This window comes from Protopterus annectens, chromosome 10.part0, assembly GCF_019279795.1.
Source record: "Protopterus annectens isolate FY-2018-M chromosome 10.part0, PAN1.0, whole genome shotgun sequence".
Lineage (NCBI taxonomy): Eukaryota > Metazoa > Chordata > Ceratodontiformes > Protopteridae > Protopterus > Protopterus annectens.
The window spans coordinates 227,398,006-227,470,094 of record NC_056744.1 but is presented as its reverse complement, the minus strand read 5'-3'; positions in this window follow the sequence as shown (position 1 = coordinate 227,470,094).

Here is a 72,089-nt window from a genome sequence, read left to right as displayed (position 1 = left end):
TACCATCCATTCTTTTGGTTTTATGAAAATGTGTTAGGGTTTTACATGCAAGGAATACATAGTTTGCAATCCTGACACTGCCTAGGGTGACACTGCCTACTACATATGAGAAGTGGTCACTATGTGTAGATATGGCTGCACCAAGCTAGTAGGCCGAGTATGGCTGGATTTGATGGACGTTCAGGTATGGGGGCGGGTTGTGTGCTGTGGAGGGGATGATGGGTATTCAATTATGCATCCAGGTGTGTTGCATTTGGATGGGCCAGTTCCATCCAGACCATTCTGTGGGTATGTGCCGGTGACGTTTCTGTACATGTGTATCGCACATTTTAATATTCATATGTTTGAGTGATTGTGTTCTACGGTATGGCCTGTCAGGTTGTTTTGCAGATGTGTATACTTGTTCTTTGTGTTTCTTTCTGATTCACCCGCTGCTCCCTCATACACCTCCAGTTCACCTATTCTGCATCCAACACAATCTTGCCTTTGTGGACTATACCATTACCCCCCCCACACACACACACACACATTCCTGACACTCCATCCATCACTTCTTTGGTTGATGGCCCATGACACGGTCAAGGGAACATATTGCATACACTACATATGTCAGGTACTTATATGGTTGTGTGGACTACCCTGGCATGTTTCACCTTCCACATGCTGTACATCACGCACATAGGTACACACCCATACTTAACTTTCATGACATGGTTGGTACACCCAGGTAATACCCGTTCATCTGTGACACACCCTGACAAGTATGGCTTGGACCGCATATGGGCGGATTTTGGCTGACTGCTCTGACCATTGGTAGGGTGCCACCTTTTCATATGTCCAGGATGGGATATATTCCAGACACAAATCTGATTTTACAGGACAACACATACCCACGGTCAGCACTACGGATAATACTTCTCCTTTCTGCCTACATGTTAGCTTATTGTTGTGGCAGTTTATATGCTCCTTCTGTTTCGTTTTCTTGCTTATTCTATTTCTTGTCACATGTGGTATTTTACATATAGACATACCTATTGTATGTGACTATTACATGCGATGTTCATAGGTTCATAGGTTAGTACTAGGCTAACTGCCCTTGCGAGCCATTTTTAAGCCTAGCCAATCATCCCTTGTGATACTCAAACCCTGCACCTTGTGTTTGCAAGGCAAACACCTTAACCATTAGGCCACCCTCCCAACTGTGGCCCAATGATGTGGGATATAATTCTGTCATACGGTCACTAGATATTTACATTTATCATGGCTTTGGTATGGACACATCTGCCCAGCTATGTACTATCCCTCACAATGTGGGACAGCTGGTAACCCTGACCATTGGGCTGGATGTAGCTATTGGCGGCGAGCTAACATGATGCGTTTCACTTCCACTTGGTATAGCTATCTACACTGTGTTAGAATACGGGCACATGGTTTTCAATGTCATTTGTTCGAGGGATGGAGACTCGATATTCCCTACCGTGCATTTGTGTTTTTTTCTTAATTTTGTGTTTGCAAGAACTGTCTTGCATGCTTTGCATATGTTTCAGTATCCACGGACACTGACAGGTGTGATTACTATTGCAGGCAAATTGTTATATGCAAGCATTTTAGGTTGCACGTCGACAGCTGACATTTCCACGCCTCCGTGCGGCACTTCGACACGCCCTATGCACTCGCGCTCATTTCCTATGCACGTGGCGGCAGCACGCCTTCATTAATATGCATTTGGTGCTACTGCTCCATCTACATGCTGCACGGTCGGCGCAAGCCTAATGCTGGCCTTGTGCCGAGCTTCATGAATCCCAGGGGTAAATGCAAAGTGTAAGTCACATGTCTTGTACAGACCAACTAAAGGCCCTATCTCTTTACTCCATTTCCTATAATTTATTGAGAAGGGACTGGGACTTATGCCTGACCTACAATGCATTCTCTGATCCAGCCCTGATGAAAATGTTACATATTTGCAAAAAAAATAATACAAGGATAACGCATTTCATGGACCTGAACCTTATTTGTGACTCTAACAGAAACTTATTTGGAAGCATTGTCCATAGGATCACCTATGAACCAATGAACCTATGGACAATGTTTCCATGGAAGACATTGTTAACTAACTCAGGAAGAGAACCATAGCATTATATGTCACCCTGCAGGCATGACTTATTTTTCAGTTCATCATCAGCTCAGATGATTCTTGTTATTCTACCTTGCACCAAGTCACTATAGAAAAAGTCCAATCCTTCTCCAAAACTGAATTCTAAAAAATACAGAAAAACAAAATATTCCACCTTCCTTTCACATAAAGAATAGTATTCTACAGACTAACACTCATAACATCTTCAGTGTCTATATGGATAATGTGTTTACATTTCTCAACCATATCTCCACTAAAGTTAAGAAATCCGTCTATCCTGCCAAACTGATATGCAAGAGAATTTCTTCCAGAACTAAACACCATTTCTCCCATTTATTCCTACCTTATTAGACCAATATAATGCCCCATTTGGCACATTCCAAACAAATGTTATGTTAACAAACTAGAAAGGCCATAGAGATTTCTTACTTGGAAAATCAAGTGTCTTAAAACTTTCAGCTACCTTGACAAATTATGTTTACTATCCTTGGATTCTATGTCCTGTTAGCTCCTTCAAAATGACCTGTAGCTAGCCTTCTATGCCATGAGAGAACCAGTCCTGTTTAACATCCTATATTTTAATAGGACCAGTGGCTTGTCAAATATCCACACAAAGACCTTAACCTTCCCTAACAAATAAGCAAAGTTCACTGGACAGATAATTTCATAACCAAATGCATTTCCAACTATGGAAATAATTTCTTCTACTTGCCAAGCAAAGAAATATTATGGCGATCTTTGAAGTCAATTTATACAAATGGAATCTCACCCCATATATTACCTGTATAGCCCTCCTAGGTAAAAGAGACAAGCATTATTGCCACATTTTTCTTAAGGGTGCAAGGACTAAGCATCTTATAACCCATTGACTGCTTGACTAGAAACTTTCTATAATAAAGATAAATATATAGAAATAATAATATCACAACGGAAGACCAGGCAGGAAAAACACAGTCTCTGAAGCCTTCAGTTGTTGTTGTGTCTTTTATCCCAGTTAGGGGTCGCCACAGCGGAACTCCGGTCCGCTAATGTTTGGTAGTGGATTTTTATGTGCCTAGTTACCAGCCCTGATGCACAACCTTCAACGAAGGCATGCCCATTCATGCATGCCTCCACACAGAAGACGGTCTAGCTGAGAATCGAACGTGACAACGTCTTGCTGTGAGGCAACAATGCTACCGCAGCACCACTACCGCGGGTTTATTGCAGTAAACAAATGGTAAGCGCTTTCGCAATCAAGCTTCATCAGACCTGTACAAATACTGTATTTGTACAGGTCTGATGAAGCTTGATTGCGAAAGTGCTTACCATTTGTTTGCTGCAATAAATACCTGGTCTTCCATTGTGATATTATTATTTCTATATAAACTTTCTATGTTCGATGTTCATTTGTCTCTATGTACAGTGCATTTGAATCATCAACCTGATTTTTACAACTTAAGTATATAGTGAGGTTTGGTTTTAAAACAACATGTTTTTAAATACTTATGTAAAATTAGATCATAGGAAGGGTTTTTTATATTAAATATATTAAATATTTGGGTGTTATTGTAGAATTGAAGTTAATGTAATGTTTTTTTTTAATTTTTTTGGAAACTGACCTCATTTCCAGGTATTTGTGTGGTATGGCAAGTTATTTATAAGTTGTTCCTTCTTCTTGAAAGGTTATCTGATGAAGTTGATATTTTTCTGTTGAAAGCGCTAATGTACTTTGTTTTTTACTGAATTAAAATCATTTGGTTGTATTAACTGTGCCAGTTGACATTGCTTTTGTTTTTTATCAGTTTATATTGTTTTGGTTCATTTTATTTGCAGTTAGTTGGATTTGAGATGTCTATGGATGTTAATGAACCATTGCAACGTCTTTTTTCACAAGAAGATAACCAAGGATCAATTTTAAATCTCACATTTCTTATAAAGCAGTTATCACAAAGGGTCGATGGACTTGCATAGACCCTTAATGCTATGCAGGTGGTTAATGGGGTTAAGGCTGATGTTTCTTCATTCTGGAAGCAGTTAAGCAGTATTCCTTGTCAAATGCAGCAGCAAGGAATGTTGGTTTTGGATATGAAGCAAACCAATGTTAATGCTGACACTTTTTCACTCCAGATGCAGTTAAACAGTACTCTGCCTTGCCAAAGGCAGTAGCAAGGAACATTGATTTCAGATATGCAACAAACCAATGGCATTGGTATGATATGGTCAACAAAAGGTATGTCCAATCCTGTATTTAACAATATGCAACATCAGCAGGAAGGAAATATTATTCAGAGGCTAACTGACAGCCTCCATCATTAAGAGACTGGTTATTGACTGAATGTGATTTCTCTAATAGCGTAACGGCATCTAGCAGTATGGTTACAAACACGTTAAGGCATAAATTAAATGAATTCGGTAATAGACTGTTCATTATAAAAAAAAATACAATTAGAGAACACATATTTGAAGCAATGCATACAGTATAAAGTGATTCCTGAGGGTTTACGTGTCCGGCATTACCCATGGGGTTAGTGGTCAATTCCCCTTTACATATTGAATTAATTAAAATGTTTGACCAGCATGTGTTTGAGCTATTAGAACTGCTAATAAGATACAATGACAAGGACATTGAGAAACTCATGGCAGAATTAGGCTGTTAAGAGATGGACATACAAGCTGACATTGACTATGAGAGATATAAGTTCAGACTTCAGAGAATATATGTTAGTATTGAAGAGAATATGCCCGAACTTAAGCAAAACAAAGAAATTAAAAAGACAAGGAGCAATATGAAAAGGGACAGGCATATGCCAAACCACCTGTAAGTCACCAAAGGTCTGTTATTGATCAATGTCCTGTTATAATTTGAATGTTACAGCAGATCCTAATGTAGAAGGCCAACACACAGTTTATAATAATAATGAAGAGGAGTTGGATCAACGTGAATTCAATGCCATTAATGACTTGATGAATTTCCCCATTTAAGGTGTTTGGACAGAATAAGGGAAAGAAATCAAAAGAATAATGACAATAATGGGAATGCACAGGATTTTTATACATCATCGAGAAGAAGTCAGACGAGAGGGAGATACCTTGGTCGATCCAGCAGAACACAGGCCAGTTGTCGGTACAGGAGAAATTAGCTGACGTTATGACTAAGATACATGATAATCAGTTGATCATTTCTAATACTGACAATGACTATTTTTGAAAAGGACCTTCCTATTGTTGTTGTCAATCGAAGCAAAGATTTTAAAGTATATAATTTTTCGCACACACATATAGACATTGAAATGGTTAATTTGCTTAGTAAAGGACTTAATTTTGTTCAAGCAAGGGGGTCTAATATTGTCACACTAGTTATTGATCTTGTTATTTTTAAGGAAATTTAATTTTAGGTTATTATTTATTAATGTAAAGGCAGTAGGAAGTGATTTGTATATTGCCAGCACATTTAATCCACCCCTTCAACCGACTTTAATGATATATGAGAAGATATGCGAGTTGGATTTTAGGCATTTGTTAAGTGGTAAAGAATTAATTTTTAAATATAATTTAACTCAGCAAAAAGGCAACTTTTATAGGGCATAATATTAGAGTATTGAAGCTGGATAAAGGGGGTAAACTGGTTGTTGTTGTTGTCTTTTGGCTTTTACCAGTTAGGGGTCACCACAGCAGAACTCCGGTCCGCTAATGATTGGCAGTAGATTTTCACAAACACCGAGGTGTCAGATCAACATTCAACCTTCAACGAAGGCATGCCCATTTATGCATGTCTTTTGAAGACCCACCCAATGCGGGGAGGACATGCAGACTCCACACAGAAGGCACTCCCCACACTCCAGTCAAGAACTGAACGGGACAACCTCTTGCTGTGAGGCAACAATGCTACCGCTGCACCCCGGCATGCAAAAAGGGGGTGTACTGGTAATTATGGATAGTTTTTATTACAATTCTAGAATTGTACAAATCCTTGACATGGATACTTATGAGTTAGATTCTTAACCTATCTGTATTTCCTGGTATTTACTCATCATTTACTTGTGGAATTTAATAGAATGTATTTTTAACTAGTCTCTTGCTTATGTTTAGTCTATCTATTGTTGTTCCTTTCAAATGTGGAGCTTTTCTCCCTGGGTCTCTGCTGAAAAGGGATATGTATCCAGTCAGACTAACCCGGTAAACAAATGTAAAATAAATAAAAATAAATAAAATAAAAATAAGAATGACGTGAACATGGCTTACAAAAAAAGTTAGGAATATACTACAGGATATGTTTTTAGAACAAAGAATTGACATAGATTTACATAACTACTTAACTATGGCATCACCAACAATACAAATAATATTTGGATTGCCCAAGATACACAAGAATATAACTAATCCTCCCATGTGCCCAATTGTTAATGGCCACAATTCCATTATATATGGATGTGCTAAGTATGTTGATATGAAATTAAAGGGATTTGTGGCTGTTGGGAAGTAGATTTCTAAAGATTCTTGGCAATTTTTACAATTATTGAATGAAACTGAATATTCAGATGAATTTTATTTTTTAGCAGTTGATGTTAAAGATCTGTTTTCAGTTATACCGCAACAAAAAGGGATAGAGGGAATTAGTGAGTATCTATTGGCAATAGGGGTTAACCAGGGATATATCAACTTGTATGTTCGCTTATTGGAGATAGTGTTGTTTAATAATTATATATATTCTTTTACAAGCATTATTATGTTCAAAAAATAGGAGATGCAATGGGTTCACTCTGTGGTACGGTATTTGCTAACTTAGTGATGGCATGTTGGGAAAGAAGGTTTGTGATAAATGAGGTTTGCTAAACATCTTAAAGTATACACTCATTATTTGGATGATATTTTTGTTTTATGAGAAGGCTCTTTGGATATTTGTGAGCAGTTTTGCAATACTTGAATAACACCACTGAATAAGTTAAATTTACATATGAAGTTGATGGCAATGCTATTAGTTATCTAAATGTATGGTTGCAGAAAGATGTAAAGAATAGAAGATTAATCTCTAAAATACATAGAAAAGCTACCTATTCAAATTCATTCTTACATTATGAAAGTGTACATGCAGTACATCAAAAGAAAGCAGTGGTGAAAGGCCAGTTGGTTCGGGCGGCCCGAATGGTCAGTTTAGATTCGGATTTTGAAAATGAATGTGATAAACTCATTAGTATGCTTTTGAGTAGAGATGATCCAACAGGGTTGCTTACTGAATTGACTAGGGAAGTAATTTTCAAAAGAAAAAATGGGTATTTTATATCTATATTAGGTAATAATATGAAAATGGTGGCACTGCATTACAGTTAAATGGGAATCTGAATAAAGAAAATATTAAGTTTGCAACCAGTTTTGTAAGAACTTTTACTACTGATTTTGACAACATACAAACAATTTTAACTAAGAAATTTATTGAAGGAGATGGTTTCCTAAGAAATAAATTCAAAGAGCTACCAAAAATGGTGACAAGAAGAGGGGTGGATTTGAAAGCTATGTTAGAAAGTGATAAGCCTAATAATTTAAAAAAAAAGTGTTAGGGTTGAAAAAAATGAGGGATATGTCACTTTTGTAATTTAATTTCAGTAACAGAACAATTTGAGAGCAGGCAAGTTATTTATAGAATAAAAGGTACAATTAATTGTACTACAAAAAGTGTGGTATGTTTAGCAATTTGTAAACGATGTCTAGCATACTGTATTGGCAAGACAGAGAAAAGCTCAAAAGTTAGGATATATGAACTTCAGTATGCTATAAGGAAGGGTAATACTATGAATGCATTGGCCAAGCATATTTCTGATAATGAGGGTCACCACTTTCAGTATTTAGTAATTAAGCAGGTAATGCAAAATCCAAGGGGTAGTCCATGGTCCCTCCAATTAGATAAAAAAGAGTTAATGTGGCATATTATATTGAATGCTTATTCTTGGCCAGGCATTAATGAATATAGTTCAATTAATAGTGTGTTAAAGCTTAAAGCACTTGGTAGATAGTGTTTATATTGTTTGGGATGCATAAGTAAGTTATAGGCAAATTATAAAGTAGGGTGCCATAATTGATTAGTAAATGACTGTAAGGGAATTTGAACCATCGACCTGATTTTTATAACTTAAGCATATAGTGAGGTTTGGTTTTAAAACAACATTTTTAAATACTTATGTAAAATTAGAGCATTGGAAGGATGTTTTTATATTAAATATAGTAAATATTTGAGTGTTATTGTAGAATTGAAGCTAATGTAATTTTTTAATTTTTTTTGGAAACTGACATAATTTCTGGGAATCTGTGTGGTATGGCGGGTTATTTAAAAGTTGTTGCTTCTTCTTGAATGGTTATCTGATGAAGTTTGATATTTTTCAGACAAAGCGCTAATATACTCCCCTGGATTCAGCAAGCCCTGCACAGTGTGCAAGACTAGTGCAGGAGCTCCAGCAGGCAATATGTCTGCCGTGTGATCCAGGAATAAGCTGTAGGGACGTGCATGTGTGCTCCTGCACTAGTCTTGCACGGACTCAGCCCCTGTATGCAAATTACCCCATTTTCAGGGGAAATGCATGCAAATGAGGTAAATTTGTGATCCAGGAAGCTGGAAGCCAGCTGTGCAGGACTAGTGTAATCTGCAGAAATGTACTCCGCCAATAACGGAGTACATTTTTGCAAACTACAAAACGGAGCCATGACAGCTCCAAATAAAGAGTGGATATTACGTAGAAAGCATGCCAATGCCAAATATAAGGCCACTGGCATGCAAAACAGTTGCAAAAATAAAAAAATCAACTTTTATTTTTTTTTAGCCAATCTTGGCTGTTTAAGTGTAGGGCAGCGACGTGCAATCAGGATCGGGTGAAAAATAAAAAAAAATAAAATAAGCATTCTAACCAAAATCACTATTTTGCCCTTATACTCAATGGCAGGTAGAAGACAACATGACCAGTGAATAGTGATTGCTAAGGGAGGAGGCTCAGTGTGGGACATGTAACTATGCATCAGCAGACAATCCTATGCAAATGAGTGGAATGAAACTGAATCCCAGATATCCCCTGCATGCTAGTCAGCACCCAACAGTGTATAAGCAGGAATAGCTTGGTGCAAGCCTAGGAGTTAGCTGACATCATAGGAGGGTGTGTCAGGCATACTGTAAGTGGATTGGAGCCCTGTGGCTCGGGTTTGCCCTTAGCTTAGCAGAGCTAAGCAAGGGGATGTGTCTGAGGCTGCCTAACACTCTTTAAATTGCCTAAGCAGGTGTGTGCACCGCTCACTGGGTTTTAAAGGAAAAAAAAAAAGTAAACCAGGAAATAGCAGCTCTGTGCACATTTGAGCATTGTGTTTGCATGGCGCCCCCCCTGGCTTAAACAGGAAGGCAATGGGAAGGGAAAACAGCAGTAGGTAGGTAACCTTAGAGAACTAGCATAGCTGGCAGGTGAAATGTATCAGAATCAGCCAATTACACAGGCAGCAGACCAGCCCAGCCCAGAACACTACAATAAACTATGCAAACACCTATCCCTCTGTTTTTTCCCACATACTCTAAACTACCAGTGTATACAAGCGAGGAACTTTTAGCAAACAAAAACAAAATGATAGGGGCTGCAATACCTATCATACAACAACATGTGGAAGAGGCTGAGAGTGGTGAGGATGTGAATGCTGTTGACCAACCCAGAGTGAGGATACGGAAAAGAGTGTACAGACCCTGGGTAACCTACTAGGGGCTACATGAGCTGGAGATAGTGGAGCACTATAGGGTGGACAGGGACCTCCTACAGCAAATTGTTGAGCTGTGCCAGCCACGCTTCATACACGGAACTAACAGAGGGCAACCCACCCAGTGGATACCAAGGTATGTGTAGGCCTAAGAATACTAGTTATAGGTGCCTTCCAAAGGCCAACTGGGGATATCATGGGGATCTCACAGGCATCAGCATCCAGGGTACTCCACCAGTTCCTGGATGCCATGTCAGCACATGCCGGTGAGCATGTATATTTCCCCAACACCCATGAGGCGTTGGCCAGCAATATGCATCTCTTCCACCAAATAGCAGAATACCCTGAGGTAGTGGGTGCTATAGACTGCACGCACATATGCATCAAAGCACCACCTAGTGAGCAGGGTAGGGTCTACATCAACTGCAAGGGTTTCCCCTCCATCAACTGCCAGGTTGTGTGCGATGCCCAGGGCATAATAATGAATGTGTGTGCTGGCTGCCCTGGAAGCTATCACGATTCCCACATCTGGCATATGTCACAGCTGTACCAGAGATTTGCTAATGGGGACATCCCTTACGGTCACCTAGTGGAGGATGCTGGTTAAGCACTGGAGCCATGGCTGATGAAACCCATCAGAAATGCACACACACCCAAACAAGAACTCCATAATGAGGTACACGCACAGATCAGAATTATAATAGAGCATGTGTTTGGGATGCTCAAGTCACGGTTCTGGTGCATGGACACATCCAGTGGAGCCTTGCAGTACTCACCAGCTAAATGTACTCAAATTGTCATCGTATGTGCCATGCTACACAATATGATCCTGCGGAAACAGCTCCAGCAGGAACAGCACAGGGCAGGGCCACACAGCCCCCCACCATTGCCACGGCCTGCACAGGCACAAAGTGACTCAGAGGAGGAACAACCTGAGCCTGCCCCAGTAGGCAGAAGGAGGTGTGCCCAGTATGCCCTGGCCTTGGCAAAGAGGCAACGCATAGCACATAAATTGACACAGGAGGGACCCAGGGAATGACACCTCTCTCTGACTCGCACATACAGTAAAAGGGATGCCAAACATGACACTACCTGTGCCCAACCATGTGTAGGGAGTGTACTATGTGCATCCGACATAGGCAGTCCTCCAGCACCACCCTCAATACTGGCACACCCACAAGGTAAGTCACTCAACTTACCAATTGCCGAATGTAGTAGTATGTGTTGCTACCTGTATCTATGGTATGGATGTGAGCATGCAAGGGAATCAGGTGGCTGAATGTGATGCCAGCAGATAGTAGACACCTATAGTGGCAGCATAACAAATACTGGTGTCACCATAGTAGCCAGTACTACACATGGTGACAAAACCCACTGCAAGAAATGTGCTGGGCCACATGTGTGTCCATATGACACACACATGCCAGTCAGTGAGGTTTACATATGCAACAACAGTCACAGCCAGCAGGACAGGTGTAGACAAACACAAACAAAGCCTGTGCTAAGGCCTCTGAATGATGCCTATGGGTAACCTCCACACAAGGCCTACACAGACAGACTACATCAGGTCAGGCAGTGGGATGTTAGTTCTGAAGGGTAGGAAGTCAGAAACTAATATGTAGGTCAATCAAATGTAAGACCTTTAGTACACTGATATGCCACTAGTCATCAAGATAGGTTAGAAAACAGAATGAAATGGAGTACCTGACATACAAGTACAGTCATAGCAAATGTGTACAAGTGTCAGGTGTGCCACCCCCAATCCTGTGTAGCAATGTAGAAACAGAAACAGTCAGGTGCCCCCAATAATGTAGAAACAGTCAGGTGTCCCCCATATCCTATGTAGACATGTAGTAACAGTCAGGTGTGTCCCCCTCTGATCCTATGTAGAAATGTAGTAACAGTCAGGTGTGGCCCCCCCAATCCTGTGTAACAATGTAGAAACAGGTGTGCCCCCCATAACCTATGTAGACATGTAGTAACAGTCAGGTATGCCCCCCCATCCTATGTAGAAATTTAGTAACAGTCAGGTGTGCCCCCCCCCAATCCTGTGTAGCAATGTAGAAACAGTCAGATGTGGCCCCTACCCCAAATCCAATGTAGAAATGTAGAAACAGTCAGGTATGCCCCCCAATCCGATATAGAAATGTAGAAACAGTCAGGTGTGCCCCCTCCCCCAGTCCTATGTTAAATGTATTAAAAGTCTGATGTGCCCCCACAATCCGATGTAGACAAGAAAGAAACATGTATGTGTAGGTATAATACCAGTGGAGCACAGATGAACAGAGGTGGCCAAGGTAGCAGGAAAAATTGTAGGATTTGTATAATATGCAGGTATGTGTGCATTAGGTTGGTGTGTATTACATATTGTGTGAGAGTGGTCAGTATGTATGCATGTTGAGGTTTGACGTGGTGGCCATTGCCCACTACTGCCGATGGCAGGGCCAAGTGCTCACAACTGCAGTGCCAAAGACAATTCCCCCAAGTATAACACGTTAGCAGTAAGCCATTGTAAATGTATGATGGTAATATATGTCACCATCTGAAAGAGTGACATGACATGGCTGTTGAGCTAGATATACAAGCAGTACATAGGGGAAAGTACCCCAGACATACAGTATATAATGTGTAACTGTGAAATGGACACACCCTTAGAATTGTACATACAGGTAAGCATCACATTATTTGGTCCTGTCGTAGGGAATACCGATGTTGTCTGCCAGAACACTTGCAGATCACAAAGGTGATAGGACTGATGTATTGCGAAAAAGCTGATGTACCTGAATATGCCAGCATAACTGGAATGTCCCATGCATATCTGTGAGTCAGATGCAAGTAGTGTCCATAGCACACATGCACCCAGCTCACCCAAACGCCACCCACAGGTACCTCTCTGGTCGTATCCCTGCTGTTGGGAATGGGTACAATATGACCTCCACCTGTATATGGCAATAGCGAAAGAATGCAGCATGCAGTGCAGGTGTTCCATGCAGGTGTGTCCCTAGCTGTAGGTAACACCCTGCCAGCATCCACATCAGCTGATCAATGCTAATAGAAAGTATTGGCATGAACAACTAGCACACCTACCCTGTCACCTCAGGGGAATATACTGTATGGTGGTCTGGGACTGTAGGAATGACAGAATGCAATGGGCTGCCACAGTTGACACCCATCCTCACCAAATGGCCTACAGGCCTCTGCCAAAGGTCTGTGTCTCACACGTACTGCCAATGCATGTTATGTCATGGACACCCAAATAACAACATAACACACTCCACATAAGCCATATGCAAGGCCATGTGGACAAACCACAGTAACATGTCCACCATGTCCCACTGCATGAAACATGGACCAACACCAAAACACAGCTGTGATGAGGTGATAACCTTAGGGAAAGTATCAGAGAATGTATGCATAATGTTTGGAAGAGGATAGAATAATACAGGTGGGGTGGGAGTATGGGCAGCATGGAATGTGCAGGGTGCAGCACACAGCTGTGCGGACACACTATCCCTGGCTGCAAACACATAAATGGGTGGCTACAACCTTGCCCATACATCACAATAGAGGTAATGTCCTGACTTATAACCCTGCCTCTGGGTAACCTGTGTTAATCTGTACAGCTGTGAGGTATTGCCACAGCAATATAAGGCCATACTGTCATGTCAATGGATGTACAAGTATGGGATCCTCTGCCAGCACTGTACCAAGGTGCTGAACTGGATTCACAGACCCAGCAACAATTGTCTGCAGCTCCACCTCCAGAATGGTATAACTGTCCATGAATATGTAGGTGTTTGGCAAGGCTGCTGATGTCATTCACTGTGATATACCACTTTGGGAAAGGTGGAGCCCAGTAATCTCTGTGATGTGTCCTATAACTATGTAATGCTGTAGTGTGATAAAGTAGTTAGGTAGGAGTTCTAATCCCAGACATGGTAATTGTGTGTTTGTCATTGTCTGTGTAGGGAGAAATGCTTTTAGGCTAGCCACACTCACTACAATTCAAATGCCCTACTTTGGCAAGGCTGCTGGTGTCATTCACTGTGATATACACCTTTGGTAAAAGTGTAGCCCAGTAATCTCCGTGGTGCATCCTATAACTGCATAATGCTGTAGTGTGATAAACTAGTTAGATAGGAGTTCTAATCCCAGACATGGCAACTGTGTGTGTGTCTCTGTAGGGAGCAATGTTTTTTAGGCTAGTCACGCTCACTACAATTCAAATGCCCTACTTTGGCAAGGCTGCTGATGTCATTCACTGTGAAATACATATCTGGGAAAGATGTATCCAAGTAATCTCTGTGGAGCATTCTATAACTGCGTAATGCTGTAGTGTAATAAACTGGTTTGGTAGGAGTTCTAATCCCAGACATGGCAACTGTGTGTGTATGTCTGTGTAGGGAGCGATGCTTTTTAGGTTAGTCACACTCACTACAATTCAAATGCCCTAATTTGGCAAGGCTGCTGATGTCACTAACTGTGAAATATACCTTTGGGAAAGGTGTAGTCCAGTAATCAGTGTGGTGCATCATATAACTGTATACTGTGGTAGTGTGATAAATTAATTAGGTAGGAGTTTTAGTCCCAGGCATGGTAACTCTGTCTGTGTAGGCAGCAATGCTTTTTAGGCCAGTCACACACATTAAAATTCAAATGCCCCACTTTGGCAAACCTGCTGATGTCATTCACTGTCAAATACACCTTTGGGAAAGATGTAGCTCAGTAATCTCTGTGGTGCGTCCTATAACAGCGTAATGGTATAGTGTGTTATAGTTTATTGGTAGGGGTTCTAGTCCTACACATGGAAAGTGTGGATGTCTGTGTGTGTGTTTCTTTGTTTGTGTAGGGAACAATGCATTTTAGGCTAGTCACACTCACTACAGAGCAAATGCTCTACTTTGGCAAGGCTGCTGATGCCATTCACTGTGAAATACACCTTTGGGAAAGGTGTAACCCAGTAATCTCTGTGGTGTGCCCTATAACAGCGTAATGCTTTAGTGAGATATAGTACTTTGGTAGGGGTTCTAGTATCACACATGGCAAGTGTGGAAGTTTGTGTGTGTGTTTATTTGTTTGTGTAAGGAGCAATGCATTTTAGGCTAGTCACACTCACTACAATTCAAATGCCCTACTTTGGCAAGGCTCCTGATGTCATTCACTGTGAAATACACCTTTGGGGAAGGAGTACTCCAGTAATCTCTACAGCATGTTCTATAACTGCGTAATGCTGTAGTGTAATAAACTAGTGGGCTAGAAATGCTAATCCCAGACATGGCAGGTGTGTGTCTCTGTGTCATTTGCATCCTGTATGGAGGTGGCTGTGAGTGTGTAACAACTAGACTCATTGTGGAGCGGGTTTTGCAAATTTCTTATATGGTGGCCCTATTATATTTTACAATGTCTACCTTACAAGGATAACAGGTGTGAAGTAGCCGAGAGGCTGTGGTGGCTATCCAAACCCCTACATTTGACATCAAGGCCTGGTGAACAAAGTTAGCAACCCATGTACTACACAGAGAACACTCTCAACCCACGTCTCATACACAGACACACTTGCCTAGGCAACAACTGCTATGTTGGTAGTACCCTGCATGTTGCCCACAGATAGTAACCATGGTGTGATTGCAATGGATGGCAGAGGGCATGGCACGCTGTCCATCAGTAAAATACGCACGTACATGCAGACAGTGTGCCATCACTATGCTCCCCACTGGATGCCTGCAACACCTGTGATGCCATCAAATGTGACCCACAAAGGACATACCATGCCTTATACACATGCCACTGACACCAGGGGAATACCTGTACCATGCTATCAATGTAGGTGCAGGGTCAACTTGCTGTCCATTACGTGTTCCCAGCATGTGAGGCCAGGACAGGCACATCTGATTATATCAATCTGTGTACACAACATGGGCCAGATACCCCAAGTACAGTTCCATATGTCTCTGTACATGCATGTGAGATGTGTCCACATCCCAGACAGTGTTCATGTCATGGACTAAAGAATACATATGTGGCAAGCATTGAACAGCAATGGCCACACACAATAGCTACCCAGGTGACTGGATGGTGAATACAGTATCCACCTGTGTGGGCCAATCCAGAAACTACACCCCTGAGCCACACTGTAGACTATTGTCATGTGGCCTGATGCCAATGTATACCCTTCACCTAGTCTTGTATAGCCATCTGGCAAAGTCAACCACTATGCACCTGTGAAGCAATGCACACATGCATGTCAGTACTGGCACCCTGTGTCTGTGTGTGTGGTGTATGATGCTTTTGACCACATTCACACTCACTACGACCCCCATTGGCATACTGAAGCATGCTGTCTGATATCAGATGCCTCCACATACCCTTTGCCCATATAACCTCTGGTTAACCCATGTGGTGCATGTGCTACCTGCACAGTACTGTATTCTGGCAAACTAACAAGTAAGGAAGTGTATTCCAGATCCTGCCAAGTGTGTCAATGTGTGTGAGTCCCTGAGAGAGTGTGGCTGTGTTGACGTTGACACCTGTTCATGCAGACAGGCACGTCTACTACACCTACAATTTCACTACCATATCACTGTTGCAGATGTTACTCACTATCACATATAAGTTTGGAGAGTACCTCAACAACTAAGCTATCTGGCGCATTCAATAACTGCATAGACATGTGATAGCAATACATAGTCAGTCAGGGGTTTGATACCCTGTACTGGTAGGTGTGTGACACAAACATGCTTAGGTGTTACTCTCCCATGACCTCCCTGACTTATCTCTCCCTCTCTTTCCCTCTCTGGTGGATATGGAGAACTACACCTGCTTTGCTTAGGCAGTAGCATGTGTTTTGTAAGTGATGCTCATGATCAGCTGATGGCCTCTGCACGAATTGCAGCCCTCCTCTAGCTGATTGCATGTGGAACAGCTGTGGTAACATTCCCATAGCCAATTGCATGGAGACACACTCCAGTATCTAGGAACATCATGTTGGTGTTGGGCCTTTTCATTCACTGTGAGCAGGACCTAGATCTGGTGTTTGGCAAACAGCATCACAGATGGATTGGGGATTTACCTCTAACAACATACACTGTGGAAACAGGCCAACACACAGGAGGGAGATGTGCCTGACATGACTACAGAATGTAAGTATTGCCATTCTGCATTTGGAATAATGTTGGTTTAACAGGGTGTGTGTGGATATGGCTGGTCTACATGTTTTAATACATGTCATGACAGTGCTATGTTTCTGAGGAAACCCCCATCTGTAGGGTCATCTGCAGACTGGGCAGTGTGTGATGCCTTTTCTTTCTTGTGTTACACAAAGAACACCTATCTGTGAACTGCAGAAGCATAGTGTAAGGATTGCAGTCAGTACATGGTGACAGCCATGAGAGTTACTGACTTCATATCCCACATAGGACATATGTCACAACAAAACCTGTTACAAGAGTAAATGTATGAAGTTATCACAGCAACATGTCAATATTGGCCCTGTGTTTCTGCCTCCAGCCACAACTCTGTCAACCTTTGTACATATGTCATGCAGTAAGAGGTGTATATGTTCTGTACACCATAATTTATTGACATCATATCTAATAACAAGCCAGTGAGATAGACTGCTACATATGTTATGTATAGTAGGGGTTATATTTGAGGATATAACCTGGGAATTCTGTGGTTGTGTGAGAAGTACTGAGGTCTGTGTACGTATGGTGATTGTCGACAGTGTGTGTATTGTAAATATGTACCTTGACCTGTGTATAGACTGTGATAGATGTCATTGTTCTTGGTCCTGCTCTATCTAATGTTACATGCTTCTCCAATGTATGTTACCCTATCTGCTTACATGTTTGTAGGGCCAAACACACACATGTCCCATACCACAGACTGGCATTGGACCACTCTGTGTAGTTGCCCAGTATATGTAGGGTTAGTGTGTGAGTGGCACACATGAGGATGGTGTTGATCAGATAGTCCATATATGGTAATATCATGCTAGCTTACCATATGTGGCTGTGGCTGTGTTCACATTGGTTGTGGTTATGCATTTTCACACAGGTTTCTGTTACTCTGTGCTGTGACATGCCAGTAGAGCCTGCTATATATGCAGGTACATGTGTATTCCCCCATAAGAAATGTAGGACAGTGTTGCAGCAGTCTGCCTATAGCCTATACAGTGCTTTGTTACATGCCTAACAGCTTAGTGTACTTACGCAGTGTGATGTTATGTCCAGATACTTGCCAGATGTACTGCTGTCAGGCCACCATAGCAATCATGTATCTCAGACAAAGCAGTGGGATGCTCTACAGATGTATGCCACTAACTATTGGGCAGTATGTTGCCATGGCACCTCTGTACTAGCAGTTATCATGTGTCAGGACAGACAGGGGTATGTGAATGCGTAACCTATGGAGGTAAATGTATACCAGTATTTATGTGATATACTCATCTACATGGCTGTTAACATCCACATTGTCAAGCTTGGTCCACATGTCTTGCACTAAGGGGTTCTGTGTATACCTCTGGACTGACCAGAGTGTGTCAGACTGTCCACATTTATTGGCCATATCTCTGCTGTAGTCTACAGGATCATTACTGTGCTAGTAGTGGTACTGTACTATGATGTCCTTAGGATGTCTGTCAGTAGCCAGTGGTGCACATGTTAAAAGCAGATGTGACCTCCCACACACAACATGTCTGTGAAGACAACCCCCATAACAGTAGCAGTAGTCTACATATATACCTGCAATACATACCAGACATCCCCTTGCACTAACAGGTTGGGACTACTGGGGCTCAGGTAGGGCTCCACTCCATGTTCAGGACATATGGTGAACATATATGTATATAAAATTATCCATATATCTATATAGCTATATACTCATATACATATCGACATACATAGATGGATATGTATATGTACACATATATATATATATATACATATATATATATATATATATATATATATATATATATATATATATATATACATACATACATATAAACACTCAGATATATACATATACACAGCAATATATGTCTTCACGTATACAGATAGTGATACATATGCACATATACTTATGGATATCTACATATATATTGACAGTACTAGGTGTATCGGAAAATAGATATGTATGCATATACGGTTATAGATATCTACATATATATCTACATAAATAGGCATATCTGTACACAGGATGTGCATACATATATAGCGATAAAATCAGCGTATCCTATAATTAAAAAGATCATCTCTACTTGACTCCAAGTAGACTATTCTCTATCTGTTAAACGTAGCACTTGCTCCTACAGTACTTATTACCTTGATACGGCACTCTTGTCATAGATAGTACCCCAAAAGGCAACCCCCATTTCTCGGTCACCCGTCCCCCGAATCTTTTTAAAGTTTTTGTCTATTCCTTCTAGCATGTCGAGGGATCAGTTGCTAGTGTCCTCTCCTGCTCAGCTGGTGAACCTGGGAATATTGAGGCAATGTTACAATTGCCTCATGTACACAACAACCCTCTCCTCCTCCCACAAAACACAAATACATGAGATGCAACACTGGAGGCTGAGCTCTCTCAACATAGGACTGGCAAGACCAGTCAGGAGGAGAAGGTTACCACACACACTATAGACCCAGTCTCACATAGTACCATTACAACCTCAAATCATACACATAAACACACAAAGACATACTCGGAGGCTCTGATCAAAAATCTACCAAAACAGCAGAGGCCACCAAAGCAGACACCCAAACAACCACCACCTCAGAACACCACACCTGCAACACATAGACCTCACAGTCAGAGTGTCAAACAGTCACAGCCCTTACAAACACAATGCCAGACACACTAGTCATTGGTGACTCCATAGTCAGACACACCACCAGACTGAGTAAGGAGAAGGTCACAGTAAGCTGCCTGTCGGGCGCTAGAACCGCCACATATAAAGCACTCAGGTCTCTCAACAGCAGGTACAAATATGACTCAGTCATTGTCCATGCTGGTGTAAACGACCTGAGGGGTGCCTCTCCTTGGACTACATGAAAAGAGACATTGAGGAGCTCTCTGATTATGTAGCCCAGGCAGGTATGACCCTGACCTTGAGCAGTATCCTACCTTCACCAAGAATGATGCCACAATACAGAGATAAGATGATCAGCTTTAACAATTGGCTTAAACACTGGTGTCATTCAAAGGGGATCCAGTGTCTGTCTGCCTGGGATGACATGCTGGACAAGCCACGCTCTTAGGGGGGGGGCTTGCACCTGTCACGGATATTGGCAAAGGCTCTTGCCACCCCATAGTGCCTTTTAGGCAAGGCTCAAATTCTAAACCTACCACCCTAGAACACAAAAGAAAAAACTAAGGGTAATGCTGCTCAATGCCAGAAGTCTAAATCTCAAAATGCACGACGGAGGCCCTTCTCAGTATGGAGAACATCGATGTCTGTGCTGTGACAGAAACCTGGTTCAAGACTCCTGAGAGCACCCAGCTATCAGGTTTTACCTCATATCATTCGTTCCGGCCCCAAAATCCGGACAATACCAAGAAAGGAGAGGTATCCATATTCATCAAGGACACCCACACCTCAAGACTGGTGGCAACGCACGATGCATGGAGACCATTCAGGTGCAATTAACCATAGGCAAGACTGCTCTGCAAATTGTAGCATGTTACAGGCCACCCTCCCAAACTCAGGAACCTCACATGGCCTTCCTGAAACCACTAGAGGGATAAATGTATCACCAAACACCATCATACTAGGTGACTCAATTACCCTAATATAGACTGGGAACACTACTCAAGCCCAAACACCCTAGCCCAAAGTTCCTGGAATTCATAAACTCAAATGCCATGGAACAACTAGTCACCATCCCACAAGAGGAGATAACATACTTGATCTCATCATCACGAACATGGGAGCACAATGTTCAACACGGTGTACCCTCACTGGTGAGATCAGACCACAAACTAATCTCGCTGGAGGTCCTCATCCCACCCCACCTGAAATAAAAAGACCACAGTAAAGAACTTCTCAAAGCCGACTTCACACTTCTAAAGACTAGTGTGGTCTCCTTTAAGGGCTGAACCACTTACAAATGCCTTCTACCAGCACCTGCAGGACTGCATGGATAAGGCAATCCCAAGCAAAACAAAGACTCTTTGTACCAAAGGGTACCAAAGGCAAGCGCCAGTCTGGTGGACCCCAGCCATAAACAAACTCTACAACAAAAGGAGGAAGCTACTACAAGATAGAGCAAAATCCTTAAAAGGTAAGACACCCTTGCTCACTATAAGTACAAAACTAAGAGCTCTCATAAAATCATCCAAAGAAAAATAGCTAAAGACTCAAAAGACAATCATAAGGCCTTCTTTAGCTATGTTAGAAACCTGGGAGGAAACTCCCAGATATGAAATGATGTGAAGATTACTGATCCTACAGACATTGCCAACATACTGCCTGACACGTTCAGTGCAAACTTCTCCCCCGTTCCCAGCCAGAACGGGAGATATCTATACCAAATGATGGCAGCCCGCCAAACATCTCCAGCCCAAGTGAGAACTGCTCTCCAAAGCAAAAACACAGCATCCATGGGACGTGATGGTGTCCCCGGCTGTGTGCTCCATGAACTCAATGAGGAATTAAACCCACAGCTAGGACAGCTGTTTAATCAAAGTCTTACCTCTGGATACGTACCCCGGGCGTGGGGCACTGCAACTGTGGTACCACTTCACAAAAGGTGCCTCCTCCGACCCTGGAAAAAGTACCGCCCCATTAGCAAGAAGCCTTATCTGCAAAGCCATGGAGAGGATCATAATGGACCTCATAAATAAAGACATAGGGAATTTGCAGACTTTGGATCCAACCCAGTTTGGCTTTGTCAAAGGCAGATCATGCCTTTTAAACTTGGTTGACTTTTTGAAACAGTCACCAAAGCCATTGATGAGGGAAAGGCAGTCCATACAGCCTACCTCGATCTGGCTAAGGCCTTGTATCATTGAAAAACTCATCAGCTTATGTGTCAACCCATACATCACAAGATGGGTGCAAACTGGCTGAGTGACAGAACCCACAGGGTCAGAGTTGCTGGCGCCATGTCAGACTCGAAGCCTGTCACAAGTGGTGTCCCACAGTCAGTCCTGGGCCCACTCTTGTTTGGCATCTACTTTTCCAAAGTACAAGCAAACACAGGAGGGTTAGACAAAGTTTGCAGATGACTGCAAACTGGGCGCATAGTAGAAACACATCTGACACAGATATCCTTCAGAAGGGTCTCACAGAAACGGATAACTGGTGCCAGAGCCACGGCCTAAAGTTAAATGCCAAAAATGCATAGTCATACCCTTGGGACCCCTTCGAAAACAAGGTTACCCCTAGCTACCAAATAGGTGGCAATCCACTGAGCACAGAAGAAGTTATCAGGACCTGGGGACCCAGGTTGATAGTAGTCTGTCATTACACCCATGTAGCTAAAGTAGTTAGGAAGATCTTCTACATTGCCCACCTTATCATGAAGGGATTCTCATCTAGATCAAGGAGGTCATAGTCTCCCTTTACTCATCACTCATCAGACCAATGATTGAGTACAATGCCCCATTCGAATGTATCTGACCCGACACTTGCAGCAGCTGGAGAGGCCACAAAGTTCCTCACCAAAAGGATAAAGGGTCTCAAAATCTGTCCTATGCTGCCCGACTGAAAGAACTCCAGCTCTATTCAGTATCAGAGGTGACCTTTGCCTAACATACAAGGCCATGTCAAACCCAGATTTGATGAATATGCTTCACCTCAAAAATCTAGATCCATCAGAGCCACAAGGGCGGAGAGACTTAAACCTTGACGGCTATTAATAGGGGTGCTGGAGAGGGATAGATTCATCACCCAAAGACTCCTATGCTGTGGAACAAAATCATGTGAGGCAGAGCAGGCCTTGTTCAAGAGAAATCTTGACCAATGGATGGGAGATCGCAGATATACCCTGGGTTACCTCAGTGTCACTGCTCGACAGAGGCACAGCAAAATAATGGGTATAGTTCCCCATACTAAAGGGGTGGCATAAGCCACAAAAATGGGCTAGGCTTGTAAAATGCCCCTCGGCAGATAGCCTAGTATGAACCTATGAACCTATGAACCTATATATATATATATATATATATATATATATATATATATATATATATATATACATGTACATATATATAGACATATCTATATATATATATATATATATATATATATATATATATATATGTACATACAAAGAGATGTAGACATGGCCATATATATGTTGCACTATACAGATGTGTATACAGACATATGTATGAATATACATGGGTATGTACATGTAGACATATATCAACCTATTATATGTATATATCCATATTCCTGTCATGTATAAACCTCACAGTTGTGTATTCCCTCCCAGATGTATCTGACTGTATGTATCTGTGATGTATACACTATGGTAAAACAACATATGTGATGCAACAGTCATATTAATAACAAGTATCACACAATTGTGGAACTAAAGGTAATTGTTCAATACTAATCAATAGCTGTATTGACATATATTGGAAAAACAACAGCTGTCTTCACAGTGGTCATGGCATAGTAAAGTGTTGTGATTATAGTGTATAGGGTCCAGGGTTCAAGATTTGCAAGGGCTGTTCATTTTGTTGCTGGGCAGAAGAAGGGCTGTCAGATACAGAGTGGTTAAGGCAGTTTTGAGTAGCTTTAGGTGGGTTTGAGCGGGTTTGCACAAAGTTAAGCAGTAAATGTATGGGCACTTACATAGTGTAGGCTTCGCTTACCAGTGCGCAAATCAGCTTAGCTGTTATATTGCAGAAATGTTGATACCTGCTAAGCATGGCTTAGCCCTGGTAACAGTTCACACCACCCAGTCTGATAACATAGCAGGGTAATGACATCTGTAATAAGTGTATGTAATGCCATGTACAATACATGCGCCTATGTGCTGTCATTACAGTAGTAAGAGGTATGAGTGTCAATTTTGAGACACAGACATATATGAGGCCTGTATAGCACTGTTATCCATGTGAATGTGTTACATACAGGGGTAGTAGCCCAGGGTATATGCTGTCACACTGGCATGTAGTGTATCATGGCAGCACTACTGTTGACAGTGCTTACCCAGGCAAGAGTAGAGTGCTAAATGTAGTACTGATAACAGGCACACCTGCGGCATAGCTGGACTCTCAGACCTCCCTGTTGTATCACCTGGTGTGTGAGCTGTGTCACAGTATATAACCCCTATTGGGTAATGATCCAACATGCGGAATGCAACTGTAGACTACCGTCTGTACAGCACATGTTAGTGGGGACTTTTGACATGTACTCATGGCATACATATTGTTGTCAAACATCCATCTGTCAACACATTCATCCTACTGCATAGCTACATGCCAAGCCGGTCACTGTCAGTCTCTGTACAGATGTGCAGATGGCAGGTATCCAGCTGAGATATGTACAGGCAACCTAAGCTTGATTGACACTGACATGTCTGCCCAGCTGTGTAAGAATTGGCACATATAGGAGATAACACCCTGTATGTACCACATGCCATGGGTACCTACACTACACTACCACAGTCAACAGAACATGCTTGAGTACAGGTCTGCATCACAGACAATAACCATATGTTGTAATGCATGTTGCAAATATGTGAACTTGATCACCTCAATGACCATGCACCTGGACGACTGGCTGATGCATGTCACTCTCAACCTGAGGGTCACCACAGTAGTGTCTGTCGATAGATTGCCTGCTGCCACATGGCAGGTTGCAGGATACCACTGTATACACAACCCTTACACAACCCATCTCTCTTTGGACAATAGCTAGGTACACAGCTATGACCACCTGCAGCGATGCACCCCAGTACTGACACATGTGTGCGTGTGCATGTCTGAGTATAGCAGTGTCTGTGTGTTAGCACACCTGTACTTGGGAATTCCATGAGGGTCATCACAACCACCACAACACCCATTGCCATAGTCAGTTGTGGCAGCTGCTGTATGGGACATTACATGTACCCTGTTAAGCTCCTCTCCATACAGGCTACACAAGCCTTGCAGTACCAGCTTAACAGTGTTGTACAAATGGGCTGATAGGCGTGGGATACCCATTGTGTTCTGGCAAGTGTGTGTATGCGTGCATGTCCGTATATCTGTAGGGTACAGCATTCTGAGGCCATATACTCCTATTACAATACCCATTGCCACACAGTAGTACATATAGTGTTGTTGCTGCCCATAGGTGAGGCATGACAATGCAACACCCTACTATGAGTGTGGCATGTGCATTAGATGCATATCCCTGTAGTACACTGTTGAGATATACAATGGGTTGTATTGCAGTTGTGCCCAATGTCTGATGGTAGGTATGTCAGAGTGTCATCATGGGTTTCAATGAGTACAATATCCACTGGGGGATGTGGGTGCTGTGTACACTGTCATTACACCAAAGTACACCCAGTATAAGTCCCACGTACCACATTATGGTTACCACTGTCACCATAAACTATACAGGTAACTGATACCACAATCCAGGCCAGTTATGCATGTGCTGTGTGCAGCCTACCTGTAACACATTGGACACATGGTCAAGTTAGATAGCAGCAATAGGCCCAGGTCTCTCAGACATGTGTCTGCCTGTTATGTGTCTGTTAATGTGTATATGAAGGTATGTCACACTATGTATCATCCATATACACCCATTACATCCCCCATTAGCATACTGTACATGTCTGGGGATGTTCTGCATGTGACATGTAACCTTGAACACACCTCACCCTAAATGTTGTGTGGTGTCTGCAATGAAAGACACACACTTCGGTATCACTACATACCTAGGTAGGGGTCTAGTCCCAGTGTTGCCAAGTATGAGTGTGCATGTATATGGATGGGTCTACATCAGGTTGCAGATTATACACGTTCCAGCGGGTCACATGTCCATGTGGCACAGGCAATAACTGTTATACAAACCTGTGACATGTGTTCAACTGTACCCCAGATATGTCACAGCCATGGTGTCACCACAGTGCCATACCCCATTGTGGAATATGACTGCAGACCATACTCATGCTGACAAATGTACACCTACAACACAAATGGATAACATTATAGAGACCACAATCAACCAGTGGTACTAACAGCTATAAAACATCATTGCTGGATGGCTACACTACCTGACATATATGCATTACACTTTACTCCTTACAACATGTTACACTGCAGTACTGTGGTTCACTGTAGTACAGTCCGTGTGTGCATCAGAACCATATTAGCCTGTCCCTGCATCGATGGTATGAATGACAGGGATGTGGCACAGGTATCATCATATGCACAGGGTGTGTTGTTGGTTTGACAGAGGCCGAGGGTGGGCCATACATTTGACACCATGTGTGTGGGTGAGAGGTGTAATGTGGTGAACTGGCCATGGTGATGTGGTGTGTGCAGGTATGGGTTTGCCCTAGGTGTGTTTTTACAGTGTGTGTGTATGCATGCAAACAGTTCTGCCATGTCTCTGCCCTACACAGGTGTTTATGGACAGCTGCAGACCATACATGGCAGGGTGTGCAGTTCACTGCCTCCGGCCATGGACATGTGGACTGTGCCTGCCAGGGGTTCCATGGGCACATCCAGGTACAGGCCTTGATGTGCTACTCTCACCTGATGATGATAAATGTCTCCTGGAACCAGGTCCCTCCTGGGACTGGCTAAGACCACGTGGTCGTGGCCTGCTGTGGTGTAGTGTTGATAGTGCCACTCTGCAGTGCCAGGGCTGTTACTGCCACTATGGGAGCCCCTAGGTGTCCTAGCACATCCACATTGACTGCCAGCTGTTGGTGTTGATGGCCTACATCCACGCGGTTGTCTCCACACTCCCACCACACGTTCGAGCACGGACAGACCATGGTCGATGAGGGCCATCATCTCATAACACCGTCTATCCATGAACTTAACTAACGCACAGATGGCACCATCCAGCTCACTGGAGTTGTCATTTGCAGATGTAAGAGCAGCCCTCTGCAGCCTCAGGCCCTGTCTGGTGTAATGTTCCATACATGCCTGCACCGCCAGGACAGCCTGAAACATGCTCCTGCTGGTACCAGCTGTGTCGCGTCTGCCAGGGGCATGATGACCAGCGACCCTACCACGAGCACCCTGGGACATCTGCCTATATGATGCCCTGCCAGACATCTGGCTATGCCTGCTGCGAACAGACACAGTAGGCATGGTTACCACATTTTCCTGTGCACTGTGACCAAACACCAGCTGCCCTCCTCTATGGCCACTGTTGATGGGGTATGTATAGGCACTGAAACTGTGTGTGGGGTTGGGGTGGCTAAAAGGGGGATGTCAAATGATGGTGCTGTTTCATCCCCTGACAACCCCACCTGTGCCTCAATAGTACTATCATCATCTTCAGTGTCTGTATGGACACCAACATCAGATTGCATGCATGAGGGACCCTGACCCACCTCGCCACATCTGTGGGAAAACAATAGGTGCACTTTAAGACTTGTACAGCATTGCAAACAGTGCACACACTCATATACATGTGCACACACACACACACACACACACACACACACACACTCACACATACACACACACGCACATACCTACCTGTCTGTGACTTTACAGACAGTCCCACATATATTTCCATGCGTTCCACATCCTGCATCACACTTGGTAAAATACACTCATTGATACCACTCATTAACATATCAGTCCTTTAAATGCCTAGACAAGTGATCACAACACAAGACCTGTTACTACATTACCTGCCTGACCTGTGTGTAGTGGTTTTAGATGGCCTCACTGCTGTCATTCAGTGTTCATCCTGTGTATGTCCGGACATCATGAGCATGGTGCCTATATGTGTGAGCTACTATGTTCACTCCATAATACCATGCACTGTAGTGTCATGTGTATGTATTGATCAGTACATGCCAGATATGCTGTTCAATCAGCCTATCATGTGACAACTGTAATATATAGATAAACTCCCTGGTGTTGACTAGTATTTCCCCAATGCATTTGTAGTGCTGCATACATGGGTTGTCGGTCACCTCTCTTCTGAATGCGATATTAAGGGTATACCTGATGTCTATCTTCCCTCTCAATGCCTGTTCCATGCTACAGACCTTATTATACTATCAGCTGTCCTGTTATTACATACTTGACAAGTATTCCTGGTGTTTAATATGACAGTCCTTGTCCATGTGCTGCACAATCCCAAAGGGAGGTACTGCTATATGAACAACCCCACAATCACACATGTTCACACATGGCCACCCACACAAACACACACATGTATCCTACATGCATCAGCCTCCCTCCACTTCACCAGAGTGACCCTACAAACAAACTAACTACCCACCAGGACACACACACACACACACACACACACACACACACACACATACAGGTGAGGTTGCAGAATAATAGTACACACAGTCCTTCTATTACCCATCTGTCAACATGCATAACATATGGTACAAAACAGAATGCAGTGCAGCTATAGTCAATCCATGCTAGCAACAGTATACATGTGTGTGATGCATGTGCTGAGTCACTAGGTGATGCCCCTTCCCCTAGATTCCACTGCACCCATGTACACACCATTGCTGTGCACCTGTTCCGCACCCTGCCATGTACTGTGCACCACCCCATTGCTGAATGTGTAGTACTGTGTCAGTTATGTCAGCTTTAATGCTCACAGCCCCTGTGTTTTTCAGCAACACATACCTAGGATGATATGTGGGCAGATGTCATTTGTGAATGCCTGATGTCTGATTTATAGCTCACAACATCAGTGGATCATGTATGACCAATCCAATACTATTACACTGACAACCATCAGAGCATACCATGGCTATGGGGGGTGTACACACTTATTAACATAAAGCAACCTTCCTTGATCTGCCATGGGACCACATCACAGCATATCTTAACAGTACATGAGCCTGATATGTGACATCTGTCCTGTACTTTCACATGTAATGTCTACAGAATGTGTTAGGTGTGCGGATGCTGACCGTGATGCATACACTTCATGTGGGCATATGTGTGCACACCCTTATCATGATGGTTTGTTGCACCTATTGTTATGTGCACTACAGCAGTCACTGCTCCTAGCAGGGGTATACTAGCATGGGTCATCTGTATTTGCCAGTGTATGCTCAGTCTGCCCTATACATGTCCCCCAAATCTGCATGATTGCAAGGTCTACTCATGTGCACATCCCTTGGTGTTCACACACTACCATCACAATTGCTGTGGGGGTATGGGTTACATCTGCCACAGTTCCTGAACCTGACTATGTGCAGATACAGCCATTCTTAGCATCCTTAGGATCCCTGCTGCAGTGCACTGGTGTGTCATGCTGACACCCCCCAACCTTCAGCCTTTTTGCAGATGCTTGACAAGTAAGGTCTGCAGATGTGTCACTTTGCAGTGCCCCATACATGAACACCACATGTTACAGCCTAGTCCCAGCTGATAATGTGGACAACAGTAATACCTTATTGCCATAGTGTAATTCTGCAACAGTTGACATTGTCCTCCAGGTATATACACTGGTGTTGCACTGTATATGGGTGTTGTTCCAAACATGTCCATACTGTAGGCCATGTCTCCCACCATTATGTTACTCCCTGTGGACACATTCCACAATGACAGGATGTTAGTTATCTTGCAGGTGTCTGACATACCCTTCTAATACCCCATCATGGTCACCACTGTGATGACGTGCATTTAACAGCAACAATACATGCACATGTACAGCATGCATTCTGGGTAGGTGTGTTAGATGTGTGCATAGACTATACCATAGCCATTACATGTCCGGTGTATTGGCAAGCATCTACATAAACCATACTCACCAGTTACAGGCTGCTGCCTTGGTGGTATACCAGAGGGACCTACATAAGAGGGTGAGAGATGCAAAGTCAGTGGCCACACCCATGGCATTACTACAGGGTGGGTGCAGCATTACAATACATCAAAAGTACATGTCCACAGTACTTCCATGTATGCACATCTGTCTATCACTACTGTGCAGCAACAAACTATATCTATGACATGTCAGATATGCATGATCTACCTATACAGATGTTGATGTATATGCAACGGTGGTCTGCTGATGTGTCCTGTGGCCTTACCTGCATGCTCCTCGGCCAGTGTGTGGGTAGCACCCACCTCCACATAGGTGTCCAGTGATTGGTGGCTATGTGGACAGGCAGGTGCCACGAGGCTGGCTAGGAGCTCCTCCACACATGTCGGGAGGGATAGATGGCATGCCCACCCCCCATGGCGAGGTGATCCCCTTGGACTACAGCAGCATGCCAATGGGCATTGCAAAGCAGGTCAGAACAATGATGCCAGACCTGGACATAACTGTGGTTGTGCAACCCGACATCATTGACCCTGTGGACTAGGTTGTTCCACAGGGTGGTCTACTCCTACTGATCATGGCCGGTCCGGCCAAACAAGACAGGGTAGTGCTGTATGAGGTGGTTCACCACAATGTTGTTGTCAGCTGCTGAGTATGCCAGACACCTTCCATAGAACATCCTGCCTGAAAGACATAAAGATGGAACGAGATGTGAGCAAGTCATGCAGCAAGGTTACCACAGTTCTTAATACACATCACTGTCACCCCCCCACCATATCAGTGACAACAAACTGTACACACATAACTCAATAGGTATGACTACAGCATTCCTGCCAGTGGGGCAGATATTGTATTGTACCACACTTTGTGCAATGTATTTGTAGCCATGTTCCCTGTGTGGACACTATCACTGTTGGACTATTCACCTGCATGCCATTGTCAGGGCCACTATGGTTCCATATACGCCTGTGGTATGCTTGCTATGTGGTTGCTGCACATCTGACATTCTGTGTTATTGAGGTTATCTATGTATGCTGTTGGGCATGTTCCTGGCTTGTGTAGACTATTACTACCGACATATATTCTATAACAGTGACACAAAAGCATGTATATGTACTATTAGCCAGCAGAACCACCTCTCCAAACTCATCACTTACCAGGCCACATCACATGTGTGACCCACCCTGGGGCCTCTTCATCTACTGGTCCAGCAATATCTTCAGGTGGAACCAACTCAGGGGATGGTGCCCCCCCGGGGGCACACACAGACATGATCTTGTCCCCTGAGGTCAGGTCCAGGGTCTGTTCCATAACAGGCTCCACAGACACATGTGGGATGTGCTACATCACCTAGAGGCACACAGTACATATTCACAGGGCCCACATGCTCCTCCTGCCCAGCCTACAGGCCAGGCATCTTCAGGACATGGACTGCTGTTGTGAGTAGCAGTGGGTGGGAGGCTTGTTCCCATTGTGTCCATATTGAGGCCCATGGGGTGTCCACATCACAGACCACACACACACCATCCAGGATGTTTACCCACCACATGTGTCACATACCACCCCTGCAGGCTGTCCTCTATATCTACCAACCCTGACCACCTCCACAACTATACCTGCCATACTTCCCCATATTCCCATTCCATACTTCACAGACAAGGGCAATGCGGTCCCAACAAGGGTGGTAAAATAGATGACATGTATTTACATACACATATGTTTGAGTGTGTGTTTGTATATATGTAGACATGTGCATATAGGTATGCATCTATATATGTGTAGCTATATATGATGTTGTATATATGTGTTTATATATATATGTCTACACATGGGTATCTGTATATTTGTGGACATACATGTACACACACACACATCTATATATATATATATATATATATATATATATATATATATATATATATATATATATATATATATACTATATTGCAACCGTGAAAGTCCTAAACAGTGAATACGGAATCGACACATAGTACCTGAACTGTGAATACACCGAACACCCTAAACCGCAAAATTCTAAATCTCAAACCGTCATAGTTGTCCACCCCCACCGCGTGCTACATACTACCCACCGAAACAAAATAAATAAACCACATACATACACTAACCAAAACCCTACTTCTAACCCTACATTAAACCTTACATACATTACTGTCTATGCACTTACCTTAACCCACACCTTAACCCTAAGGTCCATAACTATCACAAACTTACCTTACGGAGCTATACCCAAACAAAATAAATACCCCACACACATACACTTAACAAAACCCTACTTCTAACCCTACACTAAACCTTACATACATTACTATCTATGCACTTACCTTAACCCTCACCCTAGCCCTAAGGTCCGTAACTATCGCACACTATTACTATTTATACACTTACCTTAACCCGCACCCTAACCCTAAGGTCCATAACTATTGCACACTTACCTTACGGAGCTATACCACAGAAGGGCCAACCATAGCGATTGGACATTTCGGATTTCGTGCTTCAGTACAATCGGTGCTTTCGCGTTTTGATGTATACGTGTCGACGTTGCCATATTCGGGTAAGTGGACCTTCGCGATTTTTATAGGGAACTATATATATATATATATATATATATATATTTATATATATATATATATATATATATATATATATTTATATAATATTAAATATATATATATCTAGATATATATATATATATATATATATATATTTAAACATATGCATACTGATATATGGGGTACATTCAGACATCAGGTCCACAATCTCACAACACCTTCCTGCACAGCTGCACTATTCCGCCTTGCTACAACATAGACAGGTGCCACATATGGACACAGTCTGACATTGGGGGGGTATTTGTAGGGCCAGATTGCAGGTATCTTATTACACACCTATGCTTTCCTGCATGCTACAATACAGGTTAACCTGTGTATCCTGCAAGAGTTGGGCTGTGGAACCCACGTGTCCATCATTATGGCATTACTTCCACCACCAGCTATTGGCCACAGTAATATACATGCTTCCCATTGCACAACACACACTATGATGGCTTACATCTTATCAGTCAGTACTGCTCAGCACAGTTGATGGGTATGGCCCACTACCCACAGGGACAGACTCTATTGTCCTTAGCAGCTGCTCAGCTGAACATCATTACAACAACAACACCTGATGGCACATATAAATCACTCCATATCATCTATCCCATTATTATGGACCAAGTACTACAGTCATTTACATGCATATATACTTCACATACCTGTTGTGGCAATGATGTCTCTTCTGGATATTTTTCTGGATGTTTTTTTTTTTTAGGTTTTGCCTTTCAGTCACACTATCTCTCTCTCTCTCTCTCTCTCTCTCTCTCTCTCTCTCTCTGTGTCTCCCTCCAGTAAAAGGATTGAGCTGCTTTGAATAGATTGCAGCATGGATTTTGTAGGTGATGCACATGATCAGGTGATGTCCTCTGCACCAGTCAGTGTCCTCCACTTGCTACCTGCATAGAGCATGCTGTGTAGTACTTCCAATTACCACTGTCATGGCAACCAACTACTATAAATCCCTACATCATGTGGGCATAGTCCCTTTACCTTTACTGTATGGTGGACATCCTTCCTGTGTGTGGGCAGCAGTGTTACAGACAGCAGGTAGCACTATCTCTTACAAGATAACCTACACACTCAGGCCAGCTACATATTTGTAGGGGGTTCCAGAACTACAGACAGAGTGTGAGTAGTGTTGTTGTATGCTTTGTATAGCAGCAGTGTTATAAGGTTTGTGTGCACATGCTAGTTTAACTTGGAATGCAGTCTGTCTGCATAACTCTCAACTGTGGGTCTATCCACTTGATGGCCAGAGGTGTGCCTATTATGTTTTGTCTGTCCACCACACAGGTCTTTTGTCAGATTTATCAATGGCAGTGTGTGTGTTGAGTGCTATCAGTACATGGCTACATCCATGTCTGTTTCTAACGTCATATTCCTGACTAAGGGTATGTTGCAGACTATCCTGTAACCCAAGCGACTTGCTTAGTGTATGCCAACAGTGTTTCACATATGGGCCTGTGTTCCAGCCTCCACCTACATACCAGGCTTTGTACATATGACATGCTGTCAGGGGTTGTTATGTTGTGGGCTGTGAGTATGTCATGCTGCCATTCCTGCCATCATTCCACTGCTGTTGTGGCCCCCACACATATTGTGGGGTTAGATCCATATATGTATGGGCTTCATCTACACAATACATGTGTGCCCTTATGCACTCCAGAGGCCAGTGTATGTAACAGTGGTATATAGCCCTGTATTATTCAGTCTATGGGGGGGTGCACCATAACTGACCTAGGCTGTTACAATGTGTAGGGGTATCAGGGGTAAGCTGCCTTAAGGTATCTGGATGTACATTACCATACAATTCACCTTGGGTAAATGCAGGCCTACTGCTTCCTGCCATACAGATTGTTTTTGTGATGGTGTCAGTTATGCCTTGTTATGTAACAGATACATCCCATTGTGTCAACTGAGGTTACTGTTGATTGAGTGTTATCCTGTAGCCCAGTCTGTCTTTACTATTGTACTACTTGAAGGCCTCAGCCTGGACAGCAACATATGTCAACCTTTCCAGACTACTGTATTAATATAACTGTTTCACAGTTGCATTACTCTGTTTATATGTATGTCAGAATCTAAACACCTATATGACATGGCATATACAACTGTAATAGTAAACAAATAAAGCTTTCCCATGTATGCATACCTGTGCGTGGTGTTGTATCCTTTGACCTCTCTGTGGGTATATGTTGCAGGCAACAATTTTCATTTGTATGGGTGGCTCATACAGTGTCCAGTTGGTCAGGTGGCAACTGTAGGCATAGTGGCTGTTCCATATTGTGTGCACCTTCTACATATGTATCATCCTATACATATCTCTGTGTGTGTATGTGTAGTTACATATATAGCTATATATATGCATATATACATATATATGTATCAGCATATATGTGTCTGTGTATATGTATCTTAGGAGTGTTGCTTGCTTCCACATTGTAAATTCCCTATGGTATGCAGACTGTACAGCATGATATGTTACTGATACCAGCCTGAGGTCATACAGGTCGGATGGCGTACTGTTAACATCTTGTGCCCATGTTGTGTCAGGTCCTGGTTATGGGATTTGCAGCAGTTGGTATTGTATTGCAGGGCAGACAGTCTGTGGAGGGAATTTCTATATGTACAAGATGTATTTTGTTTGAGCTCCCTCAACCCCATTAATGGTGCATGTGGACATATATGTTTTTATGTTCTCTTTTATATTTATCAATATATGTCTGTATATACCTATAAAGATATATATTTATGTTTACATATATATATATATATATATATATATATATATATATATATATATATATATATATATATATATACATTTAGATGTAGACATATATATCTATAGATGTATGCATATGTATGTATATATGTTTATATTTATATAAATATATGTGTATATAGTTCTATATATATCTATATTGACATATATAGATATGTTATATCTGTTTAGATATAAATATTTATACACACATATATACATCTACATGTTCAAATACATTTCCTGTACTGTTGAAAGACTGTGCTGGATGATATGTTTGTGAAAACATTAGAATTATGTATTTCTGACATGGCTAAGTGGCAAATCACTTTGGCTATGGTGTGCAGGGTCCTGGATTTGAGCCTTGCAAAGGCTGTTTATTTTGTTGCTGGGCAGAACAAGAGCCATTGGATACAGAGTGATTATACTGTTTCTTATACTCAGTTAGCTTCCAAATTGCTTAATCTGTGTAGGCATTGCTTACACCTGTGCAAACAAGCTTAAACCCGCTTACTGCTGCTTAAAAGTGCTTACTCCCACTTACCCCCATGCTGTTTGATAGGAAAGTTGTGAAAAAGGGGCACAGAGAGGGAAAGACAGTAGGGAAAATAGCTAGGGATGTGCAGGAGGGTGAAGGGAAGCTCCATAGCTGCCCATTTCTTCTTCAGCAACATCTGTGCATATACACTGAATTTGGAGGTAGATTTGGACACTCAAACCCCTGAGAGAAGGATGAGGACAACAATAATATGTTGTGATGCCAATTAGACCAGATTACATGTGTCCAGTGGACACGTGTGTGAAATGTACAACTATGTATGGGATGATATTTTTTTTGGGAACAGATTGCCCTTTTTTTTTCAGGTGAGAATGGGATGTTGGGAGGGATAGTAGGTATATTTGGGGAGGTAGATTGGGTAGGTTAACAGACAAGACAAACAAGATGCATACAGGGGAGGTATATGACATATGTGGGGGTAAGCACCTTGATGGGGAGGGGTGTTGGGAAATCGGAAGCCCATTATCCCCCTAGTGGAAACAGTAGGACTGAGGTCCCCACCCTTGGGCTGTCACCACTGCACCTTCACAGCCCCGAAGGTGGCTGTGGTGGGGGCTGAGTTGGAAAGCCAGGCCAACCCTCTAGTCATGACACGTGGGCCTTAAGCTGGCATAGCAGATCTACAACCTCCCTGCAGAGCTCGCTATGCATGATGCGGACCTGGTGATGGGTGACAGGTTCCTGTCCATGCCCGCTCCAAGAGGGGTGAGCCCCATCCCCTGAGGCAGTTCCACCTGAAGGTGGTGTAGGACCAACGGATGAGGAGGTCCCGGATTGGGCCCCAGACGTGCTGGTTTCCGGTGCCACGGCCAGCTGAGGTGGGACAGCTGGGTCCGTTGGGACCTGTTTTCCCATATGTGCTGTGGTGTTTATGGTTTATCAACATATGTGGGTTAGTAATAGTCAACACATTCCAGGATTAGGTATAACAGCATGCATAGATATTCCCATTTACCCAGACACCAGTTAGGGAACAGTTGCATAGCACATGGAACACATGCATATATGGGACCACAGTGGTAATAACAACAGCTTGCAGGTACATTGATGGCACCATGTCACTAATGTTGGTGTATTTCAACATAACACATGCTTAGAAACAGAATTATATAATTATCGAGCAATAGGACATATGTCTGAACATTACACTGGAGTCATCATGTACCTGTTGAGGTGGGTTATTTAGTGTATTCTTGGAGATATAGTGGGGGGGAGAGAAAGATGTCAATTAACAACTAGTATATTCCCGTAGTTCGCATTACTTTCCTAGTCAGTGCTGCTATCTGTACCTTACAAGTATTACTTCACTACCCTACTGCCTCAGTTTGGACAGTGATATGGCTGTCAACAACTATATACAAGGACTGGTTTTACCTGCAGTATACACCTCTTACCTGGTATACCTGTAGAGGAACTGTTTGTTAACACTAACTGACTGTTTCTACACATATACCCAGATTCCAGGTTGATGTTATGCACATACCTGTCCATCTCTTTTTGCACAGACTCTGGCCATGTCTTGGCCACATGCAGGTGAACCAGGACATATGTAGACTATTGCCCTCTTCAACCTTTAGTGACTTACAACACTAATACAGGATATCCTAGACAGTTATATTATGTAGCACAGTGTGGGTGACAGAGATCAGTGATACCTTATTATTCAGAGCAACTGCAACACTCACAATGCCATACAATACCAGAGTAAACAGTACCAGTACAAGTTATTAAGCTTTTATTTCTCATCACAGTGTTCGTATCTGATGTACCTGTGAGAGCAATGTTTGTTAGCACTACCTGAATGTTGCCACACAAAGTACCAGATTCCACATTAGTATTATACACATACATCTCACACTGTTATTGTACACACTCTAATCACAGCTTGACAACATGGGGGTGTAGATGGGACATACATGGCTTATTGCTCTCATAACATTTTGGGGAGTTGCTAGTGTGACAGGTTTGTTCTTATAGATGTATGACAATAAGTTGTGTTTCCTGTTTGCTGCCTAAACATCTGGGATCATCCCACTGATTCCCCAGGGAGACAGAGTGACAGGTGGCAGATATGGGCCAATTTACTGGACATTCTGGACATATCTGTGCAGTTGTGGGGTATGATTCTGTATGCAGACTACTGGGATTCGAACCATGGCTGTGTGTGCTAAAAATGCAATAGTTCACATCTCAGTTGTGTGTGCTATTCGGATTTTGTCTGTCTTTTCACTGTTTTCTATCTATGTCTCTCTCAGGTGTACTAAATGACCTCTGGGGATTACACCAGTCATATACAGACATTCCTACATATTGTATTTATGTTGCATAGCGTGAGTAACAGTGCTTAATACAACAGTACTATTAAGTGATTGCAAATTTACATTACCATATGATACCAGAGTATACACATGCAGTCTAGCAGTTAGACCTTTATTGTCAGGCTATTATGCTTTTATTTACATACAAAGTATATGAGACTCTTCCTGCCATATTCTCCGGTGTATGCAGTACTTGCCTTAAACAATACAGGGTTTATACTGGCAATTAACTTACTAATACTTTTTGATTTATTTTCTATGACAGTACATGCAAGAGTATTACTAACCTGCCTTGCGTCGCAACCTCTCCAGGTGACATCCATGGGCCTCCTGGTTTGTGGCCCACTCACTTGCCACTGTGAAGGACAAAAGAGGAATATTTAGCCATACCTATCCATAATATACATGAGCTGGCAATTATTAAACAGGTAATGGAGTGATACACACAGCTGGGACAATACCTGCCATCCTAGCCTCTTGGATCCACTGATCCAAGAGATCCCTCTTTTGCTGCTTCAGGTCGGCATAGTGATGCCAGACCTGCTCACCAGTTCAGGGTATGCAAGTGTCACTGGTGAGGTCACAGGCAAGATGGTCCCAGGTTTCCACCTTATACTGGGAACCCTGGTACTGGCCCTGCAGCAGCCTCTGCTCATGGTCTTTGACAAGGAGTCCTGCCATGACTCTGGACTCCTGAATGCCCCAGCACTGCACCCCAAAGTGCTCTCCCTCTCCCATTCCTGACATGGTGCCTGCAAGGGGAAGCTACAACCAGTTATGAGATGTATTCCCACCTGTTGGTTTTAAGTAGGGCCAATTTCCTGCACTTTGCTGTGATTGGATGGTTTTGAAAAGGCTAAGCTATGGGCAAACCTGCTTACCTAAGGTTGGCATTGTTTAAAGGGGTATACCACTGGGCAAATTGAGTTAGCTGGCCTACACACTGCTTACACCTACTAAGCTGGCCTGTGCAATGCTAAGCATTGCTTAATATTTACTTTGCATTATATTTGCTTTTTGGCATTGATTTATTATTCATTACATGTTATATATATGTCTGGTATCCATGATTCATGTGTACATACACTGCATGTGGTCCTTGTGTTTAATAGGGGACTTCAACACTCTATTACAATTACAGCTCACATCTGGGCTTGCTTCTATACTCCAGTTTACATATTCATGTTATGTAGTAGGTTGTAGAACATGTGACTGTATACTGATTCCTTTCACATGTTCAGTTTGATTTTACCATAGAGAGGATTTGTTTGGTGATACCTCATTTTTGTGCACTGCTGTGATGGCTTGGTGGTTAACTGCTATGATTATAGTGTATAGGGTCCTGAGTTCAAGACCTGCAAGGCTATTTATTTTGTTGCTGGGCAGAACAGCATCTGTTGGATACAGGGTGGTTAAGGCACTTTTAAGCACTTGTAAATGGGTTTGGGCAGGTTTGCGGGAGGATAAGCTATGCTAACCTTTGGTTAAATATGCTTACAGTGAATTTGCTTCCATGTTGCTTAACCTGTGTGCGCATTGCATACCCCTGCACAAACTGGCTTAAACCAGCTTTCTGGTGCTTACATGTGCTTACTCCTGCTTACTACTACTTAATGGTGCTTAGACTTGCTTACTAGTGCTTACTCCTGTTTACCACTGCACTACGTTAGACAGTAATGTATAATGGTTCTTCGGAAGGTGGGGGATTTGGAAGCTGTATGGAGTTATCATTCATTACACATTTTACCTTTCGTTTGTATCCCTGATTCCTGTGTACATTATGATACTGACACCTTACATCTGCATTTAATGCAGTACTCTATTTCACAAACATGTTATTTACTAGGTTATGCGACCAACAATATTGGTTATAACATGATTTGACATGGAAAAAGGAATGTGCTGCAGTGGGACTCGAACCGGGAATGACTGTGAATAAGGTGAATGTCCTGCCCACTGCACTATTGCTATACTGCTTAATTTGTATATATCTTCCTTTTTATCCTCTTCTGCCATTTAACCTGCATTAACCATAGCAAAGCAATGGGCAAACCCACACACCTACAGTTACATTTTATCTGTTTCATTAAAAAAAAAGTATCTTTATATTGTTTGTGTTTACTATTGCTCTTGTACATGTGGAGGGATGTTGCTGGGAGTATGTGGACACCTATGAGCGGTCTCGCTCATTCTTTTAGGGCTTTCTACTGTTCATATAAGATTAGGAGCTCAGGCAGCATGCCTTCATTAATATGCATGGCACGCTGCCGTTCTGCTCCTAAATGGCCGCTTCCATGCATGACTAAGCTAGTCCTGCACCAAAGATTAGTAAATCCAGGGGACTGTGTTTTTTATTTAATTAAATTATTTGGTTCTATTAATTGTGCCGACATTGCTAAAGAGACATTTCATTCATTTACTAGGGAGAGCAAGAATGTAACCATGACTATAAGGATCATTGGTGCTGTTTGGCACTCTGACACTGGTTTGGAATATCATCCCTCTATTCAGCTATTTGAACTAGACAGAGTAATTTTCCTAACAACAAAACCTGCTAAAACACTACCATGGAAATCATTCTAGAATGGGTATTTACATTTGTTCATGACATTACAAATACAAGGTTAAGGCTTACAGTTTTCCAGGCCACTTTCCTGCTTTTAACACCTAACTTCACAAGCAGTCTCTAAAATACAAATTTTCTGTTACTCTAGAAACAGAAAGCAGTTTAATCTTTCCCCCAACATCTACACAATATAAAGTAGTTACACATGCTGTGCTTCTGTTGTAAAAATTGTAAATAAAATGCCCCACTGTAGCATCTCAGGTTTAGGATGAAAGATTTTACATTGGTTAAAGTAGAGATAAAAACATTGAAGTCCAGAGTAATTAAACAACAGCATTTAACATAAAAGAAGATCACTAAAGTGTCTTAAGTCCTAAAGTAAAGCTAAGAGGAAGGTCAAACAAATCTTCCTGATAAGTAAATCCAATCACTTTCCAGAGCACCAAAATACCCATGCCAATATCCTTAGAAAATTTGCCTGGCTAAAAACAATTTATTAACACTAGGTGAAAGACACTAAACCTAATTTGAAATATCAAACACTTGTAATGAAACAGGCTGATGCTTCATTACCTGCTTCCATTCAAAGTTAATCTAAAATGAAATACACCAATTTTTACCTATGAATCTTGTATTTCCATTGTACTCACTGTCAAGTACATCTTAAATTCTAATATAAAGAGTTATTCAACAGAAATATATCTGGGGCTCTTGAAATCAATAGGCTTCCTGCCCAATATTGCCCAAACCAGTGTTATGCACACTATTTGCCTTCTAGTACATCAGTGTACAAAACAGCCACATGTAAAAATATCATCTTTCTTCATAATGGCAGCACCTCAGCTGATTACAGTCATATCCAACTAATAGCTATCCTTTACCGAATTGATAAAAGTACTCTAGGGATGTATACATGTAATGCTCTTTTGGCATCTTAACAACACCATCAACAACCAAATGTCACAGTCATGATGTGGCATCCATCCCAGTCACAGGCAGAAAATACACTGCTAGCTGTGGCAGAAGATAATGTTTTCTCTACTAAAATAAATCATGTCAATGTTGGCAGATCAGTCTTCATTGTTTTATCTAAGGCTTTTGATAATGTTGAAAAACACAGCCTTTTGTAGAAGGTAGAAAAGATATGCAATACCTACATCAAACATTAGGTATTTTTGTACTAGTTAGAAGGCAAGACCTATACGCACTCCTCCTCAACAGTGGTGCCTTTATGTGTTCCACAGACCCCTGTACTTGGTCCTGTACCATATATAATCTGAGTTTAACAATTTGAAAAAAACACTGTGGTGAATTTGATTTGCTCAATATGCAGATCATTTCACCATTCTCTGCATTTCTTTCTCTTGTGCAGACATAGCACAGACAGCTTGACGTATAAGGGTCCAAGTGGTCATTAGCCTAGTATACATCTGTGAATATGATCTAGAACTTCAAAACAGCTTTGATACACTGCTGTCAAGGTTATATAACTGTGGCTTCTTTCCAAATGTGATCAAAAAATAAATAAATAAATACATGAAATTAAATAAGTCTATGAATTTCTTAGCAAAGGATTGAGACCTGCATAGGTTTCAAATGCCAAACTCAGTATAGTAGATATATCCACAGTAACAACATCAGTTTCTTTAAATTACTGAGTCTTATTATCAATACACTGTTAAACTGTGTCCTTTAAATTCTTATCTTAAAATTACAGGATACCCCCCACACAGTAATCACTGCACCTTACTTAAAACATACATTTGCTCTTTATCTTCCAGAACATAATGTGTTGTGCTAGTCTTGAAATGGCACATTACTGGCCACAGTCCAGGGGCATACAGTTCTAACAGTAAAAGACAACCCCTGCACGCAAGGTAATTGCACGGCTTGAACACCAACTTGAAATACAGCAAAATAAGCCAGCAAACTGTGTCGCTGAACAAAATCAATATTTTAATACATGTCAGCAAAAGAAAAAAGGAAAAAACAGACAGGTTTTGGCTAATATGGTTACATGGCCTTCCTCAGTGTTAAAAAGTGCAAACAACAAGTTCCTTTTATGCATGACATAAACCACAAAAAACAAACTGATTGGTCAAATTACAGATGCTCATTAAGACCTGGTGGAAAAAGTCCACCCAATTTAATTATCCACTTCTTTTTTTCCGCATCAAGAATATTATGCCAATCTGCTTTGTTTAATCTGTTGCCCCCAATTTTATCTATTACCATGAATCTAAAAGCAGCTGTAGAATGTATTAAGGAATGTTTGTATAATGCACTAGTGGGCTTCCTGATCCTTATGTCATTAATATGTTCAGATATTCTTATTTTCAGTGGTCTCAAAGTCTGACCCACATAGAATGCTGAGCAACCACATGTAGCCAAATAAATTACCCAATCGCTACTGCAATTAGCAAAAAATGTGACATCAAAAACATTTCCAGAATTTTGACTTATAAATTGCTTAGACTTCATAATTCTGTTGCAATGACTACAGTGACCACAGGGAGAACACCCAACAAGAGTATCCCCCAATAAAGTTGTTTGTATATCAGTAAGACTCGAACTTCTAGGTCCTTGTTTATATTAACTTAAATGGGAACCCAAATTTCTGCCTCTATGAAAAGAAAACCAGCATTTCTCATGAAGAAATTGAGATAAGTTATTATTGGCCAACAAGATGTTCCAGTGCCTTTGTACACTATTCATAAGTGTGTCCGTATTCCTTCTATATGTGGTGACCAGCCTGATATCAGAGTTGTTAGTTACTTGTTTTTCTTTATATTACAAAAGATTGCCTCTATTTAATGTGGTAGCCCAATTACTGGCAGTCAGAATATGTCCCATTTTGTAGCCCCTGTCCTGAAATCTCTTGGTTAGGTCTTTCTTAAAATGCTCATAAGTGGATTCCTGCGAGCAGACATGTCTCATTCTTATGAATTCTGACTTTGGGATATTCCTAGCTATATGAGGTGGATGAAAGCTGGATGCATGGAGAAGAGAATCATACTGTGGATATTTGTGAAATACCTCAGTTCGTAAAGTATGATTGGTATTTCTGGTGATTAGAACATCAAGATATGCTATTTGGTTGTTGTTCTTCTTCTTTCGGCTTTTCCCAGTTAGGGGTCCCCACAGTGGAACTCCAGTGCGCTAATGATTAGCAGAAGATTTTTACGGTGCCGAGGTGCCAGCCTGATGCCCAACCTTCAATGAAGGCACGCCCATTCATGCATGTCTTTCGAACGCCACTCGATCATGGAGAGGACATGCAGACTCCACACAGAAGGTGCTCCAGTTGAGAATCGAGCAGAAGAACCTCTTGCTTTGAGGCAACAATGCTACTGCTGCACCACCATGGCTTCCAAATTGTAATTCATTGTGAATTGTAGGCCCCATTTATTTTCATTAAGATAGCCAACAAATTCCAACAAATAATCCACATCCAATCTCCATACCATCCACCAATCATCCAAGAACCGCCTCCAAATGTCCATTTCCACCAGGTAAATGTTATGTGCATTATCATAAATCAAATGTTTTTCAACATAAGCCATGAAAAGGTCTGCATATATCGGGGCAAAGGAAGCCCCCGTTGCTGTTCCTTTAATTTGCCAATAGCATTGTTCCTGGTAGAGAAAGACATTTTTGGTAAGGACATGTTCAGTGAGGCATATCAAGAAGGTGTTGAAACCAGGTTGATAGAGATCCAATTTGCATAGCCAGTACTCAATGGCTTCCAAACCGGCCTCATGTGGTATATTGGTGTAGAGTGCACTGACATCTAGTGTACATAATAACCACCCCTGTTCCAATTGGGTTTTGGAAATGATCTGAAGAAATACAATAGTGTCCTTGATTCTTGAGCGGACCCATTTTAGTAGTGGCTGCAAAAATTTGGTGAGGAATTGTAATAGGGGCTCAGTAAGTGAACCCCTGCCCGATACAATCGGTCTGCCTGGTGGGTTTCTAGGGTCCTTGTTAATCTTAGGTAAAAAAATAAATATATTGATTCATAGGGTCCGACACTTTAAGATGATACATAGTTGTGTCGGAGATAATTCCCTCCTGCCTAGCAGATAGTAGAAAATCATCAATTTGTTTTTTAAATCTGAATGTTGGATACAAAGGCATCTTCACATACTGTCACCCATCGCTCAGTTGTTTTTGTGCTTCAGTAGCATATTGAGCCCAGTTCATGACCACAGCCGCCCCACCTTTATCAACAGAGAGAATAACCAGATCATTGTTAGTCTCTAAATCATGTACGGCCTCCAGTTCAATCTTTGAGAGATTGTTAGCCTTATAATTCAACTCCCTAGAAATAAATGCAAATTTTTCAGTACACTTGTTTGAAATAATTGAACATTGTGGTGCATTGGTGGTACAAATTTGGACTTATGATAGGTGAAAACTCTATCAGAGTCACAAACAGTAGATCCTTGAAAGTGTAGTTTTAAATTCAAAAGTCTACAAAACGCTAATACATCTTGAGCTAAATGATCCTCAGAAATAAAAAAAACAGGAATAAAGTTTAAGTCTTTATTGAGTAGCCTTACTTGTGTTTGTGACAAGGTAGCATTGAAAATATTTAAAACATTGTTACATACATTTATTTCTGAATTAGCAGTTTCAACAGCCCCTCCATGTTGCCTATTTTTTAATGTTTTCTCCCTGCTCTTTTGTAGTGGGGCCTAAAGGGGCTGTGGTGTTGCTTCTTTTTGGCTTAGGTGAGTCTGAAACCTGCTGCATGTTCAAATCCGTGGCTGATGAGGTGTCATCCATTGATGTCTCAATGCCAGACAGGCATTTTTTAAGAATGGATCTGGGATGTTTCCTTTTGGTCATCCTAGTGCTCCCCTCCTCAAACCTTACATGTTTATTGTAACTGAATGGGTTTCCCTGTTCATAATCAGTTTTGTCCCACTGAAATTTGCAGGCATTCCTCTCATGTAACTGTTGTTCTAAAGTGAGGAGGTCTTTGCTTAGTTTGCCAAGACCTGTATTATAAAAAGGTTGTTCGTTGAAGATTTTTGTTTCCTCACATAACATGGTGACATCCACAATGTCCCTATCTATAATTCTATCATGGTAATTGGCTAATGCTTCCACAAAAGCCATAGATGTTTGTTGCTGTATAATGTCCCACTGCTTAGCCAATTCTGCATCTATCTCATTGACAAGTGGTTGTGTCCTTATTCTCAGCCCTCTTGGTGAGATGCCTTTAGCCAAATATGCTTTGAAGAGCCTGGAGTGGCAAGCATTGGATCTCAAAGATCTCATGCTTTTATTCAGTTTTAGAAATAAAACCTCACAGGCATTCTCCAGTCCTTCAGCAGTGATCCTAATATCCCCTTGGTTGTTAATACCTACACCAAACACCCCCAGAGCTTCCCTATCAGCAGATAGTCCTGTTAATATTTTGGTTAAATCCATACTCAGTGGGCACACAGTCGGATATAGCAAAATAGATGTGGCTAAACACCCACACTAAACCATATAAACTTCAAATATAACTGATTGGAGGAGAAAGAACAATTGAACTGTACCTTGATAATAAACCCTTTTTTGTTAATTAAATCATTGTTGACTAGTATACCAACATGCCAGTTTGCAAAAGTCTATATGTAGTGGTAGAAAACCTCTTTATAACATTCCATTGACATATAAATCCTTAATCCTTTAGTTAAATATGGACCAAATATGGACTGCAGTAGCGATTGGGTAATTTATTTGGCTACATGCAGTTGCTCAGCATTCTATGTGGGTCAGATTTCGAGATCACTAAGAATAAGAATATCTGAACATATTAGTGACATAAGGATCAGGAAGCCCACTAGTGCATTATACAAACACTCCTTAATACATTCTACAGCTGTTTTTAGATTTATGGTAATAGATAAAATTGGGGGCAACAGATTAAACAAAGCAGGTTGGCATAATATTTTGATGCCAAAGAAAAGAAGTGGATAATTAAATTGGGTGGACTTTTTCCACCAGGTCTTAATGAGCATCTATAATTTGACCAATCAGTTTGTTTTTTGTGGTTGATGTCATGCATAAAAGGAACTTGTTTGTACTTTTTAACACTGAGGAAGGCTATTTAACCATATTAGCTGAAACCGGTCTGTTTTTTCCTTTTTTCTTTTGCTGACATGTATTAAAATATTGATTTTGTTCAGCATCACAGTTTGCTGGCTTATTTTGCTGCATACAATTCTATACCAGACCAAATTCTAAACTCTCACATCAGGTTTTATGCCTCATTTTTTTACAAATGATACTGGTGCACTTTAGAATGTCTTTCCTCCATCAGTCAGGAAAATACCAAATTGTAATATCTTCAGGTTTCTATTTTAACTGGATTTGTAATAACAGGGTCACTTGGTACTCACATACCACAGCATTTAGAAACCATCTGTCCCTACTTGATGCATCAAAGTGACCATACAATGAAACTTTTCTTAATGATCATTAATGTCCAGTACATCTTGACCCCCTGCTTTTGTTTTCGCTTTTTCATTCCACATTTAGTATACTTCTAGACATTTCTTTTTCACTATAGCCGTAATTATATATTACTGGATTAATTGCCTCTCTTGGTTACATATAACCATTTATTTGTTAATACTGTCTAAGTATCCTTGCTCTATCCTCTGTTTCTCTTCACTTCTTCACATATATCAGGCTTTGCAAAAATAGACACAGATGATTTTTACATATACCCACCCTGGCAATAAAAGTATACAAAAATAAGGGAGACAGAGGGAGGCAGTGGCTACTGCAGCAGTGATCACATGAACCTGTACTGTAATTGGAAGTTTACTTATACAACTGTGCTATGCTCTTCAAAACGTTCACTGCCTAGTAGCCTAAGCTATATGAGTAGATTACCACAGCTTAGACAAACTGGGAGGAGGAAGGAGGAGGGTCCAGGAGTCCCTGGCCAATGGTATAAGGTTTCTAGTTTGTAGTGCTTTGTAAAAATATGCACAGGGGGCCATGCTGCTGCTTCTAGAATATCTCTTACATTCCAACCCTTTGCAAAAAGCTACATATGGCACCACAGCTATGAAATAATGAACATTGGCCCACTCTGGAATTGCCTTGTTGTAGTGCGGATATCAAAAGTTAATGGCACAAGCCAGCCACTTGGAAATAGTCTACTTTGACACAACTTTGACTTTTTTATTAACTTCAAATAAAATGAACAACTGATAAGAGTTCCTAAATGATTTTGCCCTGATAAGGTAGTACCTGAGTTGTCTCTGGGCAAGCTATATAGTATCATTTCTCTCTCATTGCTTTAAGTTCTGGAAAGAATACAAGGAGATGGATATCTTGGCCTAAAGAATACTCGAATATCACATTAGGCATTAATGAAAGATTAGTTTTCAAGGAAACTCAAGTCTTTATGGAAAATGAGATAAGGTTGGCCCGCCATAGAAACTTGCAACTCAGATACTCTTCTTGCAGAAGTCAGAGCATCAGCAACACTGTTTTCCATGTTAAGAATCTCAAGTCAGCCTGGTTCAAATGGAGCAAGAGTTAGTTTTTCCAACACAAAATTAAGCTCCAAAAGAGAAGCCATCTGCCTTCCATGAGATTTAATATGCAACACCACTTTCAAAAATACTTTTAGATGAAACAGTATTGAAACCAGGTAGTCCATGAGCAGACATAGTGAAATGGCCGACAAATGATTCATGATAGAGGAGTGAGACAGACCAGAGATTAGTAACTCACAGAAATAATACAGAACCAGAGCAGCATTAGCCCTGAAGAGATGCTGGTTCCTTTCTTTGCACCAACTAAAATATCTTTTAAATTTCCTAATATATGATTTTCTAGTAGCAGATTTTCTTGCCTCCTTTAAATAAAAGCATCAGTCTTCCAGGCATTCTTGCCAGGAGTCCTGGAGAAGAATTTTCAAACTGATTCTTGTTAGCAGAGGTGAAAAGATCTATTTGATGTATTCCCCACCATCTGGCTTCAGTTCCCATTCATGAGGGTGTGTCCCGGTCCTGCTCAGTTTGCCATATACCTTTGCACTGATGGTATGCAAGAGGTTTGTAGAGTGAGACTGTGCTGAAAAACTGTATCCGAGGCTACCATGAGTAGTCTGCACAGAGAATAACATCTGGTCCACCCCATTTGTTTATGTACCTCATCACTGTGGTGCTGTATGTCAACACTTGTGATAGCATTGGGGACCTTAGATAACTGAGGGAATGTTGAGCATTTATAAATGTCAAAATCTTGTTTACATGTTTTTATTTTGATCTGCCTTCTCTGGCCCCCAAATCCTTTACTTTTATCCAAATAGACACAGATGCCCAAGCAAAGCCTGGGTATCTATAGAGACAGAGTTTGTTGGTACAGACAGGAAAAATAGAAGACCCTGGTTTTGAAAAATTTGGTCTCTCTCTCTCTGTACTACTGAATTTCCTTTTTCACAAGCCCTAAATCGTGAATCTTGTATTTCAGGAAATGTTGATGTTGTAACCAAACTGATTTTAGGTAGCATTGGATTTTTCCCATGTGTGATTACAGAAAGTAAATAAGACCGAAAATGTTAGAAAATGAAACAATCATGACTATTAACAAAAATGTATGTGACATAACAGAAATAATAGGGTATATTACTGTGCAGCTAAACTAATAATGGATAAGGTGTTACCAAAAAAACACATAGTAACAAAGGAAAAAATGGAGCCAGTAGAATGCCACCATGGAAGCAATGTACAGAGAAAACTATAAAGCAATTAAGACAAGTGTGTTTGCACATTTTTCACACCGTGAGGCTACAGTTAAACTATTCCAGGTGCCAGAAAGTCTGCTCTTCAAATTTTCCCTTAGAACTAGCTGGTTTCTCAGTAGTAGCACTAAAATCTGAACCCTTGTGACTAGCACTTGCTCTAGAACCTGCTGGAAAGCACTAGAAAGCCTGAAACTGATTCAAGCACTCAGCTCTCCTTGTCAATAAGGAGAAATTAATTATAGGCACTAAACAGCCTATAATTGCAAAGTACCTTGCAAAGGTAAGGGAAAACAGCTCTTAAACTTTACAAAAAAGCACCTAAAGAGGCATGTCCAAGGGTCAGCTTCCGGTGATTTCTCCTGTCCACCTGGTGAATCTGGGCATACTGGGGCAGTGCGGCAACTGCCTCATGTACACAGACAATCCTCTCCTACCACCCAACACTAAAACCTGCGAGAGATGCACTTACATAGCCAAACTAGAAGCTAAGTTCTCTCCAGCCAAGATTGTGCTAGACAGTCAAGAGGAGAAGGTTAACACCTGCATTACACCTCAAGCAACTCATAGCCCTTCAAAACCCACACCATCAACACCCACACATAGCAACACTAAACCCACATATGTGGAGGCCCTTAACATTAACCTGCCCAAGCAACAAGGACCTCCGAAGCCGAAACGCAAACAAGCACCAGTCACAACCAAAGTGACACATAGCTCACAACACCAGTGTGCCACCCAACAACAGCCCCTAAGGCAAGACAATGTACCCAACACTTTAGTCATAGGTGACTCTATAGTCAGGCACACTGATGTCTCACTCACCAGGCTGAACAAGGAGAAAATTACAGTCAACTGCCTGTCAGGTGCCAGGATCCGCCACATAATGCTTGCATTCAAGTCACTCCACAACAAGTACAAATATGACTCTATCATTGTCCATGCTGGAGTGAATGACTTGAGACATACATCCCTGGACTTCATGAAAAGAGACATGGAAGAGCTCTTGGAGCATGTGACCCAGGCAGGTATGACCCTAGCCCTGAGTAGCATCCTCCCTTCACCCAGAATGATACCACAGTATAAGGACAAAATGATTGACTTCAACAATTGGCTAAGCTTCTGGTGTCATTCAAAGGGGATCCAGTATTTGTCTGCCTGGGAAGACATGATCAACAAACCACGATGCTTTGCTAGAGATGGTCTGCACCTGTCATCCCTGGGATTCAGGTTACTGGCTAAAGCTCCTGCCACCCCTATAGTGCCCTTTTTAGGCAAGGTTCAAAGGATAAAACCACCACCGTAACATATACAAGCATGCAAAATCTGAAGGTAATGCTACTCAATGCTAGAAGTCTAAACCTCAAAATGCACTCTCTTGAGGCACTCCTAAAAATGGAGAACATCGATATCTGTGCAGTAACTGAGACTTGGTTCAAGGCTCCAAGAGAGCACCCCTGCAATACCAGGTTACAATTCATACCACACTTTTCGGCCACAAAACCAAGACTGAAACACTAAAGGTGGAGGAGTGTCCATATTCACCAAGGATATTCACACCTCCAGGCTAGTTGCCCAACACAATGCATCTGAAATTCTCCAGGTGCAACTAACACTAGGTAAGACTGCAATCCAAATTGTAGCTTGCTACAGATCCCCCACCATGCCCCAAGATTCTCACTACACCTTTCTAAACATACTGGAAAATATTAAGATACAACCAAACACCCTAATACTGGGTGATTTCAACTACCTTACTATTAATTGGGAAAACTACTCGGGTACCAACTCCTTTTCCTAACGTTTCTTGGAAGTCATAAATTCCAATGCCCTGGATCAACTAATCCATTGTCCCACCAGGGGAGCCAATATCCTAGACCTGGTCATTACCAACATGGGAGATAGATGTTCCACACCAGTGGTCACCCCTTCATTGGTCAGGTCTGACCATAAGCAAATCACCTTTGACATCCACATCCCACCCCCACCCCCCAGTAAGGAAACCTCCTTAAAAAACTTCTCCAAAGCCACCTTCATGCTACTGAAGTCAGAAGTGACAAACTTCACAACACCCACGCAGACGGGATCTGGAAGTTCAACTGCAGAATCCTACACTAAGGCACTATACGAGCACATCCACTTGTGCATGAATTGTGCCATCCCAAATAGAACCAAGATGCTCTTCTCCAAAAAAAAGGAAGCCAATCTGGTGGTCCCCTGCTATAAACAAACTATACAACAGAAGGAAGAAACTGTTGCTGAAAAGAGAAAAATCCCAGGATGCAAAAAACTCCCTCACCAGCCTCAGTAAGAAGCTAAGATCCCTCATAAAATCCTCAAAAGCTAGTTACTAAAATAAAATTGCCAAAGATTCCAAAGACAGCCACAAGGCATTCTATATTTATGTCAAGAATCTAAATGGCAATGCTCAGATCTGGTCTGAGCTACAACAGAATGGCATTAAATATACTGATCCCAAGGAAATTGCCAATATCCTGGCAGATTGCTTTAATGCCAACTTCACCCCCCGCTCACCCCCTAAAGGGCCCATCTCAATACCAAAAGATTGCCAAATTCCGATAATCACGGCCATACAGGTAGAAACCGCACTCTCCAAAGCTAAGAATACAGCATCCATGGGACCAGATGGCATCCCAGGCTGTGTACTACATGAACTACAAAATGAACTGGCACCTCACCTAAGTGTCATGTTTAATCATAGCCTCACCTCAGGCTTCATGCCCACTGAGTGGCGCACAGCTGCAGTTATCCCGCTCCACAAGGGAGGATCCACCTTGGATCCCGAGAACTACTGTCCCATCAGTCTGACAAGCCTGATCTGCAAGGGCATGGAACGCATTATCATGGAACTTATAAGCAAAGACATTGGCAACCTTCAAACACTGGACTCCACCCAGTTTGGGTTTGTGAAGGGCCGATCTTGTCTCCTGAATCTGATTGACTTCTTTGAATCAGTCTCCAGAGCTGTGGACGAGGGTAAGGTGGCCCACACAGCCTATCTGGACCTCGCCAAGGCCTTCAACACCATTCCCCACTCTGGAATCATAGATAAACTTACTAAACTGGGCATAAATCCCTACATCACTCAATGGGTTGCCAAATGGCTTACTGACAGAACCCAGACTGTAAAAGCAGCCGACTCCAAATCCAGCTCCAGACAAGTGACAAGTGGAATACCTCAGGGTTCAGTCCTGGGACCACTCTTGTTTGGCATCTACTTCTCTGAAGTACAGGTCAACACTAAGGGACTCTGGCTAACAAAGTTTGCAGATGACTGCAAACTGGGAGCCATTATTGAATCCCCAAATGATGTGGATATTCAACAAAAAGGCCTTACAGAAACAGATGCCTGGTGCCAGAGCCATGGGCTCAAGCTTAATGCCAAGAAATGTATAGTTATCCCCTTTGGAAAAAAACATGTACCCATGAATTACCACATAGGTGGCAGGATGCTAAACATCAAAAGTGTGATGAGAGACTTAGGGACACAGGTGGACAGTGGTCTCACTTTCGATAACCACATTGTCACAACAGTCAGGAAATCCTTCTATGTGGCACACTTCATCACTAAGGGCTTTTCATCCAGAAAAAAGGAGGTCATTGTCCCACTGTACTCATCCCTCATTAGACCCATTATAGAGTATAATGCCCTGTTTGGTATGTACCTCACAAGACATCTGCAACAGCTGGAAAGGCCACAGAAATACCTCACTAAGAGTCACAGGCCTAAAGCAGATGCCATATGCTGACCGTCTAAAAAAAACTCCAGCTATACTCTGTCGCATATCGTCTACTCAGGGGCGATCTCTGCTTAACATACAAGGCCATGTCAAACCCTGAGCTGTTGGACATGCTCCACTTAAAGAAATCCCAATCCCTCAGAGCCACACGCTCCAGGGATCTAAACCTTGTCATCACAATGAACAATACATGCTGGAGGGATAGGTTCCTGACCCAGAGACTCCCCAGACTCTGGAATAGACTGCTCATACATGTCAAGCAGAGCACTTCATTGGCCCTCTTCAAAAGGAACCTTGATGATTGGTTGGGAGATAGGAAATTCACCCCAGGGATCATGTCAGTCACCCTGCTAGACAGGGGCCCAGAGAAGAAAATATTGTGGGAAGAGATATCCAGGGAATTGTTCTGGCTAGGCTTGCATAGGCCCTAGGGCCGACAGCTTAGTACCGACCTATGAACCTATGAACAAGTATCACTATTAGAAGAGTATTCAAAAGGAAACAGATGATCAAAAATACTTAGAAAGACAAACGTGGTAAAAGCAATGCAGAATATCAAAAGAGTCTAGGATTCATCACACACTATTCCCAATAATAAACTAAAACTATCAGCACAAGCAGGAAACACTTAGAAGGTATGCAGATAATTGTAAAGGAAAAGTGTCAAATAACCAATTTATTAATGATCCAAAATGGCTTTATAGAAAATTGGGAAACAAGGCAAAAGGAACAGAAACGCCATCAAAAAAGAAGTCGGTACATTATCGAGAAGTATTTATGAAAATCCTGTTGAACATAAGATGCTGAATGGGTAGAAGAATTAAAAGAAACAGTAAGGGACTCTAATGTAGAAGATAGGAAATTGGATGAAGTAACAGCTAAAGAAATCGAGTTAAATTAAGAAAAGCTCCAAGGTCTGAAGGTTAGTTATGGCAATGCAGGATAGTGGACTATATGCACATTAGTTTGCAAAGTCCAATGAAAATGTTAGAGAAACAGACAAATGCAGGTTCTGTAAAACACAAAGCACATGTTGTTACTGGGTGTGATACACTCATGGCAGAGGGTCTGTATAAAAAAATTAATATGGCAAGACTGCTGTATTTGGAATTGTGCAAACACTACAGTATACAAGTAGTTGAAAAGCATTGGAAACATGAACCACAAAGAATTATAGCGAATGATGAAGTTTATACAACATGGAATCACCCATTACCAGCAGTTCAAAAACAGATGCAAGAAAACCCATGAAAAAAATGCATATCTTACTCACATTTCAATTTTCTTGTTTTCTGGCCTATTTATATCAATATTAGTCTGTACCATGAATAGTTAATGAACAGGAATTATTTCATGTATGACTAAGTACTTTCGGAAATAGAAATCTTTCATTCTTGTTTGAGATTACATACGGTAGTACACTCAGTTCTTTATGTTGTACTAATTTCAGAGTGCATATATTTCAAGACATTTATCATCTACACAGCAAGAGAAATAAATGTTCAGCATCTGTCTGTTGTGCAGTGAACAAGGTGTTTATGTTCATACTGCTAAATTGTCCCTAATATGACAGGACAGCCCTGGATTTTGTCTCATATTTTTGTCAATCCCCTTATTTTCTAGCAAATCACAGTGGAATATTTTTTAAAAAGTATCCCTGATTTTGAGCCTTCACATCATTATTTGTGGATTTGCAAGAATTTTTGAGCAAAGAAGTTGAGATATGTACTTATGTTTCCAGATGTTTGCCTTTGTCACAAGAGTAAGAAATGATTGGCATTATAGCAGTGCTGTGCATGCCTTGCTAAGGCATTTCAGGATCTGACACACATCCTTGGCACACTGAACATATGACTTACTCTCCTTTAGATGGGAATACATCAGCATACACTGACAGATCAGTTACCCATTTTCAGACATATGTCAGCGTATGCCAGTGTGATGGATAGTAACTGCAATGCGATCATGCAGAGCTACATGAAAAAGCTTAGAAAGACTCTAATATAACTACATTTGTACATATTATTCTTGAACCAGTTCCTCCTTCTGTATTACTATTATTATTATTACTATTGCTATTACTATTATTATTATTATTATTATTATTATTATTATTACAATCAATATAATTCCTGAACTGTAGTATAACATTGAGATGTACAGGTGGTCTATTTATTTTTCAGAATAAGCATCTGTGTAAAGACTGGTCTGTTTAACCAGTGGGCTTACAGAAGTACCTGGAAAAAAACGAAGGCATCTGTCTTCTATGAGCCACTTGAGTGTTGCTTGGCTCAGCAAGTGCATTTTCAGAGTGATATTAGTGAATTTGGTTTTACAAAAAACATAACACAGAATTCTGATGTCAGGGCCATATATTAGATCCCTTGGCATAAGTTAACTTTATATTACTGTGGCTTTGCGAATAATTATGAAATAATATATCCAGTTGGCTGAACTTACTACTTATTTTGCCATCAGTGTCAGAGGCTGCCTGTTATGCAACAGCCATAACTGCAGCTAATATGCCTCCTGTCATTCACATTACTCCATGTATTGCAAAATTTTGAATAGCACATAAAATAAACAGAATGTCACCTTTTTGTTTTAGATCTCACAGATGTGTTATGTTTATTTATGTTCTTTTCTCTGGCATGTATGCATTTTTCTGCACGTAGCATTGTTCCAAGTTTTACAGAAGCAAACTTGTGGCCTGTGCCAGGAAAAAAATGAGAAAGCGCTTCTATGCTACATGGTAATGGTAGTGTTTTCTTTTCTATGACAGATACTACAAAGATCTGAAGGTTAACAAAATGTGCAACTCCTTTATTTTTGAAGATAACTATTTCATTCTTACACAGAGACACTTAGCAAAAGTCACAACAAAAGAATAATTATATCTAAGATATTATATTCTCTATAGAAGTATCATTTGACATTAAAGACATATTTTGGCATACCTTAAAGTAAGTCATCAAATTGGGATGAGGAGGCTAGCAGTAAATTATATTTACATTGTCAGTAGTCATTATATACATAATGCAGATTGAGCCTGAAAAGTCTAACAGACAGTCTTTGGTTTGAGTTTCATGGCTTCTGTGTGTGTATTTTGATTTTCTTTGTAAGACATCTAATCTGCCCACTAATGGCAGACATACCTTTCAGCTTACTTGGATAAGAGTTCAGGAGAAAGCCAAAAATAATTGGGTGACAAAGGTCGAAAATCTGGGAAAACTTCTAACTATTATTGTAATTCACCTAAAAGTTAATAGAACAACTGGATTTGCTTTGTATTTTTCAAACAATAAGAACTGTGAAACTGTTGATAAATGGTACTACTGACTGACTGTAGTCCTTCGTGATTTGTGAGAAAATCATTTTTTTTAAAGATACAGGATACAAAAGATATGCAATATCAAGAATGTCCTGTGACTTTAGGACAGTTGAGTGGTATGATCCCAGAATACACTTAAAATAAAAAGTTACTTGTAACTTCTAGGATTTATCCAATTAGCAAATAATAAAATGTGTATTGTCCCAGTAGAACCTGTCTTTTATACTTCATCACAGATTATTTCAAGGGAAAGGTGTTACTTATGTCTAGCTTTTTACTTTAAAGCTCAGGTTTATCAGTGCAAAATAATCTAACACATATACAATTTTTAATTAAAAAATGAAATCTAAATTTATGATTTTGTGATGTTATTTGATGGTCAATATGCATATGAATGACCTATAAAATATGTCTTTTTGAAAAGAGTAGTAGTAGGCGACCTTTAGTCTAGAACCTCAGGCTTGAGGCAGACATAGTTAAGTCAATGTCTGTTTTCAGTTTGAATGTGGATGTTAGGAGGACAGCCAATGTAACTTTTATTATTCCTCAAAGAAACAAACATGAGCAAAGCAATAATAAGTCTCATGGTTCAGGTCAAATAGATTAAGTATGCAGACTGTTCAGTGAGTAATTTGAATATATATTTAGATGAGAAAACCGAGACACTCAAAAGACTTTCAGTAGTATAAAACAAAGTACTGACAAAGAATAAAACATAGCAGCACAATATTCACTTTACCATATTTAAATTAACAGTTAACAATTAGGAAACCATTTAAAGTCTTTGCTAAATTTCTCCTCTTTTCTGTTTTTGCAATTAACTTCATCAGTATAAAGACTAAACATGGATGTCGCTGGTGGAGAGAGATAGAGAGAGAGAAAAACAAGAAAAGTCATTGTTTCTCAATTTGTTACAGCTAAGGAAACTTTCATAATGCTTAATAACAATAATATGCTGACATCCCTGTATTCTGTGTCATGTATCCCTGGTCTTTAGTCACACTGACTGATCTTTCAATAAGCATGTCAAATAATTTTTTTTTGTTTGTGCATCCACATGCAACTTTTTTCACATTTTCCTATGTGTCTGTGAATCCGCTAGCTCCTTTTGGATATCTTTCTTAACAAGGCTGAGGATGAACATGGGTTTGCATGGCTCATTCCATCTACTTAAATGAATAAAAAAAATAATTATTCCATATCAGCACTGTTTATAATCACATTCTGGTTACAGTTTTGACTAGTTGTACTCTGGAGAAGATTCCTTTATTTAGCAACACACTTCCATAAAGATGTTAACATGATTCCTATGAGTCATTCTGGGCTTAATACTGTATTTCCACAACTCTGGATGTTTTACACTGTACAGCTGGTTCTCCTTGTTGGCTGACATCAATCTGAAGGGTACATACTCTAAGGACTTATATGTATTTGCAGGCTCTTGTTAGAAAACATCATGCTTTGTAATATTATACTTCAGTAGTCTAGTCAGTACAGGTATGAAAGCTTAAATATATTTAGTTATCTTTTTTTAATTTTCTGAGCTTTGTTAATTAGATACATGCACTGGTTCAAGGATCCTTTCCTGCTACTGCCTGTGTTGACTTTTAAAAACATCCATACAGACACAGATACTTTTTGACTTTGCACAGAGAACATGAAGTTGGAAAATACAATGTTATATGCATAGCCCCATGGAAATTAGAACTGTAAATGCAGTGCTATAGCTGAAGACATTAAATGGTACAAAATAAAGGATAAGCAAAAACAGACAAAACCAGAAATTAAAGTATCAGTTATGTACATACATCATCAATGATTTGTATCTTGGACCTGATGTAGACAAACAGACCAGAACAGATCAAGTCAATACTGGAAACAAGACAGTGCAGAGAAATTATTGCTAGATTTGAAGTAAGTGGTAAGTACTAGATGAAAACTGGATGTGAGTTAAGTAGATAATAAGGAATGGTGTAAGAGATAAAGAGATGACAGTAGGGGTTACCGACTGAAGAAAGAATATAAGGAAAAAAAACAGGATTCTGACATGTGCAGACCTGAATATCCACCTGACTGAAATGAAACTTCCTTACACAGTGTCCCCCTGGTGTGGCGGCATTCTAGATGCTGCACGCTGTGCAGTGGTTCCTGGGTAGATATGGTGTTCCTGCATAGTACATAGCAGCCTACGCAGTACACTGCCCCACGGGGAGCAGTCAGTCTGCTAGGATTTAGCAGTACATTGTGTAATCACCCTGCCACAATTGTACAAAGTACATATGTACACAGTGATGACTAGTACAAGATCATGGTCATATTTTTGTTGGCCGTCATTGACACAATCCAGACTTATGAGTCACACTAATTATATGACCATGTACTAAATGAAGCATGTGCAGCTATTTTATGTAACCTCACAATGAATTTATAAAAAACGCTGCTGTGTCTGTTATGTTAAATTGGATAACAATTGTAAATCAAGTACGATTTTCTTACTCCTCACGTGCTCACCAGACCTACCCAAATAATCTTATCACATGTTTTAAGATAATGACTTAAACTTTAAAAAATAATGTTTGGCAATGCACTTCTGAGTAAAAAAAAAAAAACTTTGCCTCACATATGCTATCATTAATTCTCTTCTGGAGTCTGATGATATTTACAGGGATCAAAGTACACTAATAGGTAATAACTTAAAGTTTATAACTAATCCTATGAATAGGCTGAGAAGACGAGCATCAAAAATAAAGATGATTTTTATTGCACATTTACCTCAAGGCCTCAAATCTTCGTCCCTTTTGATATGTATATGTTTATAGCTGTTACTGTGAATAATAGAAACTTTTGTGATTCTCAGTTTAGCTCAGAGCATTAAGACTATGAACTGCTACACGTTCCATCCTGTAGCCCTGGGTTTGACTCATTCACTTTCTACTTAGAAACTGTGTACTTTTGAGCAAGTCATTTAAGCAGTGCTCCAGAGTCACCTCCAGAAAGAGGCATTTGTCTCTAGTGGGCTTACCCAGTTAGCAAATAAATAAATCTTTCTTGTGATCTCAAAAGAATAGAGAGAGAGTACATTCCTTTACAAAACATATTCAATGAGTGAAAGACTTGAAATACTTCATTATTGACTTTATGGCTACAATTTATTTAGCCGTTCTAAGTTATTTGGGAAGGATTTAATATTTGTCTTTAAAATGACCAGTAGGGACGATAATCATACAAAGTCAGATATTAGGGTCAATAAAAATCTTAGGGTAAGAGAATCCAAGGGGGGGTTGTTTTGAATTAACAATGTTATAAGATCAAATCCTTTCCGAATTATGCAATCACTTTATGGAATAAACCTTTTCAACACTTTAGAGTGATTTCTATAAACTAATGTTAGGAGTCATTAGATATTATGGCTGGAGGTCTCAGTTATAATTTTCAGAATCTGAATTTAGTCTCCCTAGCGTCCTTGCATTTCGCTATCAGCAGTTATCATTTCATTGTGTTTATAGTTTGATAGGTTTTTACAAGGCTTATAGTCCATGTGACTAATAATCATTGTTTGACTTGCTCCTTAAGCAAAATGACATTTCCACTGGCTCCACTATTACATTTTCCTCATACATTCTGTACTCACAGTTCAAGGTAGTACTGATGTCTAGTTTTATGAAACCTACCCTTTCTTATTTATTTGTTGAGCTTATATATCAGTTGGCTTGCTTATTTTTATTTCAACATAAATTAAATTCCCTAAAGGAATGCTTACCTTTTTTAAGAGTATGCTAACAAGTCAATGATGAATTTGCTATTAATTAAAGTAAATCAGCCTTTTTCTCAAGGTAGTTTACGAAACTTTTACTTGGAAGCTTAACAACCTAAGCCTTCAGTGATGTTTTTAGTTTCTGTTTGCTTGAAACAAAGACTTCATGACAGTTAATATGCAACTTAGTAAACGTAAAGATACCTCTGTCAGAAAAGACACTTCTTCTTTCGGCTTTTCCCGGTTAGGGGTCACCATAGCGGATCACCTGTCCACTCATGATTGGCAGTGGAGTTTTACAGTGTCGAGTTGCCAGCCCGGCACCCAACCTTCCATAGAAGGCACACACGCACTCACACCTAGGGCCAATTTAGAGTGCCCAATCTACCTGCAGCATGTCTTTGGGATGTGGGAAGAAACCGGAGCACCTGGAGGAAACCCACACGACCACAGGGAGGACATGCAGACTCCGCACAGAAGGCACCCCAGCCGAGGATCGAACTGGAGAACCTCTTGCTGTGAGGCGACAATGCTAACCACTGCACCACTGTGGCCACCCTCTGTCAGAAAAGACACTGCACTCCCATTTTTGTTTAACTATTCAGGCAAGGTATTCTGAACCACATCTGTGTAACCACTACCTGCTGTACTCTAGCAATGCACTTTCAATTGTGTTATTAAGCTGGTTTTCTGTTTTTCTCCTACATTTGCTAGAGACACAATAGAATTATATTGTCAGATCTTGTACCTGTCTGTCAGTCAGAGGATATGGCCCTTTTAAATAAATGGTCAGTTATTCTCAAAGTTACTTATTCATGCCCTTTCAGATGCATGAATCTAATAAAAGTAGTGGGGAAGTAGCAGAAATAAACAAACTTTTTTCTGTTCCTGTTAATACAGGTCAAAGATTATTACGGTGTTTAGTGCTGCAAAGTGTTTTTCTCTAAAATATAACAGGCAAATGCCTTATGCATGTAATATCCTAAATAAAGTTGTCAGCTCCTCTCGTCTCAGGTAACACGTTTAGAGAATGCAGTTTTTCACATAACCTGCCAGTGTTATTTTTCATTAAACAATTCGAGTAACATGCACCAGTCTCTCTCCAAGGGCACACGTCAGGAGGCTTATTACTCATTCTGCCTCTCAGAAACTCAGTACCAAACAAAAAAGGTAACAATTTTACAAACCTTAATGAAGTACAAAGAAAATTTCAAATAAATGTATCCTGCATGCTTTTATCTATTTAGCAAACTATATCAACACGTGTACTGCTTTCCCTCCTGTGTTCTGAGCATTCCACCACAGTCATGTTTCAGCAGTTATTGCACATTTCACTAATCTATCAGATATGAGAACCAAAATACGTTGAAGTGTTTACTGCCTTTTTCAGAATTTCTGAAAACTGAAAATTAACAAGTTTGCTGCATTTTCCTTCATAGACAGGAGAGTACTTAGGTTAGACAATTGTTATTTTCTAGTATAGACTTAGAACAATCCGTTTGATCATGTTAATTCCTTTATAAAGGTTCTGTGCTGTAGTAATAATCGGAAAACCAATCACATGTAGTGCAATACAGGACTATTTACTGTGAAGCGTAAATGTATGTATATATGTATGTAGGTACATACATATGTATGCATTCGAGTATAACTGGCTTAGTACAGTTTTTGTGGGAACTTTAATGTGGGACAAGGCACAGCACAGAGATGACCGAAAGTAAGCCTCAATGACTAGGTAACATAAAAACAGAAGAGTAAAGTAGAACAGCTGAGCTTAAGGAAGTGTGGTTATTAACTATTAATGGTATGAGGACAATGGAGAGTGCATTGAGATAAGGAATCGATGAGCCACAGGGCTCTCACCCTGTGCTGAAAAGGTCCAGCACATAGCATCCTGGATTCTGAACTGGTGAGTCTGCAATGTGGCATAAATCCCTCAGGCTAGGAACATACAAGGCATTTGGATGCTGGTAGTCAGGGCTGGGGTTCAGTCAAGCAGACCAGGGGCATGATACCTTTCAACTGTCCATATTTTCATAGAATGTTTAGATTTTTATGTCATATCTTTGGTCTGTGCTTCATAAAGTTTGTGGTCTTCTAGCAACTCACAGAGGACTGAAGTCACTAAATAATGATATATATATCAATTTCAGACTTCATATCCTTCAGTAAAATACATGTTAATGCAACACCTATTACTCTAGCAGCTTTTTAAGTTTAAAAGAGTACTATTTAAAATACGTCCCTATTTTGGGCCATTGTTTATTTATTTTTATTTATTTTATTTTTATATTTGTTAACCGGGTTAGTCCCACTGCGCCCCGAGAGCCTTTTTTCACCAGAGACCAGAGAAGAAAAGCTCCAGGAAAGTAATTAAAAAAATAAGAAATAAAAACTTCAAGTTGTAAGATACTTAACAGTACAAAAACATAGAGAAATATACAATACAAATATATACAAGGCAAAAGTACAGTATTTTGAGAATGCAGTAGCAATATGTTTGAGAAATTTGGTTAGCATTAAGTTATTTACAAGAAATGTAGCAATGCCTAAAGTAAAAAAAAAAATCAGAGTAACATCATGACATAGTACAATAAGGATGCATTTAATAGCATAGGTACTAATTGCAGAGAGAGTAATATATGTAGACAGTTTAGGTAGCTACCAGGCAGATATGTTCATTGAGATAAGAAAAATTCATTAGGTAATTTCCTGACAAGTACAGATCCATGCATGTTGGAAATTAATTTTAGTTGCTTTTTGAATTTCTTACTTTTGGTAGTGGAGCGAAGGGACAATGGAAGTATGTTCCATGAGTATGCAATTGAATGACTGTAAAGTACTTTTCCAATATTTTTGTTTGGCTTGGCCTCCTGCAGAAGGTTTTGTTGTGTGCCTCTGAGGTCACAATTGGGTGTGTATGGTGTAATTATGGATGTAAGGGTAGGGCAGGAGTTGGGGCTATTTAGGATGCTGTGTGCAATTTGTAGTTGTGATATTTGAAGCATGTGCGGGAGCTCAGGCCATCTTAAGCTTTTCAGGGATATACAATGATGGGATTTGTAGCTATTACTGGCTGTGAATATGGCTATCTTGTTATAGGTCATTTCTAGTTTGGTTAAGAGATTATTTTGGAGGTTAAAAAGTATGCGTTCAGCAAATGGCAGGGATGGTAGTATAAATGTTTGAACCAGTATAGATCTAGATTTGTTAGGTGCGGTATAGAAGACCTATTTTTGATTGGACTTTTTGATACAGTTTAAGATATGTAGGTCAAATTTTAATTGGTTGTCTATAGTAACGCCGAGCAATTTGGTGTTTGAGTTGGTGGTGATAATTGTATTACCTAAGGATGAGATGGTGAAGTTGTCTTTCGCTGGAATCAGGTTTTTGTGGAAGGAAAAGGAGTAACTTATTCCTTTTGGGGTTGAGAATGGGGTTGTCACCCATTACTGCAGGCTTTGTTCAGATTTCTTGCCCAAAAAGGTTGACAAGTGTGGGCAGGAACAAGTTAAAGCACCTGAATCGTAGGGCAACAACTACACAGATGACCAGTATATTGTTCAGTGGTTGAGTAAATGGAATCAAATATTTGGAATGAAAAATGGTTTATAATACATGCCTTTGAGAACTAGACTCTTTTTTTGGTTGACTAATCCGGTAGTGAGGTGCCTTTGTGTAATTAAAATGTGAGTGGTTTGAAATGTGATTACCAGATTCTAAGGAAAAGCATATAGGATCATTTCTAAAGGGATGCAAGCACATGCAACTGCCATGAACAGAGAAATGCATCATGACTCTGGTCTTGTTCTATTACTAATCAGATCATTTAAAAAAAACATTTTAGTAACATGGAGATTTGAGGTATTGCTGATCAGGATGGAACAGAGGAGAAAATAACAATGTTATCTGCACAAAGAAGGGAAATTATGGGCATAGATTGAGTTAATGTCATTATGTGAAAATAAAAAGTGTGAGAATGAGAGATGATGAAAGACAAAAGAGCAAGAATGACTAAAACACATGATGAAGAAAGTTCTTGAACAATTCATACATTGTGGGTGTGGCTGCAGCAGTAACCTGATCTTGCTGGAAAGCACTAGTGCCTTACCCATAATAATTGTCTTTTGGCTTTTCCCAGTTAGGGGTCACCACAGCAGAACTCTGGTTCACTAATGATTGGCAGTGTATTTTTACAGTGCATAGGTGCCAGCCCAATGGCCAACCTTCAAAGAAGTGACACCCATTCATGCACCCACCTACCTGCATGTCTTTAAACATCACTTGACTGCAGGGAGGACATGCAGACTCTACACAGAAGGCGCTCCAGCCGAGAATTGAACCGGAGAACGTTTTACTGTGAGGTGACAACGTTAACCGCTGCACCACCAAGGCCTCCTAGTGCCTTATCCATGAATTTGAGAAAATGGGTTGCCTTAAAAGTCTTTGGGGGAAATAACCAAAACCTTAGCTAGAGACCAGTATAAATGGAGAGACTGAAAAGCAGAACATTGACCTGTACAGTGAAACAGTTAAACTAAGCCGTTTTAAAATTAGCTTATTGCATTTCACAGATGATTTAGTCAAATGAGTAAATAAATATGACACATCTCTATATAAACTTTACAACTAAGCCATGTATTCTCTACAACTACAAACCAAAGTGCTGATTCTAATCTATTTGCAGGCTAATTGTTCCAGCAGCTACTTGTCTCAAGCATTATTCAGTTATATTACTCAGTTTTCTTACTTTTTCTTAACTTATTTTATTCTCAGCTACTGAAAAGAAGGACTGTTGCTTGAGTTCACAACCCCTTCTGCTTCTTCCTCTCACGCATCTTTATTCAGAAAATCAGCCTTGGATCCAATTGACTTCTTTGCCATATTTCATAATTTCTTTCATTTTACCTTTCAGTCACTTTGTCGAGGGTATAAATGGTAAGTTCCCTTTGTCTGTTCATACACAGTATTATTAAGACTATCTTCCAACCTTTCTTTCTCCAAAAAGTGAGATGCACTGAATGTCAAGTTGGGGAGATTTTAGGACCCTTGATTAGCGTTAAAACTGAAGCATACTGTGCTTATGTGTGTTGAATCTAGAGCAATATAAATTGTGAAGAATGCATTACTTGAATCATTATCACAATACAATGCATAAATATGCCTTCTCCCTGCATCATAAAGTATGGCAGTCTATATTTGTACTACATGTATAGAAGGGTCTGAGAAGATGCTCACACAATGAAATAAACACACATTTTATTATTTTTAAGTTTGGATTTGTATAACTTGACAATGAAATAGTCATCAAGCAGTACTCAAACGTTAACTTATACTAATAGCAGTTACATGTTTCACTTTCTTATACGATCATCATATACACCAAATACCCATATCAAGGAACACACACACAACTTGCAAAAGCCAACCAACACTTCTCTTCAACCATCCAGCAAAGGTAATGCAACAAACATGATAATCTTATTTATGTGAATAAATAGCATCTTATTCACTGTAATAACATTTCTACATATTTATCCTCTTTGCCCTTTCATCTAGGATACTCCATGTGTAAAGGCTATAGCACGATTGTAATATTCCAAATTTCTTGGAGGGGAATACATCTAAATTACCATCCACTGAGCACCTCCCTTCATACTTTTCATTCTTATCAGAATGGCAATTGATCTGAAAATATCTGTTTATCCCAGCTTTTTTTCATATCTACCTTCTCTGCAAAGTATCTTTTCTCATTATGCCATCATGGCTAATCCTACTGGGCAGAAGCATTTGGTTATGGCCTTCCAGTAAAAAAGCATCACAGTTTTATGTTTTAAGCACAAGATGCATTGTGAGTGTGAAAACCAAAACACTTCAGGCATCACTCTATCAGTCCATTAATGCCTGGAGAATAGTAACAAAACACCAAAAACTGAATAAAGAACAAATACGTCCCAGCGACTATTGAATCCACTCACTTGATTTAATTAAATAAATAAATAAATAACTTTTAAGCACTTTTCGTCTGCTTAGTGGCAAACTTCATCAGAAATTACAACTCCACAAAGGAAGAACATTTAAATAGAAACTGAGACCAAAAAAGCGTGGGACAATTAATCAATTAACAAATACAGCTGGAAAAACTTTCAGTCAATGTATATATAAACAACCTTATTCATAGAAATATATACTAAAATAACTTAAAATATAATATAAATCTATCAAAAAAATTCATACATTACTCAGCATTCATATGGAATACTAACCCTAAATAAATTTGTATAATCCAATAAAACCTTAAATGAACTATTACCTTTGTAGACTCCTTAGTTTAAGTATACTACTTATTGAACATGCCTCATTTAATCCAGGAACATTGCATGCATCCAGTTTTATTTGCCACTTAAGTTCCAACTCCTCTAATTTAAAAGTAAAAGGGCCTCCTCTAAAATCATGTTTAACACTGTCAATAGCTAAAAATTTAAAGTAATGGTTCCTATTCGAGTACACATGTTTAGCAAGTGCATTGTCAAGTTTGTTACGACTTATAACATATAAGTGTCCATACATCCTGTCACGGAGTCTGCGCTCCATTTTCCCCACATACAATGCAGAACACTGTGTACATCTAGCTAAATAGACAATAGCACTTGAATTACAGTTAAACTTTGCTTGTAAACTATATTTATAACCATTGATTGTGAAATAATTGGTTACATCTACATGTTTGCAAAAATTGCAGTTCTCACATTTGTTCATACCTATGATTTTAGAAGGTTTGGAAAACTGCTTTTCTAACAGATCTTTCAAATTTCTACCCTGTTTAAATACTATATTTGGGGCATTACCAAAATTACCAAACAGGGCCTGGTTACTTCTAAACAGCTCCCAGTTTTTCTTAATAATATCTATGTGGGGAAAACGGAGCACAGACTCCGTGACTGGATGTATGAACACTTATATGCTATAAGTCGTAACAAACTTGACAATGCACTTGCTAAACATGTTTACTCGAATAGGAACCATTACTTTAAATTTTTAGCTATTGACAGTGTTAAACATGATTTTAGAAGAGGCCCTTTTACTTTTAAATTAGAGGAGATGGAACTTAAGTGGCAAATAAAACTGGATGCATGCAATGTTCCTGGATTAAATGAGGCATGTTCAATAAGTAGTATCCTTAAACTAAGGAGTCTATAAAGGTAATAGTTCATTTAAGGTTTTATTGGAATATACAAATTTATATAGGGTTAGTATTCCATATGAATGCTGAGTAATGTATGAATTTTTTTGATAGATTTATGTTATATTTTAAGTTATTTTAGTGTATATTTTTATGAATAAGGTTGTTTATATATACATTGACTGAAAGTTTTTCCAGCTGTATTTGTTAATTGATTAATTGTCCCGCTTTTTTTGGTCTAAGTTTCTATTTAAATGTTCTTCCTTTGTGGAGTTGTAATTTCTGATGAAGTTTGCCACTAAGCAGACGAAAAGCGCTTAAAAGTTATTTATTTCTTTAATTAAATCAAGTGAGAGGATTCAATAGTTGCTGGGACGTATTTGTTCTTTATTTAGTCCATTAATGCCTGCTTGATTTTGCCACTAATTGTACAAAGCCATTATACATATTTTCTGAAGTCAAAATACAAAACAAATCAGGTGCTGCCTATCCACACCCTCTGTATCTCTGCTACTCTGCATTGCACCATCTTATTCCTTTCTGTACGAAAAAAGTTAAATACCATCTAATCTAAAACAGCTTCAGTCAAAGGAAAAAAAAGCAAAAACTTCTTGAATACTTTCTTGTCAAATATCTGTATTACCTGCCTTCACGAATGCAAGCTGTGTATATCTTATCAAACAGAGTCGAATGCTAGATTAATATGTTCCACCAGATCCTGCAAAGAAAACATGAATCTAGACATCACTTCTTATTATAGTAGGCCTGTTTTATCCCCTAACAAGCAAATATGCCAAAAATTATAATCAGATTATTCCCTCCAAGTGACTGGGTAAGGATCGCTTGGTTATCCATCTCTAAACACATTAGAAGCTTAGTGAAATAAATTCCTAAGTATGATAATTTTACTCTAAACCAGTCATATTTGCACTTACACATTAATATTCCCCAAAGATACAAAAGAAAGCTATCTCTACATTTTAACTTCAGCTCTAGCACTTTCTCATATTCCAGCACTATGGTCTATAAACTACTCAAAGAATCTTTAAGATCAGTAATAGATAATAGTACATCACCTGCAGAAGGTTGTATAGTCTTCGCTTTTTTTTTTTTTTTTTTTTAGTTTTTCTTCCTTCAAATAGAATCACAAGTACATTTTCAGATTTTCAGAATGGACCTCGGGCTGTACCATTGTGATGATGCTGCATTATTCACAAAGACTAATAGTGGACTGCTGTTCTAAATGTTACTGTCATCTTTCTTAGATCAGTGTGTGTGTGTGTGTGTGTGTGTGTGTGTGTGTGTGTGTGCATAGTTTTCTAGTACAAAACATATGCTCACAACTTTGAACAATAAGTATTATATGACTGACTGACCATTTTCTTCCGCAGGTATATGATTATACATTTTCTGCTGTTCTCTCAGCCAAATTTAGTCTATTCCTCTCCTCTTTGCAAGCATTCCTGCACTCAGCTTGTTTGCAGTAAACTCTAGCTGACTGAGGAAAACTGACTTGTAGAGTCAGTGTTTTACAGACAGGATAACCCTTGTGCTTTCAAAGCATGTGTCAGACTACTGCCCTTTTTACATATAATTTTACCACTGAAACCAGAGCAAATAAGAAATAAGTGATTTCTTGAGATGGGAAAGTACTGTAAAGAAAACATAAAAAAATGCTTACCTTCCACTGCCTTGGGAAATGTTTCTGCTTTGCTTCCCTCTCACTAGCAATTCCCAAGCCTCTCTAGATATAGTATAATTACCTCTCTCCACCAATCACTTTACACAAACTGCTCCCTCCTTAAAGGCATACTTGGCTTTGACCCCATTTACCCAAATCTTCAACTAACCTGCCTTCTTATGTCACTCTTTACATCCTTCAACCCTTAGATCTCCCACCATCACCAGTTTCATCCATAACTTCCTCCTATTACCACATATACTTATAAACCCTATCTTGCCGCACAGTTTCTCTCCACTACTCACCATGTTAACATGATTAATATTAGTACTAGTTGTCTTTATCACTGCTTGCACACATAACATCTTTCCACACACACATACCCAGTAACATATTCTGCCATCTCCTACCTCACATACAGTCTCTTCAAACACGTCTTCCTGTCACTTCTTCAGAAATCCCAATCAATTATCTCATACTATTATTACCTCTTCAAGATAAAGAATATTTAATATTTACTAAACCCTCTTCCTAACAAACTTTGCCATAAATAGAAATTTAAATGAAAGCAGTCCCATACACCTGTACTTCTCCTCTGATTATCAACCATTTTGGAGAAGTCCATCCAAATCCAGTTCAGTAAATATTCCCACTCCACCAAAGCCTCTCACTCCTAATATTACTCCACACCCACAATACCTCTCACTCTTAACACTACTCACACTCACCAAAACCTCTCACTCCTAACACTACTCCACACCCATCAAAACATCCCACTCCTAACACTACTCCACACCCACCAAAACCTCTCACTCCTAACACTACTCCACAATCCCTAAAACATCCCACTACTAACACTACTCCACACCCACCAGAACCTCCTATTCCTAACACTACTCCACACCCATCAAAACATCCCACTCCTAACACTGCTCCACACCCACCAAAACCTCCCACTCCTGACACTAAGCCAAACCCACCGAAACCTCCCACTCCCGACACTACTCCACACCCACCAAAAACCTCTCACTCCTAATACTACTCCACACCCACCAAAACATCCCACTCCTAGCACTACTCCACATCCAGCAAAACCTCTCACTCCTAACACTACTCCACACCCATCAAAACATCCCACTCCTAACACTACTCCACACCCACCAAAACCTCTCACTCCTAACACTACTCCACACCCACCAAAACATCCCACTGCTAACACTACCCCACACCCACCAAAACCTCTCGCTCCTAACACTACTCCACACCCACCTAAACATCCCACTCCTAACACTACTCCACACCCACCAAAACATCCCACTCCTAACACTACTCCACACCTACAAAATCTCCCACTCCGAACACTAATCCACTCCCACCAAAACATCCCACTACTAATACTACTCCACACCCACCATAACCTCCTACTCCTAACACTACTCCACACCCACCAAAACATCACACTCCTAACACTACTCCACACCCACCAAAACCTCCCACTCCTGACACTAAGCCACACTCACCAAAACTTTCCACTCCTGACACTACTCCACACCCACCAAAACCTTTCACTCCTAATACTACTCCACACCCACCAAAACATCCCACTCCTAACACTACTCCACACCCACCAAAACCTCTCACTCCTAACACTACTCCACACTCACCAAAACATCCCACTCTTAATACTACTCCACACCCACCAAAACATCCCACTCCTAACACTACTCCACACCCACAAAATCTCCCACTCCGAACACTAATCCACACCCACCAAAACCTCACGCTACTTTACTCCATGTCCAACAAAAATCTCAGTCCTACTCTTGATAAATGTTAGTTTAAAAATCATTCATAACAATCTAGCTAAAGTCAATGCATAGACAGCCAAACAATCCCCGGATGCTGCCCGACTGAAAGAACTCCAGCTCTATTCAGTCGCCATCATTGCTCAGAGGTGACCTTTTGCCTAACATACAAGGCCATGTCAAACCCAGATTTGATGAATATGCTTCTCAAAAAAAAATCTCAGATCCATCAGAGCCACAAGGGCGGAGACTTTAAACCCCTATTAATATTATTAATAGGACGGAGGGATATATATGATTCATCACCCAAAGACTCAGAACAGTCACACATGAGGCAGAGCACATGTGAGGCCTTGTTCAAGAGAAATCTTGCTCAATGGATGGAGATGAGGAGATCGCAGATGGAGCCCTACAGTCCAATATTTGACAGAGTAACCTGCTCGACAGAGGCATTGCAATACTAAAGGGGTATTGTAGTACATACTATGGGATGTCATTACAGTTACAGAAACATGGCTTAAACAAGATATAAAAGCAAGCAAATTCTCCCACCTGGATGCAATGTCATCAGATCAGACAGAAACAAGGGTACGGCAGATAAATTGGCAATATTTTCACTATTAATTTATCCTCCCCAATCAAAAATGCTGAAATCCTTATGTCTTCACAGGCAACCAATAAGTGCAATACAAAAAACATACTAGTAATGAAGATACCCCCCCCCCCCGGTAATAATATTTATGTAGCTGAATAATTAGTTTCTTGGCTGTCAGCTTCCATCCCTCAGGAAACCTTTATATTAGGGGGATGTCATCATTAATTGGCAACAAAAGAATATACCCACAAATCCATCAATCTCTGTAATTTCTATCAATCTTCCCACCAGCTAAACAGAAGTAAGAGAGCATCTATTTTAGACTGAATCTTGATGAACACCCCAAGCAATATTATTTTCACAGACTAACTCCCTGACCTTAACTGACCACTTGTCCACTTCTGGTATCAGAGAACCTATCAATAGACACAAGTTGCATTCATACAATCATGCACATAACCTGTCCAGCTTCCAAACAGACACTTTAATCTCCAACTTAAAATCTGCCAACTGGAATTCTTTACATGCCCTCCAACAAGATGCAGCAGTATCCTTGTTCAACAGTGCTTTTCTAAATATTCTAAACAAACTGGCCCCCGTCAGAACTAAAACAAGTAAAACTGAATCC